The sequence below is a fragment of the Pongo pygmaeus genome, chromosome 13 (assembly GCF_028885625.2).
Source record: "Pongo pygmaeus isolate AG05252 chromosome 13, NHGRI_mPonPyg2-v2.0_pri, whole genome shotgun sequence".
NCBI lineage: Eukaryota > Metazoa > Chordata > Mammalia > Primates > Hominidae > Pongo > Pongo pygmaeus.
In genome coordinates, this window is record NC_072386.2 from 51,447,123 (window position 1) to 51,519,211 (window position 72,089).

A 72,089-nucleotide genomic window follows, 5' to 3' on the forward strand; every position below is an offset into this window, starting at 1 on the left:
ATCAAGGGTATTCAATTAGGAAAAGAGGAAGTCAAATTGTCCCTGTTTGCAGATGACATGATAGTATATCTAGAAAACCCCATTGTCTCAGCCCAAAATCTCCTTCAGCTGATAAGCAACTTCAGCAAAGTCTCAGGATACAAAATCAATGTACAAAAATCACAAGCATTCTTATACATCAATAACAGACAAGCAGAGAGCCAAATCATGAGTGAACTCCCATTCACAGTTGCTTCAAAGAGAATAAAATACCTAGGAATCCAACTTACAAGGGATGTGAAGGACCTCTTCAAGGAGAACTACAAACCACTGCTCAATGAAATAAAAGAGGATACAAACAAATGGAAGAACATTCCATGCTCATGGGTAGGAAGAATCAATATCATGAAAATGGCCATCCTTCCCAAGGTAATTTACAGATTCAATACTGTGGTCTTATTCACTAGAATTTAACTGACACATTATAAACCTTTGGCACACTGTGAAGGAGCCTTTGTTTTTGAGCATGAGAATGGAAGCTGTGATGGCTGTGTCTGGCAGATTGTCAGTATCTTCTCAGTTTTGGCAAGTTGCTTTGTTAGAATTTTAGATTGGCCAATTCCTAGTATTGTCAAAAAAACCCAACCAAACAAATAAGGGATGAAGAGTAATGGCTAAAGAGGTTTCCTAGTTGAGAGAGTTCTTTTTTTTTTTTGAGACTGAGTCTCGCTCTGTCTCCCAGGCTGGAGTGCAGTGGCGTAATCTCGGCTCACTGCAAGCTCCGCCTCCCGTGTTCACGCCATTCTCCTGCCTCAGCCTCCCGAGTAGCTGGGACTACAGGCGCCCGCCACCACGCCTGGCTAATTTTTTTGTATTTTTAGTAGAGATGGGGTTTCACCGTGTTAGCCAGGATGGTCTCGATCTCCTGACCTCGTGATTCGCCTGCCTCCGCCTCCCAAAGTGCTGGGATTACAGGCGTGAGCCACTGCGTCTGGCCAAGAGAGTTTTTTTTTTTTTAAATGACCATGTTCAGTAGCTTTACTGGCTAGTTTGATGTTTGGGTAAAGTAGCTGTTAACTACTGTGAGGATTGGGGCAGACAGCAAAGGGGCAAAAGAAGATATAAGACAACAAGAGAGAGGAGGGAGTTAAACTGGTTTGCTGCCTTTCCTGGCTTGCCTCTGCCCTGACTTCTAAGTCCAGGAACAAAAATTCATGGAGGAAGTAGAGGTTAAAAATCTCTGGGAGGCTAGGATAGAGCTCAGTATTGTGCTTTTCTCAGAGGCCCCACGGTGCATGACTAGGGGAACCATTCACGTGAATCAGTGCAATGATGTGTATGTAAGTAGTCTGTATATCTCGTTAAAATGCTGATTTAGTATGACTGAGATGAGGTGTGAAATTTTCCATTCTTTTCTTTTCTTTCTTTTTCTTTTTTTTTTTTTGAGACAGGGTCTTGTTCTGCCACCCAGGCCAGAGTGTGGTGGCACAATCACAGCTCACTGCAGCCTTGACCTCCCCAGGCTTGAGCGATCCTCCCACCTCAGCTGGCACTACCAGCATGGGCCACCACACCCACTAGTTTTTTAAATTTTTTTGTAGAGGTGGGGTTTCTCCATGTTGTCCAGGCTTGTCTTGAACCCCTGGGCTCAAGCGATTTGCCTGCCTCAGCCTCCCAGAGTGCTGGGATTATAGGTGTGAGCCACTGCACCTGGCTGAAATTCTCCATTTCTAACTTGCTCCCAGGTGAATGAGAATGTTGCATGTCTAAGAACCATATTTTAAATAGCAAGCTTGCAAGGAAATTATGCATATTAATCCTCAAAACAATCTTATAATGTAGTAGTCACTGCAGTATTTCTAATTTATACACAAGAAAGTTGAGATTAAATCACTAGCCTAGTTCACCCAACTAAGTAAGGAACAAAGCCAGGATTTAAACTTAGGTAGTCTGCATCTGTCATCTACATTTACAAATATATATATATAAATTAATGAAATTTATTTTTTAGAGCAGTTTTAGGCTTATAGAAAAATTGAGTGGAAAGTAGAGAGAATTCCCACCTATACTGCTTTCTACCTCCCCACAGCTTCCTTTATAATTAGCATCTTGCATTGGTGTGTTACATTTGTTATAATTGATGGATCAATATTGGTACATTGTTACTGACTAGAGTCCATAGTTATCAATAATGATAATAAACAAACTGTTGTACTTGTTTATGTATCTACCATACTAGGCTTTTTATTATTGTAGTGTACTTGTTCTGTTTTTTTTTTGTTTGTTTGTTTTTCAGCTTAATAAAAGTTTATTTTCACAATGCTGCAGAGGTAAGTCTCCAAACTTTACAATCCTCATTTGTTTCTCTCAAAAAGATCTCTTTTTTAAAAAAAAAGCCTTTAGAATACCACACCATGATTAAAATCCTGTAAGCTTATTTTGAAATCTAAATTAAATTCTGACAATGATAAAATGTTTGCCAGCCAGTCAAAGTCCCAAACTAATTAACATTCAAAGTAAAAAAGAATCATCATTGGGATCCCATTATATTTTGATAGCTGTAAAGGCTGATTGACTCCTATCATTAATAGTGTCATAAGCAAATAATATCACTTACATTCTAGAAAAAGAAATAAGCATATTTGTCTTGTACATCTTATACACTGAGGTATAAAACCATGTTTTACCAACTTTTTAAAATTAATGTACCAAATAATTTCTTCCACAATGGCAACTGTGGTAAAATCCCCCATAGCATTAGCCAACCTGCTGGCATGTTCTATGATCTTCTAATTAATATAGTGCACAGACATTTATAAGCTACACAGCCACAGTAATTTACAAGTAACTAATAAATATTGAAATGCTGGGAATATAACAAAACTACATTCTAAATAGTTTACTTTCCCTTTTTCCTTATATTATTACTTTTATATTCATTCTTCCCACTCATTTTTTCACTAGACTCTATTAAATTCAAGATTTAAATATGGCTAAGTGTAAGACAAAAGAGATGAGTGTCAACAATATAGCTGAATTTTATCAGTGTCCAAGCCACTTAAAGCTATTCTCCAAAAGATAAGTTATTCAACCCAAGGCAAACAGAGAAAGTTGGATTTGAATCTTAGGTTCTTTATATTTTGAACTGTCAGGTCCACAGGAACATCCAAGGCTCCAGTTTTGAGTGTCTACATGTCATGAAGTTAACTGGCACTAGTGGAATGTGGATTACTGAAGATGAACCCCTAGACACATTCAGCAAGACATTCAACTTGCAGAAGGCAGGGAATTTGGAGTGGTACACAATCAGATAACAAGGTTTCAAGCTCTAGTCAAAGACAAGATGATATTATACCTAAATAACAATTTCTAAGGAACTTGAATAACAGTCCCTAAGGACTCTTGTCACTATATAAAGAACTTAAGTTAATGGCTCCACACTCTTAATTAAAAGGACAACCATTTAATCAATTTTCTGCTGTGAATTATTAGACTAACTTCCTAGCATCTGGAGATTACAGTATGTTCCACCTTGAAGCTATCACAATCAAGACCATTACCTGACATGCATTCAACAAATATTCGATGACAAAGTATAAGGTTAATTAATTATAAGGTTACAGAAAGTTAGGTCTTCTAACACCTAAGTGTTAAGTGGACTCAATGTTGAACCTTTTTGAGTGCCAACATGACACTCAAAGGAAATGCTCATGAACATTTCAGATTTCAGATTTGGGATGCCCAACTGGTAAGTATAATGCAAATATTCCAAACTTTGAAAAAAATTATGAAATCTGAAATACTTCTTGTCCCAAGCATTTTTGGAAAAGGGATGCTCAACCTGTACCTTATAACTTTTCCCTAAATCACTTTTGGATCTACCACTTCTATCCCTATATGGAAGCTGAAGTATGTTATTACTGCTGTTACATGACTATTTTTCTACATTCTGGTTCTATTTCTGCTAAATTATTCTTACAGTTTTTACCAATATAAGTTTTTTTAAAAACTGCCTTTTTAGAACTCTGAAACAGTATTTAAAAATTAAATTTAAAAAATTTTAAGTTTTGTTCATCATATACAATAAAATTCTGATATATGATGTTAGACAAATTATTAGCCAGGTAATTTCTGTTCACCTAGTATCAATGCTATAAAGAGGTTCAAGTGAACTTTCTTTAGTGAGATGAGTTTCAATGATCCTAAAGATAGTAAATAAACCATTATTTGTGTATCTAAAGTGTGTACTCTTAAGAAATTATCCATAAATCAAAAACAAAAATTTAAACAATTGTTAAATATAATGTTAACGGGAACATTGAGCAATAAATTGAAACTTTTAAATTTAACTCATATCTGCTTAGCTTTTTATTTAGTTAAGTATAAAGGCCCAGTTAATTAATCAATTCATTAGATTGGTCAAGGCATGACACTTGAACTACACGATAGGATTTAAAAAGTAGTTGGTTTTTTTTAGTAGTTTTCTGGTAATCACACGCACATACACACATACACAAAAATTTGTAGAGTACTCTGAATATAGGATTTCCCCCATAATCTTGCATCTGCTGTATTTTGTAAACTATATAAACTGGACATGGCCAAATTAGAGATGTCTGATAAACTCTTATAAAGTATTTGGGAACTTCAACTGGATTCCCAAAGGATGAATTTTAAACTATAAAAAAAAATTCATATAAAAGCACAACAGATTTAACAGGCATCTTTGGAAAAAAATCAAATTGTAACTCAATTTTCTACTTTTTCAAATATGACTAAGAAAAAAAGTTACAAGTAGTAAGGTCTACCTTAAAAAAAACACACACACACACATTAACTGGGTGATTTTGTTGGGGGTGGGGAAAGCTATACAGTATTATTGCACTACATGAATGTGCAGAATTCCAAAATATGCCAGCACTGAAAAACTATCTTGCATTGAGGTTTTCCAAGAGGTACAACGAGCATGCCAAGAAAGCATCTGGTCTGTACTAACAGCTTGCTGTCTTCAGTACAGGCCTTCATAATGTCAGTCACGCTGCTCTTGCAATGATCCCTTAATGCAAGAGAGTTTTCAGTGCTGATGGGTGGTGCTATGATCGATGGTGTGAGACTGAATCCATATGCACATTGAGCTTCATTTCATTGTCAAGAATTTGAACAAGTTGTTGCATGGATGGAAGGTGACCAGATTCCAGCTTAGACCACACAGGTGCATTATTTAAAGTTGTCTCAAATGCACCTGTTGACATACACTGGTTCTCAATCATGTTGCTCAAGAAGAAAACCATCATACACGAATAGACCTTATTTTCTTGGCCCCACTGCCAGATATTAGGAGCTTGCATGCCAAAGAAAGCAAAACAATCCTTGCCAACAATTATTAAGCCTATTAATACTAGTTTGAAGACTGACAGGAAAGATGCTATGTGTCTATACATTGGTTGAGGGAGGTAATTCTCTCCTTCAATATGGATGTCTGGGTACTACTGGCTAATAACCTGCATGTACTCCTCAAACACCTGCCTATAACCTCAGGAAACACAAATCTGGAACTTGAGCAGTGGCCCCGTGGCGTACTGCATCTTTAGTCTCTTGCTGGGCACGCCGCCCAGATTGGCCGAGGCCTTGCTCCGGACCATCACAGACGCTACCACTCTCTATTTGTTTTTTTCAGGGTAACTGTGAAACAGCCTCAGGCAGATTTTTCCAGGTATTCCAGAAAAAGACCTCATTATCATAGAAGGTGACAGTTCTATGTGTGTTATTGCCCCTGAAGAACTTCCAGTGGGACAAGATGTGGAGGTGGAAGACAGTAATATTGGCGATCCTGACTCTGTGTAGACCTAGGCTAAGGTGTGTGTGTCTTAGTTTTTAACAAAAAAGTTTAAAAAGTAAAAAAAGAATTACAAAATTTAAAAAATAGAAAAAAGCTTACAGATAAGGATATAAATAAAATATTTTTATACAGTACAATGTTTGTGTATGTAAAAAGTTACGTACAAAATTGCATGTGCTATAGTTTTATATGCCTGGCAGTGTAGTAGGTTTGTTTACACCAGGATCATCACAAACATGAGGAATGTGTTATGCTAGGATGTTATGATGATTATGTCATAAGTAGGTAATAGGAATTTTTCAGCTCCATTATACTCTTATGTGATACAGTGATATATACGGTCCATCACTGACTGAAATGTCATTGTGTGGTGCATGACTGTAGTTGGAATCAGAGTACGTAGCCTTTCAGACTAGCTTCTTTCACTTGGCAAGTTAGGGATCCTCCATATTTTTTGTGACTTAATAGCTCATTCCTTTTATTGCTGAATAGTATTTCACCGTCTGGATTGCCCATTCATCTACTGAAGGGCATTTTGGTTGCTTTTAATTTGGGGCCATTATGAATAAAGCTGCTATAAATGTTCATGTGCAGGTTTTTATGTGGATTTAATTTTTTAACTCAAGTATTTGACTAGAATTTAACTAAGTGTATGAGTAATTATTTAGGAGCAAAACTGCTGGGTTATATGGTAAGACTATATTTAGTTTTGTAAGAAACTGCCAAATTGTGTTCCAAAGTGGCTGTATCATTTTGCTCCCACCCTCAATAAATGAGAATTCCTGTTGCGCCACATCCTTGCCAGCATTTGATATTATTAGTGTTTTGGATTTTGGCCATTTGAATAGGTATGTAGTTGCATCTCATTTTAATCATGTTTTCTTTTTAACCATTATATTCTACCACCTCTCACTATAAGCAGCAGTTTGTCTTCCTGTTATTCTAGGCAAAACCAAATTCCAATCCCACTGCGGAATTTAGCATTGTACCAGACTTCAAATTGGTTAATAACAAACAAACAAAGAGACCCTATAAAAACCATTGCACTTTCAGTCCTCTCTAAAAATGTCAGAAGGTTTCACTCACAGGTTAGTATGTGAATTCCACACTGCATGGCATCAGGCCGTCTGCCATTCTACTTTAGTTTTTAGTCAGGTTTATTGAGGGATAGTTTTAATACAGTAAAACTCATCATTTTAAAGTATATAGTTTGATGAGTTTTAGCAGTATACGAATGTATAACCACCACCACAATCAAGATATAGGACATTTCCATCATTGCAAAAGGTTGTCCTTTTGTAATCCATCCCTGCCCTAGGCAACCACTACTGTCTATATGATGTTTGGCTTTTTAGAATGCTATATAAATAGAATCATAGAGTGTGTACTCTTTTTAAATAATTTTGTTTCATACTAGTTTTTCTAGGGGTTCCATTTTCACCTCTCAGTAGATTTTACATATTTCCATACGCCTCTGCATTTATCAGTTCATCTAGTTCTGAAGGGTTACTCAGTGTCATCTTGATCAGCCCACCATCTTCATAACAAGATTTATTGACAAGTCCTGGATTTTCTGCAAGAGCTTCATTAATTTCAGTAACTTCTTCTGATAGAGGAGAATAAAGTTCAGTAGCAGTTTTCACACTTTCCAAAGCACTAAACTAGTCTTGTTTGTTTGATTTTGTCCCAATTTCAGGCAGACTATAGTAAACATCTCCCAAAAAGCTTCCTGTGCAAAATTGCTGATTCCCACTGTTCCAATACCATTTTCTCTTATCCATTCATTTTTCTTTTTTTTGGTGAATTTATGCAACAAGGGCTGAACCTGGCTGTGGCAGTGTCCGTAGTGCCTGCCCTCAGCCCTCAAGGCGGCCACAGGTTCCTAGGCCCTGTGCAAGGTGCAGGCCACGTCCCTGCTCGGCTGCTCAGCGTCAGGTGCCGATTTTTTCCTGCATTTTCTTAGGGAAGTTTTATAGCTTTAGCTCTTATATTTAGGTCTGTGTCTTTTTAAATTAATTTTTGTGTGTAACATGAAATAAAGACATGTTCATTTTTTCCTTCACTTCCTTACCTTTTCTTCTTTCCTCTCCTTCCCTTTCTTCCCTTCCCTCCCTCCATGCTTTTTTCCTCCTTCCCTACCTCTCTCCCTCCCTCTTCTTTCTTACAGATGCCCTTACAGATTCTTACAGACCTCTTCTTTCTTACAGATTTTTTTCCTGCGTTTTCTTAGGGAAGTTTTATAGTTTTAGCTCTTATATTTAGGTCTGTGTCTTTTTAAATTAATTTTTGTGTATAACATGAAATAAAGACAGATGTTCATTTTTTCCCTCACTTCCTTACCTTTTCTTCTTTCCTCTCCTTCCCTTCCTTTTTTTCCTTCCCTTCTCTCCCTGCTTTTTTACCTCCTTCCCTCCCTTTCTGCCCCCTCTTCTTTCTTACAGATGTCCAATTATCCAAGCACCATTTGTTGAAAAAGCATCCTTTCTCCACTGATTTACATGTTTGTTGAAAGGCAATTGACCATATATGGTTGGAGCAATTTTTACACTCTTCTGTTCCACTGATTTATATGTCTATCTTTAGGTCACATTGTCTTCATTACTGTAGCTTCGTAGCTGGTCTCGAAATCAGTTAGTGTGAGACTTCAAGTGCTCTTTTAAACGTTTTTTAGGGGTCTCTTCTAGGTCCTTGAGATTTTCATTTAAATTTTATAATCAGCTTATTAATTTCTATTGAAAAAATTTGCTGTGGCATTGACAGGGATAGCACTAAATCTATAGATAAATTTGGAAGAATTAACATATTAATATTGATTATTTCTATGCATACATGTGGTATAGCTCTTCATTTATTTACATCTTTAAGAACTTTTCTCAGTAATATTTTGTGGTTTTTGTGGTATAGGCCTTGAAATATTTTGTTAAGTGTATTCCTATGTATTTTTTGTTTTGATTCTATTGTATATATTTTTTCACATTTTAGTTTATAATTTTTTTTGATAGTATATAAGAAATGTATACTGTATGCATTTTTGTATATTGGCCCTATGTCTTGTGACCTTACTAAATTTACTTGTAAGTTCTAATAACTTTTTTTCGTTGCTTCTTTAGAATTTTCAATATATAGGATCATGTCATCTGCAAATAAAGATAGTTTTACTTTTTTTTAATCTATTACCTTTTATTTCTTCTTCTTCCCTGATTGTGCTGGTTAGTATCTCCAGTACAATATTAAAATAGACATAGTGAGAACAGACATCCTTGCTGATTGTTATAGAGGGAAAGCATTCAGCCTTTCAGAATTGAAGATGAGGTTAAATTTATGTTTTGTATAGATGATTTTTATCATGTTGAGGAAGTTCCCTTTTATCTCTAGTTTGCTGATAGTTTTTAACCCCAAATGGATGTTGAATTTTGCAAGTCCTTTTCTGTATTTATTAAGATATCATTTTGGTTTTGAATTTGTTGATACAATGAATTTGCTTATGATTGATTTTCAAATGTGGAACCAACCCTGCATACCTGGAATAAATCACATTTAATGATGTATTATGTTTTATATATTACTGGTTTCAATTTATCAATATTTTGTTAAATATTTTTGGGTTGATATTCAGGAAGGATATTGGTTGTTCTGTTTTAGTTTCTTGAAACATATTTGGTTTTGCTATTGGGGATAATGCTGTCGTCATAAAATGAGTTGTTGTTTCCCTCGTTTCTATTTTTCTGGAAAAGTTTGTGTAAAATTGTTATAATTTCTTCCTTAATCGTTGGCTAGAATTCACCTGTGAAGTCATTTAGGCCTGGAGTTCACTTTGTGGCAAAGTTTTAACTATGATTTCAATTTCTTTAATAAACATGGCTATTCAAATTATCTATTTCTTCTTCAGTGAGTGTTAGTAATGATTTCAAGGAATTTGTCCATTTCATCTAAGCTTTCAAATATATTAACAAAAATATTTTAAAAGTATTCTCTTATTGTCCTATGGGATTGATAGTGATGCCTCTTCTTTCATTCCTGATATTGATAATTTACATCTTTTTGTTGTTGTTGTTGATCAGTCTAGTGGCAGGTTTATCAGTTTTTCTGAGCTATCCAAAGAACCAGGGCTTATTTATTTGTTTTTTTGTTTGTTTGGTTGTGTTTGTTTTCTATTTCACTGATTTCTCCCATTTATTATATCTTTTCTTCTTGCTTTGGGTTTAATTTGCTTTTCTTTTGCTAGTTTTTAAGGTGGAGGTTTATAGCACTGATTTGAGACTTTGCTAAAATAAGCATTTAATGTTGTAAATTTCCCTTTAAACATTACTCTAGCTGTGTCCCACTCATTTTGACATATTACATTTATTTTCATTTAAATAAAATATTTTCTAATTTTCGTTGCATTTTTTTTGGGTATATAGTTATGGAAAAGTGTTGTTTAATTTCCAAATACTTGGAGATTTTCCAAATATCTTTCTCTTATTGACTTCTAGTTTAATTCTAATGTGGTCAGTTAATTTTTTTTTTTTTAGACGGAAACTTACTCTGTTGCCCAGGCTGGAGTGCAGTGGCATGATCTCGGCTCATTGCAACCCCTACCTCCCGGGATCAAGAGATTCTCGTGCCTCAGCCTCTGGAGTAGCTAGGACTACAGTCGTGGGGACTACCATGCCCAGGTATTTTTTCTGTATTTCAGTAGAGTTGGAGTTTAGCCATGTTGGCCAGGTTGGTCTTGAACTCCTGGCCTCAAGCGATCTACCCACTTCAGCCTCCCAAAGTGCTGAGATTACAGGTGCGAGCCACTGCGCCCAGCCTGAGAACATACTTAATGTGATTTCAGTTGTTTTGTGCTTCTTGGTGAATGTTCTAGGTGCCTTGAAAATAATGTATATTCTGCTGTTGTTAGGTAGAATGTTCTGTAACTGTCCACTAGGTCAATTTAGTTGATAGTGTTGTCAGTCTTCTCTATCATTAATGATTTTTTTTGGTATAATTATTCTGTCAAATACTGAAAGAACAGTCTTATAAAGTTTCTCAAACTGTTATTGGACCATTCCAGATTCTTTCCTAAACATGCCTTCCCTGGCTCAGTAGTACTTGGGCAGGGCCTGTAGTAGAGCAGGCACCAGCCAAGTAATCAAATATTAGTATCCTTTGGCTGGCTCCCCAAATTTAGCCAAATTTTTTGATTTTATGGGAAATGTTCACTTCTGGTTTCCAATAAATAAAGGGAAGGGGATTTTTTTCCTCTTTACAAACTTAGTGTTCCTCAAAAAGATGACTTTTTGGCCAGGTGCAGTGGCTCACACCTGTAATCCCAGCAATTTGGGAGGGCAAGGTAGGAGGATCACTTGAGGCCAGAAGTTCAAGACTAGGCTGGGCAACATAGTGAGACCTTATTTCTACAAGAAACAAGAAAAAAATTAACCAGGCGTGGTGTCACATGCCTGTAGTGCCAGCAACTCAGGAGATTGAGGCAGAAGGATCACTTAATAAGGTGGGAAGTTGAGGCTGCAGTGAGCCGTGATTACCTCTTTGCACTCCAGCCTGGGCAACAGAGCGAGACCCTGCTAAAAAGAAAAGAAGTAAGATGACTTTTCTATCACCTCCTAGTCCTCTTTTACACAGAAGGGGAAGGATGTGTCAAGGGAGAGACTGCTGCCCCAAATAGCTGAATTTCAAATATTGGGTACTTTACTGTTTTTGTTTCTAGCAATGGGGCCTTGGTGATAGTTCCAGGGAAAAATAGGAAAAATTCTATTAAATAAGTTGTAGTTGCATGAAACTGAATTACTAAATCACTTCATCCTGTTCTCCTTAAAATGCTTTACCATAGTTACTTAAGATTGCTCACTGAGTAGATACTGTTTAGGCCAAACTAGTAGTGTCCCAGCTAAGGCTCATTCCAAAATTCCAAACTGTTTAATGTCATGGAATAAAATAATTCTTTTAACAGAAGCAAAGGCCACTATTGCACAATATCATATTATCAGCACCAACAAGTAGAAACATAGTTAGCTCTCTTGGCTGTGTTTAACTTACAGAACACTCTGTTTGAGGACTCATACAGCTGCAATGTTCTGACCTAAGGGAGCATCTGGCCAGTTCCTCTGAGCCTAAACAACAGGAAACTTAGCCATTTTTGTTTGTTTTCCTTGAGTGTGACTCTTTGACAAGTAGGTCTCTTTTGAGGGGAAAGAAAAAGGCTGGTTGGGTTTTAAATTATAAATGAATGTGGAGGAGGAGAAATAGGATTAACACTGGTTGACCTAATTTATGCTAGGCATTGTGCTAAGTGCTTACGGCCATGTCCTTATCCCATCTTCTCAAGATCCCTGTCTAAGTGATATATTAGCCCCATTTTATAGGCAAAGAGACTGAAGTTCAGAGTGGAATGAAGTCCCATAGCTGGAAGAAATTGAAATTAGAACCAGGATCTCTCTAGTACCAAAGTTCATGCTCTTTTTTGTCCATCATGCTTCTATTAATATGGAGGCTGAACACAAAAGTAACCCACAATCTGTGGCTGCTTTATTGATTAGTTCTGTGGTTTCTGGAATGGTCCTACTCAAATGTGATTGGCAACTGAGTCCATAAAAATGTCACATTTCTCTTTAGGTTTAGTGTGTTAAGGAAGCTTTGATCATGTCATGTACCTTAAGCAGAACCTGACTATTTTTGTCTTAGGTAAATTTGACGTTGTACAATACTGACATCTCTTTGGACTCCAGCCTTTGCAAATATTAGGCTCAATGTCAGGATTGAATAGTGAGCAGCAGCTTAGGGCCTCAGCCTAGGCAAGAAGAGAGGACTAGGAAAGTCCAAAGATTGATAAAGAGAAAGCTTACAGGCAGGCAGGCAACTCCAGGTGTCAGAATTCAGGATAAAACAAGTCCTTTTGGGTCTCAGATATTACAGACCCAAAAGGTCCTGCTGTGAGAGAGAAGATCATGCAAAGAAGTAACCTAAAGTCCAGATGATCAGTGACCATGCATCATATCTAAATGGTGCTGTTCCATAGGCAATTGGAAGCACAGCTGGCTTGCAACTCAGGAAAGATATCTGGTCTGGAGAGTTATCAGTCAATAAAGGGGCAGCTAAAACCCTGGGAGCTGATGATCTTGGGCAGAGGAGTGTGGAGGGCAATGTGGAGTGAGGAATGAAGAGGGTCAGGGGTCTGAGAGTCCTTGATGTCTGTTAACTACTCCTTCCTCAACCTGCAGCAGGCTTCCAGCTGTTCTGAACACTTCCTATCCACTCTGTTAGTTAAGGAAAGGGAGGACCTTGAGATGGCTGAACATACAACAGCCAATACTGGTCAGATGAGATTGGCAGTGGTTTATTAGTCACATATACACACAGGATGGGGAAAGAGCAACCCCACATGCCATGAGGGGCCACATAGAACAGAGTGAACCAGCAGAGGCTTTGGGAGGCTAAACTGAGTTCAGAGGTTTGTCTATTCATGGAACTGGACATTCTAATTATTGAGTTGAGACTGTATTTGCAACTTAATATGACAGTAGAACTGTCTATTACTTAAGAATGAATGGAAAAGTATAAGAGGGAGGAGTTGAATAAAGGGATGGTGGAAGACAACTAATGTTTTGATTACCAACTGTGCTTCAAGATTTTTGAATGTACCAATTATATTTCCAACTGTATTTCCATTTAATAATCCCATTGTCAGTTCACCCTCAACCTGTCCTAACAAACTCATTATCTTCCTTCGTACTAATTTCTGTTTCCCACCTCCTCATTTCTGTTTCTGACAGAGTCATTTTCTCAAGTGATACTCCTGCCTCAGCCTCCCAAAGTGCTGGGATAATAGGTGTGAGCCAGCATGCCTGGCTGCTAAAATTTTTATGGAATTCTGTAGAATTCTTATGTCTATGTTGATGAAAAACATTGGTCTGTAGTTTTCTTGTATTGTTGTTTTTGATATCAGTGTATTTTGCCTCATAGAAAAATTCAATAAAACTTCCTCCTCTTCAGTTTTTCTGAAAGAGTTTGTATATATTTCATATTATTTCTCCTTAAGTGTTTGGAAGAATTCACTAATGAAGGTTGAAGTTTTCATAGGAGATTTTGAACTTTACATTTAATTTCCTTAATAGATAGAGGGCTATTAACGTTTCCTGTTTCTTCTTGAGTGAATCTTGGTAGTCTGTGCCTCTCAAGGAATTTGTCTGTTTTCATTAGGGTTGTCAAATTTATTGATGTAGTGATGCCTATAATATTTCCATCTTATTATTTTTAATATCTTTAGAATCTCTACTGATGTCAACTCTCTTATTATGGATAATGGTAATTTGTGTCCTCTTTCTTTTTTTTTCCTGATCAGTCTAGACAAAGGTTTATCAATTTTATTGATTTTTTTTCAATATACAGCTTTTGATTTCTCTATTTTTTTCTGACCTATTTAATATTAATAAATTATTATATAAATTTTTAGTTATCCAATTCCCGTGTCTTGGAACATCTGCACTTTTATGCAATGATCTTTTGAAGGATTTTTGCTATTACATTTCTTGTATTTATAATGTAATATTCTATGCGTATTGCTATGGTCTGAATGGTTGTGTCCCCCCATGTGTTGAAATCCTAACCCCCAAGGTGATGGTATTAGGAGGCGAGACCTTTGGGAAGTTATTAGGTCATGAAGGTGGAGCCTTCATGAGTAGGATTTGTGCCTTATAAAAGAGACTCCAGAGAGTTAGGTAGCCACTCTGGCCATGTGAGGTTATAACTAAAAGATGCTGTCTAGGTTGAAAAGGCCCTCGCGAGACAATGAATCTGCCAGTGCCTTGATCTTGGATTTCCCAGCCTCCAGAACTGTTAGAAATAAGTTTGTGTTGTTTATAAGCTACCCAGTTAATTTTGTTATTGTGGCCTGAATGAACTAAGACATATATGAAATAATTTATGAAACCTATTTGTAGGTTGAGAAGTATAAATAAATACCTATTTGTTTCATAGATTTGTTTTGTAGATTAATACCTGTCAGATTTCATCTTTCTGATTTCTGCTTCCTACTTTATCTCTCAGAAAATAAATTCTCTTAAAGTTGTGGAGTCATTTGATAGTGTTCTAATTGTACCTAAGAAAAAGTGTTCTTCTTATCAGTCAGGTTGGTTTGTTTTTCTAAGCTAACTTTCACTGAGTGCTTGCTATGTGCCAGGCAATTCTTATCAGTGGCCTGAGAAGCAGGTGTTACCATCATGTCTACTATGGGTTAAGTTTGCTTTAAGGCATAATCAACAGAAAACGCAACACTAGCTTAAGCAAACATGGGTTTATTTTTCTCTCAACATAAAGTTTGCAGTTAGTACTGCAAGATTGTTATGATAGCTCTCCAATGTCACATGTGACCTGGTATCTTAACATTAGGTTCCCCAGGAGGAGAACCTGAGTTAAGGATTATGATAATGTGATTTACTAAGGAAGTATTCCCAAGAAATACTGATAAGGCAGTAAGGGCAGGGCAAGACAGGGCAGGGACAAGCAGGAATCTTAAGAATGTGATCTCATGCTAAAGTGCAGAACAGGGCAGATTCAGCATGAGCCCCATAGGAGAATTTTTGAGTGAAATTTAAGACAGAGGTATTCCATCCAAGAACTGGGGAGGTGGGCTTTCAAAAGCCTTGTGAGGCTTGTTGGGAGTAATGCAAACTCATAGACATTTGCATCTCTCCATGTGAGGGGGCAAAGCAGCATCAATACCACAAAGGCAATCCTTATAAGAGCTGCAAGTGCTGGATATTGAAAGAACATGGAAGATGGTGGTGGTATGGGTGTGTGGCACATATGGAAATAGTATCAAATAATCCAATATAAAGAAATCCAAGGGAATTTGGGCAGAGCACCAATATTGTCTACTACACCAGGATTCCTTCATCTTTCCCTCCTGCTTTTTTTTTTTTTTTTTTTTTTTGAGATAGACTCTTGCTTTGTCACCCAGGCTAGAGTACAGGGGCATGATCTCGGCTAAATGCAGCCTCTGCCTCCCAGGTTGAGGTGATTCTCCTGCCTCAGCCTCCCGAGTAGCTGGGATTACAGGAGTGCGCCACCATACCCAGTAATTTTTGTATTTTTAGTAGAGATGGGGTTTCATCATGTTGGCCAGGCTGGTCTTGAACTCTTGATCTCAAGTGATCTGCCCACCTTGGCATCCCAAAGTGTTGGGATTACAGGCATGAGCCCGGCCAGGCCCCTCCTGCCACTTCTAATGTGTAGGCCTTTGTCCCCATGCTCATCACCTTGTGGTCAGAAGTTAGCTGCTCTGCATTCAGCATCCTATCTATGGCTCAGGCAGGAAGAGAAGAAGGGGTAAAAGACTGAAAAAGGACATGCCAGTCAAATATGTCTTTTTAAAAGAAGTTTTTCTTAAACCATTATCCTGCTTATATTTTATTTTCCAGAACTATGCCAAATGGTTACCCCATCTAGCTGCATGGGAATCTGGGAAAGAGTGTATTTTTAGTTGTGTGCACTGTTGTCTGGTAAAAAAAAAAAAAAAAAAAAAAAAAAAAAAAAAAAAAGAGGGTCTATTGGTAAAGCAGTAGGGGTGGTGGTTGTGGATATTAGGTAGACAATTACAATATTCAGTACTCCCTATTTACAGAGGAGAAATAGATATTGAGAGAGGTTACTTACCTTACCAAAGTTGCACAGCCTATAAGCAGCAAACCAACCCTGCTCTTAATCCACTGGACACTGATTCACGTGATCTCTTTGTGGGAGCATCCACTGTGCTAGGGACTGTAATTAAACTTGGACAAGTATTTCATCTTTGTATTAGTCAGGGTTCTCCAGAGGGACAGAACCAGTAGGAGATATACACACACACACACACACACACACACACACACACACACAATGTATATATATACACAATGTATATATACACACTATCTATCTATCTATCTATCTAACTATCTGAGTTTATTAAGGATAATTGGCTCACACGATTAAAAGGTGAAGTCCCAAAATAGGCCATCTACAAGTTGGGGAAAAAGAGAAGCTGGTGGAGCGGTTTAGTCCAAGACAGAAAGCCTCAATTCCAGGGAGGCTGAAAGTGTGGCCTTCAGTCTGAGGCCGAACGCCCAAGAGCCCCTGGGAGGCCACTAGTGCAAATCTCAGAGTCCAAAAGCTGAAGAACCTGGAGTCTGATGTCCGAGGATAGGAGGAAAGGAAGCAAATGCCCGGCAAGGGAAGAGAGTGAGAAGACTAAGTTAGTAAGTTTATCACCCTTCTTCCACCTTTGTTCTAGTTGTGCTGGTGGCTGATTGAATGGTGCCTACCCACATTGAGGATGGTTCTTCCTTTTTCAGTCCACTGACTCAAAAGTCAATCTTGGCAGGATGCGGTGGCTCAGCCTATAATCCCGGCACTTTGGGAGGCTGAGGTAGGCGAATTGCTTGAGCCCAGGAATTTGAGACCAGCCTGGACAACATAGTGAAACCCTGGCTCTACAAAAAAATGCAAATATTAGGTGGATGTGGTAGCACATGCCTGTAGTCCCAGCTACCCAGGAGGCTGAGGTGGGAGGATCGCTTGAGCCTGGGAGGCTGAGGTTGCAGTGAGCTGAGATTGCTCCACTGCACTCCAGCCTAGGTGACAGAGTGAGACCCTGTCTCAAAAACAAACAAACAAAAATGTCACTCTCCTTTGGCAACACCTTCACAGACACACCCAGAAATAATAATTTACCAGCCATGTAGGCATCCCTCAATCCAGTTAAGTTGACACCTAATATTAACCATCACAGTCATCTTGGCGCTTCAGCAGGAAATAATTCATCGATTCTCGCTCTACCAACTTGCATTCACTTTCATCTCTTGATTTATTTCCTCAGATTCCTAAGTCCCCATACCCAATCCTAACCGCTAAAGGGGTTAAAACAACTGAATTTACCCCTTTTATCTAAGACCTACATCTGGAACCTGCTTAACAAGACCTTGAGAATGGATATAAGAATAGATCAGGATGGGTGTTAGGGTATGGGGATAGACAATTCAGTTATATGTCTTTCCCTGATGACAAATCCACACTGATCTTTCTCACCTTTGTACAACTGTAATGCAGAGTTGGAGTTATATGGTACATGTTTTAGGGGGCTGGGAATGGTGGCTCATGCCTGTAATCCCAGAACTTTGGGAGGCCGAGGCAGGCGGATACCAAGGTCAGGAGTTCGAGACCCACCTGGCCAATATGGTGAAACCTCGTCTCTACTAAAAAAATACAAAAATTAGCTGGGCGTGCTGGCAGGCACCTGTTGTCTCAACTACTAGGGAGGCTGAGGCAGGAGAATTGCTTGAATCCGGGAGGCAGAGGTTGCAGTGAGCTGAGATCACACCACTGCACTCCAGCCTGGGTGACAGAGTGAGACTCTGTTTAAAAATAATAATAATAATAATAATAATACATATGGTACATGTTTTAATTTACATGTGAACAAGGAGCATGGCTTAGGTTTCTTTTGTGCTGTCATGGTGCCTAGCAAAGTCACAGTACATATGGCACCTATTTGATGTATAACTGCTAGAAGATGAGATTTCAGGGCTGTATAGGCTTATACTTGAAGGGAGAAGGAGTTTTGGGAGAAGCCTACTACTCTAACCACCCACTGGCATACCACAGCTGAAGATTTCTTTTTTTAAAATTAATTTTTGTTAACTTTTGTTATAGGTTTGAGGGTACAAGTGAAGGTTTGTTACATAGGTAAACTCATGTCACGGGAGTTTGTTGTACGGATTATTTCATCACCCAGGAATTAAGCCCAGTACCCAATAGTTAACTTTTCTGTTCATCTCCCTCCTCCCACCCTCCACCCTCAAGTAGACCCCAGTCTACTTGTAGTTATAGATTCATAATGACCTCCAGCTCCATCCATATTCCCACAAAAGACATAATCTCATTCTTTTTCATGACTGCATAGTATTCTAGTGTGTATATGTACCACACTTTCTTTACCCAGTCTGTCACTGATGGACATTTAGGTTGATTCCGTGTCTTTGCTATTATGAATAGTGCTGCAATGAACATTTGTGTGCATGTATATTTATGGTAGAATGATTTGTATTCCTATTCCTCTGGGTATATACCCAGTAATGGGATTGCAGCTGAAGATTTCTATCCATCATGAAATTTTTCAGCATGAGGCACAAGGATCGAAATTATTTTTTGGCTTATTTTGTTCTGCAGAAGTGGGGATTATGAATAAATTGTTTTAGTTTTAAATCAAGCTGCTGTTTTCAAATTAGATTGGCAATTTTCTTTCCAAATTCCCCCTGAATCTCAACTCTTACTTATTTCTTCCCAATTCTAAGTCATTTTGCTCATTCAAATAAAATTTTCTTGACAGTATTTCAAGATAGTCAGTAAATACATAAAAACCTAAAGAAGAAAAATAAAATGAGTAAAAAGTAAGTTTTGACCCAATTATCCTTACTGATACAATGAAATGAACAAATTCTTTCCAGTAATGTGTATTTGGACCGTGAAAACACATACAGGTAAGTGACAAAAATGCCACCCCACATTTAAATATTTTAATCAAATTATACTGACTATAATGATGATGGAAATTTTTTTTTAAAAAAAGGAAAATTAAACACAGAAAATAAGTGAGCTGAGTTGAAAGTTATCTACATAAGGAGTCAGAATGATCATATCAAGGTTCTGGTGCAGGTACCTGTTAGCTGTTTGATTCTGAGTAAAAGTCACTGAACACCTTTGTGCCACCCACCAGTATGGGCACTGACAGTACAAAGGTGAAAAAGACACAATCTCTTCTCTTGAAAATATTACTTAGTTTTGAATAACCAAAATTATCAGGCAATGACCTACTCCAGATACCAACATTGGTAGATTGGAATATGCTTACTTTCACTTAAGAATTTCAGAATATTGGGGTCTCTGTTCCAAGATGGCTGAATAGGAACAGCTCAAGTCTACAGCTCCCAGCGTGAGTGACATAGAAAATGGTGATTTCTGCATTTCCACCTGAGGTACCCGGTTCATCTCACTGGGGCTAGTTGGACAGTGGGTGCAGGACAGTGGGTGCAGCCCACGGTCCGTGAGTTGAAGCAGGGTAAGGCATCACCTCACCCAGGAAGCACAAGGGGCTGGGGAATTCCCTTTCCTAGCTAAGGGAAGCCGTAACAGATGGCACCTGGAAAATCGGGTCACTCCCATCCTAATACTGCACTTTTCCAATGGTCTTAGCAAATGGCACACCAGGAGATTATATCCTGTGCCTTGCTCAGAGGGTCCCATGCCCACGGAGCCTTGCTCACTGCTAGCACAGCGTCTGAGATCTAACTGCAAGATGGCAGTGAAGCTGGGGGAGGGGCGCCCGCCATTGCTGAGGCTTGAGTAGGTAAACAAAGTGGCCGGGGAGCTCTAACTGGTTGGAGCCCACCGCAGCTCAAGGAGGCCTGCCTGCCTCTGTAGACTCCACTTCTGGGGGCAGGGCATAGCTGAACAAAAGGCAGAAGAAACTTCTGCAGACTTAAACATCCCTGTCTGACAGCTTTGAAGAGAGTAGTGGTTCTCCCAGCACCAAGTCTGAGATCTGAGAACTGACAGACTGCCTCCTCAAGTGGGTCCCTGACCCCTGAGTAGCCTAACTGGGAGGCACCTCCCAGTAGGGGCTGACTGACACCTCATACAGTCAGGTGCCCCTCTGAGACGAAGCTTCCAGAGGAATGATTAGGCAGCAACATTTGCCATTCTGCAACATTTGTGGTTCTGCAGCCTCCACTGCTAATACCCAGGCAAACAGGGTCTGGAGTGGACCTCCAGCAAACTCCAAGAGACCTGCAGCTGAGGGTCCTGTCTGTTAGAAGGAAAACTAACAAACAGAAAGGACATCCACACCAAAACCCTATCTGTACATCGCCATCATCAAAGACCAAAGGTAGATAAAACCACAAAGATGGGGAGAAACCAGAGCAGAAAAGCTGAAAATTCTAAAAATCGGAGCGCCTCTTCTCCTCCAAAGGAATGCAGCTCCTCGCCAGGAATGGAACAAAGCTGGATGGAGAATGACTTTGACGAGTTAAGAGAAGAAGGCTTCAGAAGATCGGTAATAACAAACTTCTCCGAGTTAAAGGAGGATGTTCGAACCCATGGCAAAGAAGCTAAAAACCTTGAAAAAAGATTAGATGAATGGCTAACTAGAATAAACAGCATAGAGAAGACCTTAAATGACCTGGTGGAGCTGAAAACTATGACGCGAGAACTACGAGACACATGCACAAGCTTCGGTAGCCGATTCGATCAACTGGAAGAAAGGGTATCAGTGATTGAAGATCAAATAAATGAAATGAAGTGAGAAGAGAAGTTTAGAGAAAAAAGAGTAAAAAGAAACAAACAAAGCCTCCAAGAAATATGGGACTATGTGAAAAGACCAAATCTACGTCTGATTGGTGTACCTGAAAGTGAAGGGGAGAATGGAACCAAGTTGGAAAACACTCTGCAGGATATTATCCAGGAGAACTTCCTCAACCTATCAAGGGAGGCCAACATTCAAATTCAGGAAATACAGAGAACACCACAAAGATACTCCTCGAGAAGAGCAACTCCAAGACACATAATTGTCAGATTCAGCAAAGTTGAAATGAAGGAAAAAATGTTAAGGGCAGCCAGAGAGAAAGGTCAGGTTACCCACAAAGGGAAGCCTATCAGACTAACAATGGCTCTCTCGGCATAAACTCTACAAGCCAGAAGATAGTGGAGGCCAATATTCAACATTCTTAAAGAAAACAATTTTCAACCCAGAATTTAATATCCAGCCAAACTAAGCTTCAAAAGTGAAGGAGAAATAAAATCCTTTACAGACAAGCAAATGCTGAGAGATTTTGTCACCACAAAGCCTGCCTTACAAGAGCTCCTGAAGGAAGCACTAAACATGGAAAGGAACAACTGGTACCAGCCACTGCAAAAACATGCCAAATTGTAAAGACCTTCCATGCTAGGAAGAAACTGCATCAATTAATGAGCAAAATAACCAGCTAACATCATAATGACAGAATCAAATTCACACATAACAATATTAACGTTAAATGTAAATGGGCTAAATGCTCCAATTAAAAGACACAGACTGGCAAATTGGATAAAGAGTCAAGACCCATCAGTGTGCTGTATTCAGGAGACCCATCTCACATGCAGAGACACACATAGGCTCAAAATAAAGGGATGGTGGAAGATCTACCAAGCAAATGGAAAACAAAAAAAAAAGCAGGTGTTGCAATCCTAGTCTCTGATAAAACGTACTTTAAACCAAGAAAGATCAGAAGAGACAAAGAAGGCCGTTACATAATGGTAAAGGGATCAAGTCAACAAGAAGAGCTAACTATCCTAAATATATATGCACCCAATACAGGAGCACCCAGATTCATAAAGCAAGTCCTTAGAGACCTACAAAGAGACTTAGACTCCCACACAATAATAATGGGAGACTTTAACACCCCATTGTCAACATTAGACAGATCAACGAGACAGAAAGTTAACAAGGATATCCAGGAATTGAACTCAGCTCTGCACCAAGCGGACCTAATAGACATCTAGAGAACTCTCTTCCCCAAATCAACAGATTATGCATTCTTCTCAGGACCACATCGCACTTATTCCAAAATTGACCACATAATTGGAAGTAAAGCACCCTTCAGCAAACATAAAAGAATAGAAATTATAACAAACTGTCTCTCAGCCCACAGTGCAATCAAACTAGAACTCAGGATTAAGAAACTCACTCAAAACCACTCAACTACATGGAAACTGAACAACCTGCTCCTAAATGACTACTGGGTACATAACAAAATGAAGGCAGAAATAAAGATGTTCTTTGGAACCAATGAGACCAAAGACACAACATACCAGAATCTCTGGGACACATTCAAAGCAGTGTATAGAGGGAAATTTATAGCACTAAATGCCCACAAGAGAAAGCAGGAAAGATCTAAAACTGACACCCTAACATCACAATTAAAAGAACTAAAGAAGCAAGAGCAAACACATTCAAAAGCTAGTAGAAGGCAAGAAATAACTAAGATCAGAGCAGAACTGAAGGAAATAAAGACACAAAAAAACCTTCAAAAAATCAATGAATCTAGGAGCTGGTTTTTTGAAGAGATCAACAAAATTGATAGACCACTAGCAAGACTAATAAAGAAGAAAAGAGAGAAGAATCAAATAGACGCAATAAAAAGTGATAAAGGGGATATCACCACTGATCCCATAGAAATAGAAGCTGCCATCAGAAAATAGTATAAACACCTCTATGCAAATAAACTAGAAAATCTACAAGAAATGTATACATTCCTGGACACATACACCCTCCCAGGACTAAACCAGGAAGAAGTTGAATCCATGAATAGACCAATAATAGGCTCTGAAATTGAGGCTATAATTAATAGCCTACCAACCAAAAAAAAGTCCAGGACCAGATGGATTCACAGCCGAATTCTACCAGAGGTACAACGAGGAGCTGGTAACATTCCTTCTGAAACTATTCCAATCAACAGAAAAAGAGGGAATCCTCCCTAACTCATTTTATGAGGGCAGCATCATCCTGATAACAAAGCCTGGCAGAGACACAACAAAAAAAGAGAATTTTAGACCAATATCCCTGATGAATATCGATAGAAAAATCTTCAGTAAAATACTGGCAAACCGAATCCAGCAGCACATCAAAAAGCTTATCCACCATGATCAAGTGGGCTTCATCCCTGGGATGCAAGGCTGGTTCAGCATACACAAATCCATAAATTTAATCCATCATATAAACAGAACCAAAGACAAAAACCACATGATTATCTCAATAGATGCAGAAAAGGCCTTTGACAAAATTCAACAGCCCTTCATGCTAAAAACTCTCAATAAATTAGGTATTCATGGGATGTATCTCAAAATAATAAGAGCTATTTATGACAAACCCACAGACAATATCATACCGAATGGGCAAAAGCTGGAAGCATTCCCTTTGAAAACTGGCACAAGACAAGGATGCCCTCTCTTACCACTCCTATTCAACATAATGTTGGAAGTTCTGGCCAGGGCAATCAGGCAGGAGAAAGAAATAAAGGGTATTCAATTAGGAAAAGAGGAAGTCAAATTGTCCCTGTTTGTAGATGACATGATTGTATATTTAGAAAACACCATCGTCTCAGCCCAAAATCTCCTTAAGGTGATAAGCAACTTCAGCAAAGTCTCAGGATACAAAATCAATGTGCAAAAATCACAAGCATTCCTATACACCAATAACAGACAAACAGAGAGCCAAGTAATGAGTGAACTCCTATTCACAATTGCTTGAAAGAAAATAAAATACCTAGGAATCCAACTTACAAGGGATGTGAAGGACCTCTTCAAGGAGAGCTACAAACCACTTCTCAATGAAATAAAAGAGGACACAAACAAATGGAAGAACATTCCATGCTCATGGATAGGAAGAATCAATATCAGGAAAATGGCCCTACTGCCCAAAGTCATTTGTAGATTCAATGCCATCCCATTAAGCTACCAATGACTTTCTTCACAGAATTGGAAAAAACGACTTTAAAGTTCATATGGAACCAAAAAAGAGCCCGGATTGCCAAGACAGTCCTAAGCCAGAAGAACAAAGCTGGAGGCATCACACTACCTGACTTCAAACTATAGTACAGTAACCAAAACAGCATGGTACTGGTACCAAAACAGAGATATAGACCAATGGAACAGAACAGAGCCCTCAGAAATAATACTACACATCTACAACCATCTGATCTTTGACAAACCTGACAAAAACAAGCAATAGGGAAAGGATTCCCTATTTCATAAATGGTGCTGGGGAAACTGGCTAGCCATATGTAGAAAGCTGAAACTGGATCCCTTCCTTACACCTTATACAAAAATCAATTCAAGATGGATTAAAGACTTAAATATCAGAACTAAAACCATGAAAACTCTAGAAGAAACCCTAGGCAATACCATTCAGGACATAGGCATGGGCAAGGTCTTCATGTCTAAAACACCAAAAGCAATGGCAACAAAAGCCAAAATTGACAAATGGGATCTAATGAAACCAAAGAGCTTCTGCACAGCAAAAGAAACTACCATCAGAGTGAACAGGTAACCTACAGAATGGGAGAAAATTTTTGCAATCTTCCCATCTGGCAAAGGGCTAATATCCAGAATCTACTAAGAACTTAAACAAATTTGGAAGAAAAACTCAACCCCATCAAAAAGTGGGCAAAGGATATTAACAGACCCTTCTCAAAAGAAGACACTTATGCAGCCAACAGACACATGAAAAAATGCTCATCATCTCTGGCCATCAGATAAATGCAAATCAAAACCACAATGAGATACCATCTCACACCGGGTAGAATGGTGAACATTAAAAAGTCAGGAAACAGGTGCTGGAGAGGATGTGGAGAAACAGGAACACTTTTACACTGTTGGTGGGACTGTAAACTAGTTCAACCATTGTGGAAGACAGTGTGGCGATTCTTCAAGGATCTAGAACTAGAAATACCATTTGACCCAGCCATCCCATTACTGGGTATATACCCAAAGGATTATAAATCATGCTGCTATAAAGACACATGCACACGTATGTTTATTGTGGCACTATTCACAATAGCAAAGACTTGGAACCAACCCAAATGTCCATCAGTGATAGACTGGATTAAGAAAATGTGGCACATACACCATGGAATACTATGCAGCCATAAAAAGGATGAGTTCATGTCCTTTGTAGGGACATGGATGAAGCTGGAAACCATCATTCTGAACAAAGTATCGCACGGACACAAAACCAAACACCACATATTCTCACTTATAGGTGAGAATTGAACACTGAGAACACTTGGACACAGGGTGGGGAACACCACACACCAGGGCCTGTCGTGGGGTGGTGGTAGGGGAGAGGGATAACAGTAGGAGATATACCCAATGTAAATGATGAGTTAATGGGTGCAGCATACCAACATGGCACATGTATACTTATGTAACAAACCTGCATGTGGTGCACATGTACCCTAGAACTTAAAGTGTAATAAAAAAAAGGAATTTCAGAATATTGAGTCATCATATGATAAAATCATTATAGTCTCACATACATTTGGAAAATATACTTTATTCAATAATATAAACAATGTAGTAGGTGTATTTGATTATTTAATAATTTTAAGTTTATTGTACAGATGTACATGTCAATAATTAGTGTTTTTCAGATAGGATGATATACATTCTGCTTTTATTTTTATCTCTTTGGTAACAATTATTGACAAAATAATGAAACAAAGATAAATTGTTTTACAGTTGTAGTACCCTTATATGGTAATTCTCAGCCTCTTTTATCTTATATTCTACCAGCACTTACATCTAATAGGTCTCAATAAAGTAGAAATTTAAAAGTATGTACTTTCAGAAAAGGTCATATTTCATAAAGATTCTGTTACTATGTTAGTCATTTATCATAAGTGTTAAGTCTAAGAAAAGTTGTAATAGAAATTGCTAACACTTTAAAATGAAAACTACTCCTTTAGTAGTTAAAAAATGTTATTATATGGTTGAGTATAAATTTCATTACCCTAGTGAGCGTAAAAAACAAAGATGTTTAGCAAAAAAAATTGCCATTAATAGCTTTATCTAAAATTCTACAACAGACAAAGCAGAATAAAAGTTTTGGCATCCAGAGGTCAGGTGATACAGAAATGAAGTTCAGCGGGTGCAAAAGATATATCAAGGGCATGGTAGTTAAAAGAAATGAAAAGAGACAGATGTCAAATGAATATTCCACAGTAATCAGTGTTATCAGGAAGCTGGAATACAAAAAGACTTGTGCACATGGGAAACAAGGATTAGAAGCAACTTTGCCCAATGTGACAGTGAGTATTAAAAGATATAGGTCCCTGGAAGCCAGGGTCAGAAGGGATGGTAGGCCATGGACATGAGGGACAGTCAGTTACTGAAATTTTAATGTTAATTCGGTATCTCATCTAGGCTCTGGTAGGTTAGAAGTTTTCTGGCCTTACCATGGTAGTTGGATTATATGGTACTTGGATGCTCTAAAACATGTTGTGACTCAGTACTCTTTAAAAAAAAAAAAGTTTTAGCATGTTACATATTCCTAATAAGTGAAATTTTATGTCTGAACTAAAATTTACTTTACTTCCTCATGTAAGAATGCCTTGCTTAAACTCAGTATATAAAAATCAGAATTTTAAAAATTAAACAATTAGAAATGAAGTTATTCACTTTACAAATACTGGATTTATTTTTCTTAATTTTTCAATTATCTTTACTTTTTCACACATTTATGTTACCTGGCTTGCCATGTGGGCCTTTGAAGTTCTGTATCCCCTGACAGTAAGGGAGAGCTGCTCTGAGTGTTGCCTAAGACATCTACAAACAAACCTGGTGTTTTATTCCAGTTGAAAAAATGATAATTCTGTGAAGCATCTGGTCTTCTTTTTACTAGCAGCTCTAGTGTTTGAGCCTATCGTTTGGAACTGAGGAAAATTATTTCTCTAAGTAGCTCTTTAAAATGGATCCCTGTCTACAGAGAGACTTAAGCTATGGCTCTTTCTCTCCTCAGTGGCCTTAGCTCTAAATATGAAGTTCTTTCTAGACTGAAACTAGAGAAAAGTAAAGGTCAGACTGTATCTGTTTAGAATGTTGACAGTTTCTTTACCAATACCCTATTTAATATACTGATACTTGTATTGAATATGCAGTTATACAGAGGGAAATAAAAGAATAACTGGAGGATTAGAAAAAATATTTTTATACATAATAAGGAAAACATTCCACACATGCTAAGCACTCTTCATTTCCCTTAGATGTCACCTGCCTCTTTCTTTATCTCTCATTCCTTCTCCAGTGGTAGCATTTGGGTACTCAACCCAAGACCCACAGGTTTCCCTCAACTAAGTTTCAGAGAGCTTAAACAAGATATTTTCAGTACCCAAATTCTCAGAAGAGTCTACTTCAATCAGAGCAAGATGATTATCTTTTACACCTATAAACACTCCAGGATCAGTCTTGCATTCAAATGAAACACAGTTGGAGGGCCTATTATGAAGGACAAAGAAGGCCTGGTCTGCCAGTGGTTTTTCACACTTATGGAGCTGAGGAAACAAGAAGAAAGCAATCCATATGTGAACGGGAAGTTCAGAGTCAACTTTACCTGCCTGTATTGGAAACTAAGGGGAATACTTATTTATAACTTGATATTTCTAGTAAGCTTGCTTAGTGAGTTGTGGAGGGAAGAGGGGGAGAAGTAAGTAGAGGGCCAGAGGGGTGGGGGGTGGATTTGATTTAATTCACTGATAGTCAACATAGAGAGGCAGTATGGATTAGGGTGATTGGATCTGGATGCAACAGTTCTGGATTTGTACCCTTCTTTTGACATGTACTATCTCTGAGACCTTGGGCATGCTGCTTTATCTCTCAAGCTTCATTTTTTTAGTCTAACCAGTTTTCTAGATCAGTCAATCCTCAAAATATCTACAGACATGAGTAAATATAAATTATTATTATTTTGAGGCACTAAGTTTTGGGATGGTTTGTTACATAGCAACCGTTGACCAATACAACAACTCCATTGTAGAGTTACTGTGAGTATTAAATAAAATAATATTTGTAAAACATTTAGCCCAGTGCTTGCTATATAATAGAGCTCAGTCTAAGTAGCTCTATTATTGAGTAGTTATACATGCCAAACACTAGATTATATATGTTTAGGAATGTTTTGCTTAGGAAGATGCTGGTTACTATCCACTATTTATGTTAATAAGGCCTTACATGGCTGTGTTAGTTAGCTTTATAATTTTGTGTATTTATATAATTTATCTTCTATATTATGCTCTCTTCTGTTTTCTTCCATGCCTCTACCTTTGGCTTGTTTGTCAAAATAGTTATAATTACACATCATGACCAACGTAATAATGCCATTTGCTAACTAAAGAAGAATATGCAATTAATTCTATGTTCAGAATGTAGATGTTAGGTTATTTGTAAATCTTGGCACATGGAAACGCTTATGACTCTCCCTTAAGCAGGCTCAGAATGGAAAAATTTTTTTTTTGTATTTGTTTAAGAAAACGATATTATACAAAGAAATGTTTCCTAGAGGAACATAGTAGTTCCTAAAGCCAAATAGAAAGGATTTGAGATCACTCTATGTAACAGTGCTTCTAAAACTTTAAGGCACATATGAATTTCCTGGAGATTTATTAAAATATGCTGATTCTGATTTATTTCTGGGGGGCTTGGAGTCCTGCATTTCTAACAGGCTCCCAGGTGATGCTCTGCTGCTGGCGGAGAGCAGACTTTCAATAGCAAAGCCATACATGCCACTTTCCTCCCTTCCTTACTCTAGAAGCAAGTCATTTGTAGTAAGTGATTGTGCTTTATATACAACAGCACACAAAAAAATCCTGCAAAATACCCCAACTCCCAAATCTACACAAGTTGGTGGAGTCATTCATGACAGTTCTGTAATCATATATATATATATAGATAGATATAGATATAGATAAATTTTTTTTTACCTCCACAGAGTGCTCCTTGTTGTTGGCATGCAACCAGAAGTCTTTTGTAGGACTCAGGGTTACCATTAACATCTTACCATCAACACCATCACCTTACAATTAAGAAAGTATAAATGATAAAGTTAAGAACTGTAACTCATCTTTATTTAAATGAATTCAACACCCAGGAGAAGAGTCTAAGATGTTATGTAAAATAATTACTTCATTCACTAACAGTTATCTTAGAAGTATTTGTACCCAAATTCAAGAGGCACTGATAAGTAGAGGGTACTTATAAACCGGAGAGAAATTAGTTTTCTTATATGCTTTTTAATTGGAGAGTTGTGACCCTAATGGGTACTTCTCTGGGCATCAGCTTTCCTGTCTGCATGTAAAGCCACTCATAGTGTCCCCCAATATTCATTCCTCTTTTGGGATAGTAATAGAACATTCCCCAGCTTGCCTTCTTATGGCTAAGTGTAGTAATACAACTGAGTTCTGACCAATGTGAGATAAGAAGAAGTGTTAGGTGCAACTTCTAGGTTGTACCCTTAAAGGGAAATAGAATGCATGCATCTGTTTTTCTCTGTCCTGCTGACCACACATTGTCATGCTCCCAAGTACTCTTAAACCATGTAGATGTTGGCAGAACCACAAGATAGAAGGAGATGGGTTCCCTGGACAACTTGTTGAGCCATTCCAGCCCTGGCTAAGACAGAAAGTTTTATCTAGCATAAACCACTCTTGTTTTGGATCTGTATTGAGTGTAGCCAAAACTTTATCCTAACAATTAAGCTGTAAAATGGATGAGAATGCATCCTCTGAGAATCTAAGGTTTTACCATGAGCTTAGGTTGGAGATAACCTTCTGAGACTATCTTTTTTCCTATGGGGCAAAAAGGATTTTTTTGGATTTATCTTTACCCCATAGTTAAGAATTCAAACACTATAGCTACCCAGCCCTCCAAATTACCTGATTCACTTGAGGGGCGTTGAGACTCATAGTAACTCAGTAACACCTTATCTGAAAGAGAATGCAAAAAATCCCTCTGGTGAGACATAATTTTGTTAAGTTTTCAGTTCCAACACATACATAACATCAGAAAATATCCTCCCCTTTTATTATATATCAATAAAAGCAAATCTTTTGTGGTTTTGAGAAAGGTCTCAAAAATGCACGAATATGCTCTGATGAATTCTCCAATATAGTTGTTATTAAAATATTTAAAATATTTTTCATAGCAGTGGCATAAAGGTTGTACTTTGGTGATACTAATAAGGCTAGAAAGATCTAGTGGATAATTTAGAGACAGCAAATACATGTGGCCCCTCTTTCCATCTTTCACGACAGATACTGCATTTCAATGTCAGCATTCTTCTCCGATGAACCTGACAAAGCTTCTGAATCCATCTTGACATAGAAGTGGATTCAGGCACCCACTGCCAATGCATTAGAGTTAGCACACAGCATGACCTGTTTGCCATGTCTAAGTTAATCCATTGTTTAAAGTTTGGTAGATTTATTAAAATGTTTTACTTTTATTAGTCATTATTACATCATTATAGAAAAAGAAAATAATCTACCTTTCTTTTCATCTTTTTTCAAGTCTTCAACATATATCTCATAACTTTCATCCTCCAAAGCAAAAGTAACGGATTGATCATTGTATGTGCTTAGAGAAGCAAGATATTCTGTAATAGGTGAAATTCCTGTTGTTAAGAATTCAAAAATTTGTCAGGCACAATTCTTTTGGCAACCTTTTAAAAAAATGCTCCCTCAAAAAACATTTTTGCAATTTGAGTTGCATTTTGTATGTCACTGTTGGCTAGATGAAAGCCTTTGATACAAGTTTTACATAGCTAAAAGGCTGAGATGTGACCCTTGAATGGGATTAAAGGTGCTAGTGTCCTGCATGAAGGCCCTGGGAGGCCATGTGAGTGTGCTTATGGGAGGGTTTGGTGGGGAAAAAGAAAATGGAAAGCAACAGACATTGCTTGAGGAAACCTTCACTTCATGATACCACTTGGTCTGGGGACTGTGGTAAAGAAGGGACTGTATTTTGATACACGTGGATAAATAAATGTTCATCTATAAAGTATGGAGTTACCCAGAAGTTTCTGACAGTCCTGGAGAATGCGGATATAAGCCCTGTTCTCTCCTCTGGCTAAATAACAGGGACACTTAGTGCAGTGCTCCCAACTTTTAAAAAATGTCAAAATACCCATAGAAAATGATAATATTTTTATAGCCTGCTGAGGTAAACTGGAGCAGATTTAGGGACTACTTAGATGGGGCCTGGAAAAAAATAGTATACAAAATATTAAGGAGAATGTTACATACTGAATTTGTACATGAACTTCTAAAGTAAATGATTTAGAAATACTTAATGAGAAACTTCAGTGTTGCTTCTGAGAATTTAGGACATTTATAGCAGGAATAATGCTTGAAATGGCAAATGCAATTTCCAGGTAAAGTTTTTTTTTTTTTTTTTCCCTGAGACAGCCACTCTTGTTGCCCAGGCGAGAGTGCCCTGGCATGATCTCAGCTCACTACAACCTCTGTCAGGGTTCAAGCAATTCTTGTGCCTCAGCCTCACAGGTAGCTGGGATTATGGGTACACACCACCACAACTGACAAATTTTTGTATTTTTAGTAGAGACAGGGTTTCACCATGTTGGCCAGGCTGTTGTTGAACTCCTGACCCCAGGTGATCCATCAACCTCGGCCTCCCAAAGTGCTGGGATTACAGGTGTGAGCCACCACACCTGGCCAAGTTTTTGTTTTAATGATGATCTCTTCACTTCTTGAAGTCATCATCAACTTGGAACCTTATACAAGGACGTGATAAAATTTAAAACCAACTTAACTACTACCTAAAATGTATAAAGTGTTAGAATTATATTTAAAAATATAATAGCTCTTTTCTTTCATGGTAAAAATGTTGAAATTTGGGGGGGAAATGTGATTTTTTCCCAAAAGATAACATATTTTCACCAAAACTAATGACCATGGGATTCCAATCCATAGCAAGTATTTCAAAATACTGGTGGAGTGCTAACTAGAGAATGCATGTGCATTATTAGAACAGCTACCTTGCGCCTACTTTGGATACTATTAGATGGGTACATCAGCTGCAAATGGGCAGAAGTTTCTGGTACACGTTAAAGACACAGACTTGGAACTGCTACCTGGAGTAGCACTTTCCAGGGTCCTGTGTCATACCTCCCTCCTCACTCCCACATCACCCCTGTAACCAGTCATACCTGTGATACTTGAATCATGAAGTGCTCTAGTATATTTCTGGACCCCTGATATACCAAAGGCAAAGGACTCCACAGTAGACTGCTGTTGACAGGCAGCAAGTACCAGATGTCTTTTGTGCTTTCTATCTGCAGACCAGATGGGATTAGGGATGGACCATCAATCCCCACTCTGCACAAACACCCCTTTGAGGATTCCCAGTTAAGGCTGCTTGCTGAGAGTAGTGATTGACTCCAGGGCTTTGGCCACTGCATGGTCCAAAGGGATTGATACCTCTTGGCACGCTTATTCCCCAGTAGAAGCACACTCATTAGAGATCAGGAGGAAGAAAACTAGTCACCCACAGTCTCAACACCCAAAAGGCAAGCACTATTAACACTTAAACCTATTTCCTTTAAATTAAAAAAATCACTTAAAAATATTGTAAACATATTTACACATAGTTGTGTATCTTTTGTTATCACTTAACATTATAACATAATCATTTCTCTCATGCTATTGAAAATTCTTTATATGCCCTTTTAAAAATAGCTAAAAACCAGTTCATCATTCTTAATATTTTCCAAAAGGAACCTTGGAGTGAGGAAAAATAATTGCATATTTAGATGTGGTAAGTGAAGGCAAATAGATACTTATCACTATTGCCAGAGAATGTATGGTTCCCCTTACCTGTTTTCAGCGAAGGCCTTTTGGTGGTTTCTCTCCTAAAGTAACAGGCCTCTTTTTTTATCATAAGGCCAGAGCGGAGCTTCATAAAGTACACGTGGCAAGCTTCTTTGGCCTTCTGTTGGGATTCTAGACAATTGAAAAACTTGTGAGACTGTTTCATTCCATTCATCTTTATCCTTTTATAAATCCTGAGTGTAGCAGGCCAAGAAAGCAAGTACAGGTTCACAGTATCTTATCAGAAATCCTTAACTCAGCTGTGTTTCAAAATTCAGAGTTTTTCATATTTTAGGATTGTAATATAGAGCATATCCTGCATATATGTAGCACCCAAGAAGAGATGGGGGCAGCACCCCATAATCAAAATTAGTTAATTTTATATTGAAACATAGGAAAATTTACACAAAGTGATATAAAGACCTCATGTTAGTTCACATCAGGAGTTAACTAAGAAATGAGTTTATGTCATATTTTGCTGTCAAATAAGTTCTGAAAAACTTTAGGTCTTTAGAAAAAAATTTTGGTTTTCAGAATTCCATATGAGGGAGTGTGAACCTGTATCCAACATATATCAACCTTTGCCTAATTGAGGGGGATCTTTTACTCATATGAAATGTGCAATCTTTTCTCCTTGTCTAGAATACACTTTTAATAATTTTGGAGGGATTGCTGAAGTCTACAAAGGTTACTGATATTAAAATAACTACCATTTACTAAGTGTCTACAGTGGGCCAAACACTGTGCTAATGATTTTACGTATGTCTCCATTTAATTCTTCATAATAATCTTGCAAGATAGGCATATTGTCCCCATTTTACAGATCGTAATCTGAGGCTCTCAGGAATCCTGACACTTGCCCAAGATTACAGGGCTGGCAAGAAGTTGTGACTGAAGTGTGTCTAAAATCAAACCTATTCTTTCCACCACCATCCACTTACCGCCATCTAAGAAAATGCTACACTACAATTTGAGGGACTAACAAAATGCAAATTCAAATTAAATCAGTCAAAGTAAAAAAGTTAATTCAGTAATTATTTCATTTTGCTAAAGAAAAATCTAAGTCTCAAAAAGAAAATTAAATTTGCTGCTTGGAAAATCATAAAAAGTCTTTCAGAATCAGGTAGAAAAGAAAATTGTAACACATGAGTCATAGGATCTCAATTTTTAACATTATGTAGTAAATGAATTATCAAGCAATTTATACAATGAAGTCAAATTTCAATTAGTCACAGTAATTCAGAAAATAAAATAATTATTTGTGACTCTGGGATTCATTTTATGAATTGAAAAAATTCTCCAGAGGATTTGCCTTCCTAAAATAATGCTTTTTAAAGATAAGTGGAAAAGCTTTTATTAGCTATTATTTTGAATTAATCCACATCTTGCTTCCAATTCAGATGAGTAGGTACCTTTAACTATCTTCAATTGATTTAATAAGGGAAGACCACTTAATTATATTCATACCCACTCTAGAACTCTCTACCATTGATTCTCAATTCAGAAATATCAACTGTGGTATCTTGTATTTATATTTTAGTGCTTTTACACTTACAAAGATAATTCATAAAGAAAACTAGTGCCAGAGCCAGCATTGTACTTATTCTCCTGACAAGTAATTTAATACAATACTTTACTGACTGTTGTATTAATTCATTTTCTGCTACTATCACAGAATACCATAGACTTGGTAATTTATAAAGCAAAGAAATTTGTTGGCCAAGTGCTGTGGCTCACACCTGTAATCCCAGCACTTTGGGAGGCTGAGGCAAGAAAATCGCTTGAGGCTAGGCATTCAAGACCAGCCTGGGCAACACAATAAGACTGTCTCTACAAAAAATTAAAAAAAAAAAATAGCTGGGCATGGTGGCCTGCTCCTGTAGTCTCAGCAACTTGGGAGGCTGAGACCAAAGGATTGCTTGAGCCTGGGAGTTTGAGGCTGTAGTGAGCTATAATCATGCCACTGCACTCCAGCCTGGGTGACAGAGTGCGACCCTGTCTCTAAAAAAAGAAAAAAAAGATAGAAATTTATTTCTTACACTTCTAGAGGCAGGCAAATCCAAGAATATTGTGCTGGCATCTGGTGAGGATCATCTGATGGTGGAAGGCAGCAGTGAGTACGTAAGTCAGAGAGGAAATCCGGAGAACTCACTTTTATAACAAACCCAATCTCCTGATAACCAAACCACTCCCATGATAACAGCAGTAATCTGTTCATGATGGTGGAGTTCTCATGACCTAATTACATCTTAAAGATCCGACCTCTCCGGAGGTTGCAGTGAGCTAAGATAGTGCCACTGCACTCCACCCTGGCAACAGAGCGAGACTCTGTCTCAAAAAAAAAAAAAAAAAAAGAAAAGAAAAAAAAGAAAAGAAAAGAAAAAAAGGTCCGACCTCTCAACACTGTTACAATGGTGATTAAATTTTAGCATGAGTTTTGGTGGAAACATTCAAACCATTGCAACTATACCACATTGTCTTTTCAGAGCTAAAAGGCATAATATGATAACTGAAAGAACGCTCACTCCTTATATTCTTTATATTTTAGTCAGCATCACATGGGAACGTGATAGGCATGCCTAATACTGAGTGTGGACTCTGGGGGGAACAGGATTATCAGTCTTGGGTAGTTAAAAGTGAGGGTCACAATACTGAGGAAGTACTGAAGATGTGGAAATCTTTAGGAGATAAGAAGAAAGTTAAAGATGTAGGTGTGGGGGCTAGCATCTAGTAGGACAAGCACTGGTTATAGTTCAAGGATGGGGGTTACTACATTTGAAGTATTGAAAACACTTGGCATCAGGAGAATTTTGAAGAACATATGCTTTGGTGTTTTGGGAAGCTGAAAGTGTGAGGGTTGTGTTCTGGAGAGGAAAGTGCAAAGCTGGCATGGACATGCGGACTTTGCAGGAGAGAGCATTCCACTGGGGTCAAAGAGCCAGCTCAAATGTATATAAGGGCTGTTACCACTTTCCATGTCTCTATCCTGCCTGCTCCCTGAGGGCAATGGCTTAGTATCAATTTTAAGAAAAATCCCATAGCTAATTTAATCATAACAGCAGCATGAATCCCTCAGGGATTTCTTGTGAGTAAATAGGAAAGGCCCTGGAAATCTTTCTATAATTCTGCCACTCAGAGAACCAGATTATGGCTGATAGAAACCACAGAGGTGAATCACTCCATCTTCAGTTTCTTCCCCGAGCACGGATTTTACCAAGGTGTCTTCTTACTGCTTACTACCCTTGACCTGTCTGTGGCATTGGACTCTCAGGACCACTTCTTTCTTTGAACCCCTCTTTCCTTATGCCATGTCACCAGTTTCCCTAGGTTCTTCTTGTTTCTCTCTGACTAGTGCACCTTGTCTCTGTTAGTTATCCCTCTACTGTCTGCTCATAAATGTTGGTGTTCCTCAGGGTTTTGACTTTTTCTTCTTCTCTCACTCTTAAACTTTCCTCCTGGGCAATCATGCTTGCTCCAATGACTTCAATCACCTTTTTAGAGGCTGATGACTCCCCAAACTGTAACTCTATCTTTGGTCTTTTTCCTGAGCTTTCTAGCTGTTTTTCTTTCTCCACAAGTCATTTTGACCCAGCTACTTCAAAGCATCGCTGTCTCTTTCTGTGTATATCTTCTGAATTCTGGATATCTCTACCTGGGTGACCTGCAGCTACCTTAAACTAAAATACACTGGTCTTAGTCTCTTTTCTGCTGCCATAACAGAATACCATGGACTGGGTAATTTATAAAGAAAAGAGTTTTATTTGGTGTCTGGTTTTGGAGGTTGGGAAGTCCAAGATTGAGGGGCTGTAGCTGGTGAGGGCCTTCTTGCTGTGTCATCACATGGTGGAAGGCATCACACATGGTGAGAGTGCACATGAGGCAAAGAAAGGATGGGGACTGAACTTCATCATTTTTATCAGAAACCCAATCCTGCAATAACTAACCCACTCCCATGACAATGGCATTAATCCATTAATGAGGGCAGAGCCCTTATAATCTAATCACCCCGTAAAAGTCCCACCTCTCTTTTTTTTTTATTTTTATTTTTTTGAGATGGAGCCTCACTCTGTTGTCAGGCTGGAGTGCAGTGGTACAATCTTGGCTCACTGCAACCTCTGCCTCCTGGGTTCCAGCGATTCTCCTGCCTCAGCCTCCTGAGTAGCTGGGACTACAGGTGTGTGCCACCGTGCCCAGCTAATTTTTATATTTTTAGTAGAGACGGGGTTTCACCATGTCGGCAAGGATGGTCTCAATCTCTTGACCTCGTGATCCACCCACCTTGGCCTCCCAAAGTGCTGGGATTACAGGCATAAGCCACCTCACCCAGCCGGTTCCACCTCTTAATACTATCACAATGGTAATTAAATTTCAACATGAGTTTTGGAGGGGACATTCAAACCATGGCAGTACTTATAATAAAAAATGTCTTTATCTTTTTCTACCCCCAATACATTTCTCCTGAATTCACTATCTTGAGAAACAGTACAACTATCTAACATTATCCACCCAATTCTTTTTTTTTTTTTTTTTTTTGGAGACAGAGTCTTGCTCTGTCACCCAGCCTGGAGTGCAGTGGCGTGATCTCGGCTCACTGCAAGCTCCGCCTCCCAGGTTCATGCCATTCTCCTGCCTCAGCCTCCCGAGTGGCTGGGACTACAGGCGCCCGCCACCATGCCCAGCCAATTTTTTGTATTTTTTAGTAGAGACGGGGTTTCACTGTGTTAGCCAGGATGGTCTCAATCTCTTGACCTCATGATCCACCCTCCTCAGCCTCCCAAAGTGCTGGGATTACAGGCGTGAGCCACCATGCCTGGCCTCTACCCAATTCTTAAATCAAAAAGCTGAGAATAATTTATTTTTCCTTCTTTCCATTCTTACAATTCATTCAATCTGTCATTAAGTCTTTTTGATTTCACCTTCTGAACATATCTGAAATCTAGTCCGTCCTCTCTATTCTGTTGTCTTAGGTCACGCCTTCATCATTAGTCCCTTAGATTAATGCAGTAGACTTCTAACCAGTTTCTGTTTCTACTCTTGCCTCCTCACTTTATCATCACACTACTACCATCACACTTCACCAATGTGATCTCTGTAAAGTAAAAATATTGTATCATTCCTCAGTTCAACATTTTCAATGTTTCCCTACTGTCTACAGGATAAAGTCAAATCTCCTTTACTGTAACAGATCTTCTATGGATAGACTCAAACTAAAGGGGTTGATCTCTACTCAGTTCTAGCCAACTATTGCCATGCAAGATATGGACCCAGTGTTTCTAGATCTTTGGATTTTTTTAGAGAAACTATATACATTTAGATTTTCATTAAAAATATCCTATTTTTAAAAAATTGACTCAATTAGAAAATATCAATAACAGTGTTCAATCCTAATAAAATACTCCTGCTGGATGGATCTATCCCAAGGCTCCCATATTGTGACCTCTGGCTAGATCCATGAATGAAGACGGCTGGATTTTTAGGGAAGAGAAAGTGTTGATGGATGTGGGGGAAAGAAAGTAGGAGAAGAGAAAAGCCTGACCCTGGGAAGTAGCTTCCTGGAAACTGGGAAGGGAAGGGTTGTGAGAGGCTTTCCTCCAGGTCATGAAGTCCTGTACCCTGTTGGCATTAGAGGCAAAATGCCCTGGGGGTGACCACAATGTGGGACTGACTGTGGGGATACCTGCAGTGGTTGGCTACTAAGTTTTGTGGCATTGTGAACTGTGGCTTGTGTTAGATCCTGGTAGCTCAAGAGAAGGAATTAAATGTGCTTTCTTGCCTTGTGTCTTGGGATCTTAGAGCAGAAGCTTATTTAGAAAAACAAGATATGACATATCTTGCATTTTGAGTTGAGAAGCAGTTTACACCTGTCACATACCCCAGAGATATCTGTCAAAGTTTTCACCAGGATTGTTTAAATAATCACAGTTTTAGTGCAGTAGCTCTATCCTGCTTGCCCCCATCTGTGGGTTTACTTTCCATGATTTCAGTTACCCACAGTGAAATACAATAAGATATTTTGAGAGAGGGAGCGGACATTCACATTATTTTCATAACAGTGTGTTGTTCTAATTGCTCTACTTTTTTATTAGTTATTGTTAATCTCTCATTGTGCCTAACTTATAAATTGAACATTATCATGGGTATGTATCTGTAGGAAAAAACATAGTATATATAGGGTTCATTACTATCCATTATTTTAGGCATCTTTTGGGTGTCTTGGTACATATTCCCTGCAAATAAGAAGGGAGTACAATATTTAACTGAGCCAATATTATTGGAAAGGAAGATCTGCTAAGTGACAATTAAAATAATGTGATGTATTTGTAAAGCCATACAAATGAGTTTGAGATTATTTTTATCACTGTCCTCTAAATGGTATAGGTAAGTAGTTAGGGCCACTGTTCCCTTAAAGGAGGGGTTACATTTTAACTTTTGTATCAATACCACCAACTCTGGCGTAAACTGTAGCCCACTCCCTCATTCCAGTGTCTGTAAAGAGCCCATATTTCCTGAGGTACAAAGAAAATGCATTTTTTTATTGAGAGGCAATTTAGGGATGCAAAGTCACTGAGTCACTGTTTCTACAGAGAGCATTTTGACTCAGCTACAAGTAAAAGGATTAGTTTAGCTGTGATTTCCTGGTTGTTCAGAAACCACAGTCAAATTAGTGATTTCCCTGGTCACCAAAGAACAGTGTGGGTGGGCCAGAGACTCAGGGAAAACAGAATGAGACAGAAATGATATTAACTCTGCTTTCTCTTCTACTGTACAGATGATGTACAGAGAAATAGAAAGGAGCATGAAGGACAAGGTTATGCCAGTCCCCACCATCATTCCTTATCCTCCATTTTCTTTCCAGTTCACCAAGGCTCCATTAACTTACTTTTGTGTTACTGCTCCCATATGAAAAACAGATCCTAAAATTGCATGCTTCCTGGCCAAGTGCAGTGGTTCGTGCCTGTAATCCCAGCACTTTGGGAGGCTGAGGCGGGTGGATCACTTGAGGCCAGGAGTTCAAGACCAGCCTGGCCAAGCTGGTGAAACCCCATCTCTACTAAAAATACAAAAAATTAGCCAGGTATGGTGGTGTGTGCATGTAATTCCAGCTACTTGGGAGGCTGAGACAGGAGAATTGCTTGAACCAGGAGGCAGAGGTTTTAGTGAGATGAGATGGCACCACTGCACTTCAGCCTGGGAGACAAAGTGAGACTGCCTCAACAGAAAATAAATAAATAAATAAATTTGCATACTTCTTTCCTAGGACAGATAATTTTAAGGATCAAAGAGTTATACAGCCCTTTAATCTCAGAGCTATAGCTGCCACCTGACTTTACTTACCTTCTATCTTATTACAAACTCCAAGTTTGCAGCTAGATAGACTTGAGCATCATTTGTTGGTTCTGCTTTATTTCTATGGTTTGGCTTTGATTGGTTTGGTCCCACCAAGTCTCCTGTTGAAATTTGATCCCCATTGTTGGAGGTGCGGCCTAGTGGGAGGTATTTGGATCATGGGGCGGACCACTCATGAACAGCTTGGTGCCATTCTCACAAGAACGAATTCTCACTCTTAGTTTGCAAGATGGTTGTTGAAAAAAGGTTGGTCCTTCCTCTCCTCTTTCTCCTGCTTCTGTTCTCCCCCTATTCTCCCCCTATGTGACCTCTGCATGTACTGATTTCCCTTCCCTTTCCATCAAGAGTGGAAGTAGCCTGAAGCCCTCATCAGAAGCAGATGCTAGCACCATGCTTCTTGTACAGCCTGCAGAACTGTAAGCCAAATAAACCTCTTTTGTTTTTAACCCTTTCTCATTTGCCCAGAGAATAATTACTGGCAGCGCTTACAACTGCAGTGTTTAAGATAACTTTGCCACTAAAGATCTCGCTTTTATTATTATTTTTAGATCTCTCTAGTATATCAAGTTTGGAAACAAAAGACATCATTCTATTTATAGCATTCTGTTTTTAGTAGTGGTATTTTCATTTATAAAATATAGTAATTCTCGATCGCTGAAAATGTCAAATCCTAGAAAATGTAGCATTCCTACATGTGATGTTAACATTCTTGAACACTTCTTGAACAGTTAGTTGCTTGCAGAAGTTTCATTTGGTGAATCTCATTTTTTCTGAAATAGACAATGCTGATGGTAGTTCTGTTTAGAAATAACTCCAAGAACAGTTTTTATATTCTATTTTTGCATTGAAAATCAGATTTGCTTCAGCTTCAAAGAGATGTTTATGTAAAATTAAATAAGCACTGGCAGCATGCTGCACTTTTTTTTCTAAATGGGAAAAGGGTTAAATTACCCAGCTTCAGGTATATTTTTATGGCAACACAAATTGACTAAGATGATTATTAAAATATCTTCATCTGTTATTCTCTTCTTCATCAGTAGTCGCAAGTTAAGACCACATTCCTAATACCACCAAAGGTCTTAATGAATATTTGTTGAATAAAAGTGGACCCGCTTAAAATTTTGCTAGTTTATCAGGGAAAGGGTTTTGGGGGTTTGGCAGCAGGAGGTGTGTGGAGCAAAAAATGGTTGATATAAAAGGCTATAATTAAGTTTATCACTATTCACAGGTTCAGATTATCTCAGCTATTCCTGCCCGGTGATATATCAAATATGCCAAAGTTGGCTATATATAGTCAGTTCAAAACCAGTCTGCTGTATTATACCCTTATGTGTCATCCCTTTTTATTTTAGTTCTTGTATTCTTAGTAGATTTTGATAAGATAGCATGTATAAACATTGGAGTAGTAAATATTTGATAATAGATAAAAATAATGTGTAAAACATTCAGAGATACTTAAGTCCTTACTTCCCAGCTTGAAACACAAAGCTTTGCTTGCTGTGTTCTTCCACTTTGCTGTGGAAATTTTGTTGGTTGAATACTTCATTTTAGGCTTCATTTTTCAGTATTCTGTTGGATTAAAATATAATATTAGTTCATCTGTCTCAACTTAAAAACAAATGGAAACAACTGTGGCTAGCTCACTACCAAATTGGTAACATAACCTTATGGAGGAAATAATTATTTCAGTAAAGTTTGAACATAGTATTCTAACTATGCATTCATGCTGGGATATGGTACTCTGCACCGCATAATGAGGCTTTGGTCAATGGATTGCACATATACAATGGTGGTCTCACAAGATTATAATGGAGCTGATAAATTCTTATCACCTGGTGCTGTTGTAGCCATCGTAACATCCTAGAACAATTCATCACTTGCGTGTTTGTGGTGACGGTGGTGTAAACAAACCCACTGCACTGCCAGTTGTATAAAAGTATAGCACATACAATCATGCGTAGTATATAATACTTGGTAACACATGACTGTGTTACTGGTTTATCTATTTGCTATACTATACTTTTTAACATTATTGTAGATTTTGTTCCTTCTACTTATAAAAAAAGTTAATTGTAAAGCAGCCTCAGGCAGTTCTGTCAAAAAGGTATTCCAGAAGAAGACATTGTTATAGGAAATGGCAGCTCCATGCATGTTATTTCCCCTGAAGAACTTCCAGTAGGACAAGATATGGAAGTGAAAGACAGTGATATTAATGATCCTGACCCTGTGTAGGCCTAGACTAGGGTGTGTGTGTTTGTGTCTTAGATTTTAAGGAAAAAGCATAAAAAGTAAAAAATTAAAATTAAAAATTTTTCAAATTAAAAAAAGCTTATAGAATAAGGATATAAAGGAAGAAATTTTTGTACAGCTGTATGATGTTTGTATTTTAAGCTAAGTGTTATTACAAGAGTCAAAACATTAAAAAAATTAAAAGTTTATAAAGTAAAAAAGTTATAGTAAGCAAGGCTAATTTATTATGGAAAAAGGAAACAATTTTAAATAAATTTAGTGTAGCCTAAGTGTACAGTGATAATAAAGTCTATAGTCATGCTCAGTAATGACCTACGCCTTCACATTCACTCACTACTTATTGACTCACCTAGACTCATTTTCCAATCCTGCAAGCTCCATTCATGTTTAATTGCCCAATACAAGTGTACCATTTTTTAATCTTCATACCATATTTTTACTTTACTTTTTCTGTGTTTAGATATGTTCAGATATACAAATAACACTGTGTTAGAATTGACATTTTATAATCTATTCTCTCTGAAGCCTACAACCTGAAGGCTTCCTCTGCGAATAAGAACTTTGGTTTCCACAACCCTTTATTTTAACTCAGACATTACTTTTTATTGATCCCAGTTGACTGTAGTCTTTTATCCCTTACCCATCTCCCAGCTGAACCCCTCCACCCCCCACTTCAAGTTTTCCCACCTTTCTGGACCAAATGAATGTACTTCTTAAATGTATTTGATAGAAGTCTCATGTCTCCCTAAAATGCATAAAACCAAGCTGCACACCAATCACTTTGAGCACATGTTCTCAGGATCTCCTGAGGGCTTTGTCACAGGCCATGGCCACTCATATTTGGCTCAGAATAAATCTCTTCAACTATTTTACAAAGTTTGACTCTTTTTGTAGATAGTGGAAATACTGCTACTGCAGTTCTGAGACTGTTTTGTTATACTTTAGTATAGAGGAAATAAGTAGATATATTATGTTACATGGTTTTGACTGTAGGGGAAAGGAGATACAAACATAAAAGAAGTCATGAGAAAACCTATGGAATGTTAAATTTGAGTCAGTAATATCGGTGTGCCCATATCTTAGTTTCTTAATACTGTCTCCACTGAAAGGAACAGCTGCTCCAGATCTGGAGCTGGTAAAGTAGTGGTGAACATGGAACATCCTGTTGTGCCAGAAAGCAGAGTCACTAAAAAACTAGTGAGGCTGTGTCAGAAGCATATACACGAGCCACTGGGAAAAATCTCCTGCTGGCCAAACTTGACACAATTTGAGGATCAAAAAGAATAATGGTGGTAATTGACTATAAAGCATTTAAAGAAACCCACAAGTTCATAGCATTTCTCAGGAATTGAATGAATAGGGAGGGGTCTAGTCATTACAGAAGGAATGATAGCATTGAAATAGGCCTCATTGTCTGGGGTGCCACCCGGAGTTCTTGGTCTCACGACTGGGGAAATCAAGGAAGGTGGACACACCAAGGGTGAGGTTAGAGCAGAAGTTTAATAAATGAAAGAAGGAGAGAAAGCTCTCTGCTGCAGAGAGGGGTCCTGAAAAAGTGTTTCTGTTCTATAGTGGAATACAAGGGTTTTTATAAATGAGCTAGTGGGGAGGGGGTACTTTATTTGCATAAGGTGTGAAAAACTGGTTAGGACTAGGTGTGTCATTTGCAGAAGGCATGAATTCCTGACAACCCCCATGCTGTCCTTCCAGTGTGCATGTAGGCTCATAGCCTAAGTTACTTCATGTTGTTTGACTTCCCTTACTGTGCACATGTTGGGGATAGAATCCTCCATTGTGGACATGCCTAGCTCAGTGTAACTCCCCTTATCTGTGTAGCTGTAGGCATGTTCCAAGCATGCCCTCCTGAGCAAGCTTCCTTATTTGAATATATCCAAAGAAGGAAAGGAATGTGTTCACTGAGGCCAACTGAATGTATATGAAATTTGAAATTTGCTGATTACACAGAAGGCACTCTTTTGTGCTGGAGCTTGCTTCCTTATCTATGTTTGCGGCTTGATCTCTCAGGCTGCTCTTTGTTAGAAGAGAAGTTCTACCGAGGACTTTGCCCTATTTGCCTAGCTGGTTTCTTTCTTCTTTCTGTCTCAGAATCAGACAAATCACCATCTTGCAACCCCCAATTTAATACTTGATTCAAGCAAGGGACATCAATCGACGTGATACCTTGATGATGAAGCTGGGTCACTGTATCATACTGAAAAAATATGGAGTTCTGTATCATAAATTGCAGAAAATTCCATATTCTCTTAGTATGGTTCTGCAATCTGGCTTCAACATCAGGGTATAACACTGTGCTGTGGTTTGTGGAGGGAGCAGGACTTCTTCTCCAGTCTTAAACTCTCTGACATTGCCTGCAATTCTATCAATAATTATTGCTTCTTCTTTTTAAGTATTGGCCTCTGGTTTTGCCACACTACAAACAAACAAACCAAATTATCCCAGCAGTGGTTACAACTTAAATCTCTTACGAACTTCATATGAATAATCTCTTCTGGCAGTTAAAAGAAGAGCATTGAGTTCTTGGGTTAGAGGACTCGTTAGAAGGTAAACTTTAGGCACCCTCATTTTGTCCCTGGACAAACCTCTGGAGGCTGAAACTCCAGATGATCTTGTCTAGGTAGAACTGCTATAACATTATGTGCTTGCCACCTATTTACATCCAGTCCCATGTGCAAAATCCTCAGTGGTGAGCCAGTTGAAGACTACCTATTCTGTCCCTCAGTCTTGCCATGGGAGTAAATGTTGTGCTTACACAGCTTGAAGACTTCACATCAACTTTTATTTTCTTCCTCTGATTCTCCTACCTTTGTTGGTCAAGAATGTGTAGAAGCAGAGGATCTTACATATGATTTTACCAAGCCCCTAACTTTACAGATGAGTAGACTGAAACTCTGAAGATTAAGTGCCTTGCTCAGGATTATGAAACAGAACCAGGAACAGAATCTAGCCTCCTGACTTCCATCTTGATTCCAGTACTTCCCTATCCTGTCTCCCTCCATTCTTTCTCCCTTTCCTCCTCAAAACAGGAAGAAAATAATCAGAACTGGGAATTTAACTCCAAACACTCAGCCTTTCTTATACACAAAGCAGTTGTCCAACTTCTTTGAAATAATGAGTTTCTGAATATGGTTGTTAATTTGTAATCACACATTTGGAATAATAAGATAGGGAACCCAATTGTAGTTGTATTTTAAGTTGTACATAAAATAGTTTAAATAGTAACCTGCACACAGTAGATAATGAAGTAACACTTTACTAACATAAAAACTGCATTGCCTTGATGTTGTTTGTTTTCTCTTCTACCCAAGGATACTTATATCCTAGAAAAAACAATTCCTTGTCATTAAAAAAAGTTACTTTTTCTTTTTTTATAATCTTAGAATATTTTAATAAAAAGTTACATTTTCAAATAAATATGGGAAATGTTCCAATCTACATTCTATCTCTAGGAGAGTCAGACTCATGTTAGCATAGAGAAGGTGTTGATAGTCCTTTATTGAAGACTCATGGGTACCTTTGTTTAACTATTGTTTTCAGTAGTTATTTGATCTCATAACCTTTTTCTCCCCTCTTATCACCCTCATGGACTAGTTTGAGAGAACGCACTTGGAAGAACTTTGCCGTACACTAGTATTAGCTTGCATAATTGAGCAAGATAGAGAAGCTGAAAATACCACATTTACAATGGAGTCATTGACACAGAGAAAGTCAACACCCTTTATAGAACCACACGATAAGTCAAAAGCATAGTCAGGAAATATTTTCAAATCCTATTCTGAAAAAGTATTTTCTTCAAATAACCTGCAAATTCTTTGCCTTGATCACTCTTTTCACCATTTTTTTTCAGACTAAAATTGACTCATTACTCTCCTATTTTTATATCAGAAATATTTCAGAACATATGGCAATAGGAACATCACTTGTTCTTTTTTGCTGCTATTCCCAATGATATACAGCAAATATCCCTGCACACTGGTTATGACACTCACCTAATTTATAAAGTGCTGGTCTCAGATGATGAGGTTTCCTGTAGTCAGCAATTGTAGTATTTAAGGCAGTTACATCTCAGTTCTACTTATATAGACACACACACATGGATTAAGCAACATTGGATGACAGCATTTGATGTATGAGGCAATGCAGATGGAGCTACTTAAATGCATAGAACGTGTGGGAGCTTATCTTTTTCCTACCGTCAGATCCTAAACAGAGATTATTTTAGCTGTAGCACTTTCATTTTATTTATTTATTTATTTTTTGAGGCAGAGTCTTGCTCTGCTGCCCAGGCTGGAGTGCAGTGGCACGATCTCGGCTCACTGCAGCCTCCACCTCCCAGATTCAAGCAATTCTTCTGTCTCAGCCTCCCAAGTAGCTGGGACTACAAGGTGTGTGCCACCACACCTGGCTAATTTTTTTGTATTTTTAGTGGAGATAGGGTTTCACCATGTTGGCCAGGCTGGTCCTGAACTCCTGACCTCAAGTGATCCTCCTGCCCCAGCCTCCCAAAGTGCTGGGGTTACAGGCGTGAGCCACTGCACCCGGCCTAGCTGTAGCACTGTCAAAGAGTTACACTTAGTTAATCATTAACTTTTATAAAATCTTTACAATATAGGCTCTAGGTAATGTTTATTGCATAACATATAATATAGAAGGACACAGATTGTTTAATTTCCTTTCTCTTTTCTACAGAAAGTTGAAAACATTTAAAGTAATTTTTTTCTGATTATAAAAAAGATATATGTGCACTTAGAAAATATGTAAATGACAGGAAAGTGTATGTGTGGTAGATCCTGACATTCTTTTTTCTATGTAAAAAATTATACACATCTCTTTTATTTAAAAAATAGAATCATACTGCAAATATATTTTAAGCTGTTTTTTCCATTTTCCAATTAACACTATATCATAAATATTTTCACATATTAGAAACATTCTTTTACAAGTAACATTATAAATAGCATTCAATCATAGAAATATATCTTAACGAGTGTTTTATTGATTAACACTGGCTGTTTCCAGATTTTATTTTTGTTTTTGTTTTCTAATATTGCTAGTGTTGCAACTGACAGTTTTGTGTGTGTTGTGTGTGTGTGTATGGGTGTATGGGTGTGGGTGTGTGTGAGTGTGTGTTGTGATTCTTTGAAAATATTTGTAAGTTTATTGGTAGCATAAACTCCTAGTAGTGGAATTGCTGGATCAGAGGGTACATGTATCTTATAGCTTGACAGATATTAATGAATTGACTTCCAAAAGCTTGTATTAATTAACGGTTTTGTCAACAGTCCAGGGGAGTACCCTTTTCTCCATCTTTCTAGCAACAATGAGTGTCATTACCTTTGAAAGGTTTGCCTTTCTAAAGAGTGTAAAATATCTGATAGTTTAAATTTTATTCCTTTATTTTGTGAGATTGAGCATCTTTAAAAAAATGTGTATTGTCAATTTCTATAAATTATTGATTTTTAAGGACTCTACCTAAACTAAGAAATTAGACCCTTGTCTGTGATTTGTGTTACAACTTTTTCCCCTGTGTCATTTATGTTTAGATTTTGCTAATGGCATTTTTTGGCCATACATAAGTTTTCAAATATTATGTGGTAAAATATAATCAGTGTTTTCTTTGAGAACTTCTGGTTTTGTGTTCTGCTTCAAAATACCTTTCCTCTTCCAAGATTATAAATAAATTTACTTATGATAGTATCTAAAACTTTAATGTTTAATATTTTATACATAAATCTTTGATTGACTCAATGTTACTTTTGGTATAAAGAATAAGTTAGGGCTCGGTGTGTGTCTCACGCCTGTAATCCCAGTGCATTGGGAGGCCTAAGCAGGAGGACCACTTGAGGCCAGGAGTTCAAGACCAGCCTAGGCAACATAAAGAGACCCTGTCTCTACAGAAAAAATTTTTAAAAATTAGCTGGGCTTGGTGGTGTGCACATGCAGTCTTAGCTACTTGGGAGACTGAGGTGGGAGGATCACCTGAGCCCAGAAGTTTAAAGTTGTAGTAAGCTCTGATAGCACTATACTCCAGTCTGGACCACCTGGTGAGACTCTTGTCTCCAAAAATGAAAAAAATAAAGATAGTGAAAAAAGAATACATTTGGGATTTTTTTTCCTTCCAAATACATACCCCAACTACATCTGAAATTCAGTTCAGACAAAGTGAAGTTTCACATGTTATGTTGGGACCAGAATGCAGAGGGCTATGAATGCTACAATAAGGAGTTTGAATTTTATCCTATGGACAACACGAATCTTTTGAAAGTTTCTAAAGCAAATGAGAAACATCATCTAGAGTGTGTTTTATGAATATAATTTTATGTCTGTGTGAAGCAACATCTGAAGGAAGGAAAGAAGGGACAGGGAGGCAAGAAGAATAAATAGTTAGGAGGCCAGTTAAAATACCCCAGGCAAAAAGCAGTGAGGACCTAATGAGGGCAATGTTAGTGGGACTAACGAGGAGGGGATGGAATGATGAGTGCTACAGGTACTTCATAGAGTCCTTGCAGGTTGGTGTGCGTAAGGGCCCCAGAGATTCCTGTTCTGCTCCACTAAGTCATGCAGTTACCAAGTGGCTGAGTCAGGATTAAAACCCAAGTCTCACTCCCAGTTTAGACTTGGAACAAGTAAAAGACTTGGAAGAAAAATGAGACAGTTTTATAACTATTTGGAATGGTAGAAGGAGATGCTAGAACAGAGATGGAACAACATTTAAAGAAATAATGGCTGACAACATTCCAGAATTGTTGAAAGATCCTAATCCTTAGATCTAAGAGTTTCAATGAATTTCAAGCAGATAGAAAGAAAGAAAGGGCTGGGGGTGGTGGCTCAAGCCTTATATTCCCAGCACTTTTGGAAGCTGAGGTGGGATGATCTCTTGAGACCAGGAGTTTTAAGACTAGCCTGGGCAACATAGCAAGACCCCATCTCTACAAAAAAATAATAATTAAAAAAATTAGCTAGGTATGGTGGCACACACCTGTAGTCCCAGCTGGTAGGGAGGCTGAGGTGGGAGGATTGCTTGAGCCCAGGAGTTTGAGGCTGCAGTGAGTTAGGATTATGTCACTGCACTCCAGCCTGGGTTACAGAGCAAGACCTTGTCTCTAAAAAGAGAGAGAGAGAGAAGAAAAATCCACATCTTGATATATTAGTTATGAAATTGCAGAATATTAAAGAAAAAAAGTGAGATCAGCCAGGGCACCATAATGAGCCCTCATCTCTACAGAACGTAAAAAGGAAAAATTAGCTGTGCATGGTGGTATGTGCCTATGGTCCCAGTTACTCAGGTGGATGAGGTAGGAGGGTCGCTTGAGCTAGGGAGGTACAGGCTATAGTTAGCTGTGATCACATCACTGCACTCTAGCCCCTGGGTGACAGAGTGAGAACTTGTTTCAAAAGGAAAAAGAAAAGAGAAGATTGTAATGTCAGTCATTGAGGACAATAAAACTATTTGGAGGAGGAAAAAAATCACCCGTCCAATATGGATGGAAGTTTACAGTCTTAGAGTAGCCCTAGAACCTGTGAAATAAACATTTGATATTTGCAGAACCAAGGTGCATGTTGCAGTCAACTGAGCATTATTAAAAACTGCAGAGGTGGCCTAAAACTCCTTATTTTACAGATGAGGAAAGTGCCACTCGGAGCAGGTGAAGGGTCTTCCCCAAGGTCACACAGCTAGTAAATGGGTATGTGGTGGAGCCAGGACCAGAACTCAGGTCTCTCAACTCACAGAGCAATAGTTGTGACTGCTCTTCCCTCTATCCTGCTGCCATTTCTTTATTCAGCAACAACAAAGAAAAACAAAATGTGAAGAAAAGTAGAGTTTCAGTTTATCATGGAACTTTTTGGTGATTCCTTATGTTTCATGTATAGAATTTAATAACTGTTTGAATACATTCTTACACAGGGCAATATCCCATCACCAGGAACCAATGAAACTGCTCACATTTTTTGGATGGGGGTAAGAGGATGCAGTCTTGATTTGTTTCCTTCTAGCTTATAACACAGTATGAGGGTAGTGTGAGAAAGTTTTAGAAAATATGATTAAATCTGAGTCATGGAAATCAGTTCTGGCACAGCAGTCTGTAGAAGGTGGTGAGGGTAACAAGAGGTGGGTGCAAATCTCAGCATATACAAAGGCTTTGCTGAGAAATACACAGGGGAAAGGTAGGTGCCAAGCCACAGCATTTATTATATATACCTGAGTCAGTAGATCAAATAAATTCACAAAACTGTAAAAAAAAAAAAAATCTATTCTGCCTGAGTTCACTGCTTTGGACCTGGCTTGGTTTGCTTTCTGAAAAGTTCATACCTTAGATCCACAAAGGAAAAGAATTTGCAAGGGTAGGTAATGCCAATATATCAAAATGTATCACCCCGTTTGTTCATGAAAAGATACTATTGCATGTGTGTGCATGTATGCATGAAAAATGATTTCTATACATAATTCACCACAAATACATGCCAAAAAGTAGGAGAGCATTTGTAATTGGCAACAATACAATCAAACAGATTGCTTAACCAAGGATGAGAACTTGCCTATTAAGTCACTTTTGATTCTGGGAATAGTACCCAGATTCTAAAGCCTAAAGTGGTTTGCATGACTTAATTACAAATGCTAACAAGAACAGTTCTTTGTGCAGTACTCTAAATCCTATCAGCTGATTTGCTGTTTGTTTTGAAAGAGAAGCATGAGATTTTCAGATGGCAAAGCTTTGGATTTTGATACCCACCTTCAAAACAGAATGCAATATATATCTTTAAATTAGTTCCTTTGTAGAAAAGCAGGCTAATTTGGGTATGGCACATTTCTCAAACACATAAAACATTAATAAGATATTTATTCCAGATTTTACAGTTATATAGTTAGAGCCAGTGAAAGTGTGCCTAAGTTCTATTCCCACTGCATAGATATGCCACTAGATGCTACTGGAATTGATTCTGGGAGCCTTCATCTGAAGGCAGCTTTAGGAAATAGCAAGGAAAAACAAGAGGAGTTTCTGAAGGATGAATTAAGTGCTTATATAAATAGGGAAAGAAGGACTTTAGTCTCTAAAATTTAGGACCAAGAGAAGGGGTTGGCCCGGGACTTCTGGGAACATTTTTCTCCTTGAAATAAGGAGCATGTGAGGAGTAAGCACTTCTCGGCTTCTACTCCTTTGGCTCCTCTGAGTATCTGAAGCTCAGAGCTGGGTCAGCCATCTTTTCCCATGAAGAGAGATCACAGATGCTCTGAGGATGGTAGAGTAGAAGGGTGGGAAGACCCTGAGTCCTTGATGATATCCTTGATTTTTGACACCAAATCTGAGACTGCCCAACTAAACTTCTGATTAAGCAAGCAAAAAGTGTCCTTAAGTTTTAAGCCTTGTTCAGTTCTGTGTTCCCCAGTTGCAGCTAAAAGTATATCAAGTGATATAAATTATCTTTATTTTTCATATAAGTATAATCTGTGTTGACTTTTTCTAAATCCTTTAAAGAAATGGCAAACAACTAATGTATTCTGGACATTGCGTTACTAATATCTTTATGGTTGAATTGTTTAAACATTTTAATGTTTAAATAATGTTATGTTTTAAAGAAAATTTTAGTATAACATGAATATGTAAATTCCTGTTCTAAAAATCAAGAAAATAATATTATATATGGTAGGAAAACATGATATATCAAAAAATAGAAAAAATAAACTGAAAATCTTTTGTATCAGAACAAGAGGTACTCTTTTAAAAAAAAAAAAGTGCAGATTACCAGTAATAGTACTGTTATTGCTATTCTATTTTTGCAAAACAGTAAAACATCAGTTACATTCGTTTACAAAAAATTTTTGTATATATAAATTTGTCTATAAAATGATTATGAATATCATATACATGTAAATCATGCCTTAAGTCATTGTGGGACAAATAGTGACAAAATGAAATGACTTGCCAAGACTTTGAAAATCAAACTTCATAAAATCCTAAAGTAAAGAAAGGAAAAGTAAACACAAATTCTTGGTTGTTACCTCTGGGGGAAACCAAAGGAGATGCAATTAGGTAGTGACACAGAGGAGCCTTCAGAGGTATAAGGAATATTCTATTTTTTAAACTGGATGATAAATACACAGGTATTTGTTTTATTATTTTTCTCCAGAACTTACATATGCATTCCATATATTAGTTTATGTGTATGATATATTTCTTAATTAAAAAGCTTGAAAGAAAGAAAATCAATCTTCAGTTAACATTCTACTCATAAAGTCAACTGTTAAGCAGACTTCCCTATCCTCCAGGAACAAATGTAGCTACCAAGTTAAAAAAAAATCAGTTAATACAACATCAACACTTTCAAAATTAAAAAGAAATTGCTGCCTGAGAGCAGGAATGCATTATTTAAAATTCTGTGGTTACATTTTAAAAGAACAAGTGAACTAGTATAAAGGGGATTCCATGTGCTAAACTGTGACAATTTGACTAAAACAAAAAATATGTGAAAGTTTTTCCTTGTGCCAAGACTAAAGTTACAGACAGCACAACTTTTGCTGGCTTTTTTTCTTATGTTTGAGATATGCTTATTGAATAGTGACAAAAATAACTGATATTATAAAACAGATTATTAAAAGTTTTGTAAAGCATGTAATATATTCCACAACACTTTCGCTGCCACACCATTCAACTTAGCTGGCATAGTCAAAAGCCAAAATGAGAGTCCCTCTCAATGCTGGTATTTAGCTGGTATGCTGCAAGGCTGGTTCATTTCTTATTTCTCTTTGCTAATGCCATGCCAGCTATTAAATATTTTGAATATCACCTGGGTAGAAGGCATGAGATTTTCTTGTACAACCAAATGGCTGCCTGCTAACACACAACATTGTTAGATGAAATTAAATTTGATTATTACAAGCCATTTAAAACTTAAGAGTACAGAGGCTTTCTTCTCATAGATATGAAACTTCCTGGTCATTTATCTGAATAAAATAAGCCACAATCTGCACCATGGATATTTCATTTCCATAAAGTTTTAACAGAACTGCCTTGTGTGGTGATCTGAAAATGCAACTTAAAGGTCTGGAAGCTTGACCACCATGGTATGACAAGGTTTTCACTTTGCCTCCTTCAAATAGCTGCTCCAGCTATTCCCCAAATTGCTGACTTCATTATTTCTCTGTGGAATTCTTAGTTGGCTCAGCCTTACTTACCTGGTAGCTGGGCTTAGTGTGAAAGCTACTAAAATGAAAAGACTCTGTTAAACACCTCTCTTCTACCCCAAAGATAAGGCTAAATTATTTTCCCACTCTGGACAGATATGACTTCTTCTTGAGTGTACCCACTGATGCACAGAGAAATAAATATAACTGGTAGACTTTCCTTTGCCAAGAGACTTTTCATAAAATAGGTACAGTGAACTGCCATTCTAGAGGTTACTAGTTGCTGCATGGTTCCACCTAGATAGTAGGGAGAACCAACGGGTCTAAACCCAGATGCTCTTTTACCAGCTTTTGCCATAAATGCCTAGAAAAAAATTGGATGGTGACAAAATAATAGACTTCTAAGTTTTATACTTTTATGAATTAAGAAATATAAAGACAAAAATATTTTTTTCTGTCACATCACAGTGCAAATGACCTTAATGCTTCTAAATGTTGAATCTTATTTCATGGGCCTTATAGCACTGAGCAGAAATTCTTCCACTTGACATAATGAAAAGTAATAATAATTGGACAGCCAGATGTAAGCATTACCTGTCAGGTCCTAGGCATGGTATCCTCCCAACATTTTTTGTAAAACAGCTTATGCTCCTTTGAGTTAATAGCATCTAATTTTTTATATTAAATGACCACCACATACTGACAATTATGATTAAGGTTCCACAAACCATATGGCTCTTGAATAAGTCAGTGAAGAAAAAATAATGCCACCATACATGCAGGTAATATGGACCTTTTTTCTTATGGGGGAAAAAACAGGAAGCTGGAGATAGTCACTAGATTACATCAGAATGAATATTGGTACTTATTTCTGTGCCTGAAACTTGTTCAAAAGTTTAGAATGAAATATTACTAAAGGAAACTGAACAATTATGGGTCAGGCACAGTGGCTCACACCTGTAATCACAGCACTTTGAGAGGCTGAGGCAGGAGGATTACTTAAGCCCAGGAGTTTGAGATCATCCTGGGCAACATAGTGAGACCTCATTTCTACAAAATGTAAAAAAATTAGCCAGGTGAGGCAGCACATGCCTGTGGTCTCAGCTACTTAGGAGGCTGAGGTGGGAGGATAGCCTGAGCCCACGATGTCAAGGCTGCAGTGAGTTGTGATTGAGCTACTGCTCTCCAGCTTGGGTGACAGACTCTGTCTCAAAAATAAATAATAGTAATAATAATAGTAATAACAATAACAACAACAATAATTTACAAATATGAAGCAGTTATGCTGACTACTGATCAAGTATTGTTAAACAGGATTGCTAAAGAATGTGGACAAATAATATATATGTATAAGAGATAATGGAAAAATAAAATTTAGGGAGGAAAAACTTCGGAACTAATAAATTCAGATTTGAGGAAGTTCATGTTTGGGTCTAATAATTATCCAAAGAAAAGAACAAGTGGAAAAAAGCATATAGTCCTCTAAAAAGAAATTACAAACAGCTTAAATAGCATTTCTTAAACAATTGCCAGTAATATGCCAGCAGGCTAAGAAGTTAGAGTGGCTGAGCTTTGAGCACAGCAGACACACAAAACTATGAAGTTCTGTTAAATTCTAAGGAAATACTGAATCTTTGCTAGGAACTATGTCGTAAATAATGAGCAAAACATTCTTACCATTGCAAAAGGTCTCAGAGGCACTAATATGGCTAGGGAAAATTATGACAATCGTTTAATTTATGGAATGTTCAAAGTGGAGGGGAATTAGATGTAAACTGGGTGCTGATTAAAAGTAAAGCACTCAGCCAAGTTTGTGGGTGAACTTCTCCTTAGTTCTGGAAATAGCAATGGGAATGGCAAAAAAAAGTTACAGAAGAGAACAATGGCTGGCAGGAACTCTTTCCCTAGGGCAACAGGTGAATGTAGCCCTGAAGGAAATAGATAGAAGGTTTTAATGTCACTTCGTTAATATTTTCATATTTGAAAATGATGGAAACTTTGAATAAAAAAATAGCTTCACAAAGAGGATTAGAGATGCACTAAATGAAGTAGTTTGGAATTGTTCTTTAGTTCTTTTTTCTTAATGGGACCTGACCCTGGACTTTAATCTCTGATCTGAAATTTACTGACTTTATGATTTTGGGTTAGTACTACAATCTTTTCAAATCCCACTGTCTCAATTTCATAAATGGAGATAATATTTACCTCACAGAGGTGCTGTGAGGGATAATGTGGAAGATAAATGTCTCACTTTTAGTAAATGGTCAGTGATTAATAAATTACCTTTGATGACTGCTTCTAATTTGTTTTACCCATCACAACACCTGTCTTGAGTGGGATTTTGTTGCTTGTTTCACATTTTACACAAGACAAAAAAATTCAGGCTCAGGAAAGTTAAGTAAGATCCAAAATTACACAGCTGGTCAATGATGGATGATGGACTGGAGGCCTGACTGCCTCTAAAAATTTGTGTCTTTACTATTATGCTATATTGCAGTCTTCACTTAAAAAATACATAACAAAAATAAATACCTTTGTAGGTATACTGTAATCTACCGATAATAACATGAGCAGCATGTGCCAGGAGTCCTCTATAGGGAGGAAGCGCCCCCAATTCCTCACTCCCCCTTACCACTCCCTGCATACTGAACTTTGCCTGAACTTTTTGAGGCCCGCTAAGGTTGTGTCCCCTTAAAAGTTACTTTTGCTTGCAGACGTCAGCACCAGAGAAACTACAGGAAACCGAAGAGATTAGAAGTTCTACCATGATTTCCTGAAGTTCTTGAACCCAACCCAATCATTTTGTTGTTGATAGAATTAAGGTCCATTTCTTTATGCTGTTCCAGGAGTTCATATTTGGTCTTAATGTTTCTAAATGTTCCTGCTACAAACTGAGATACAAAGAAGGTGAATCCAATGACCCTCTTGATTTCCACCATGTTTGCCAAAATTTCAACTTGAATGAAAGATACATTGATTTTGGCACAGTCTGACTCACATCTCCAGAAAAACCCTTATGGTATCAGATTTACTGACATATATATTTTCTGATGTAGACATATATATATATATATGGAGAATATATATATATATATATGGGGATATATATATATGGGGACATATATATATAGGGAGAAAATACATACATGTAGGGAGAATATATATATATATATATATATATATTCTCTCAATGCTGACCCCTCTTCAGTATTTCACTGTAATGATTTAATTCCCTGATGGAGCTTAACTTTTCACAATTGAATTTCATGCCTATTTCCCCGAAGTTAGTTGTAAGCTCTGTTTCCTTAATCACTGGAAAACCCTGGCCAAGAGTGACATTTCCTGTTTCTCAATCTCTTCCCTTATTTTCAGTTCTGGCCATTTCAACCCCTAAGTGAAAGTTTGCCTCAGGATTCTTTTCTCTCTATAAATGGGAAAGGGAAAGAGGTGCTTTCTGGCTGTAGATACTGTAAGCTAAACAATGATGGGAAAGAGATAAACATCTAGGTTGCTTAGGAAATCAATTATGAAATAACCAATCAAAGATTGGTAGAAGGTCCAGGATCCTTTCAGAGAAGAATGGAGAAAATGTGAAATATGAGCTGAGGAAAGTGCGATGCTTGTGCTAGAAGTTCTTAACTGTTTAAGACAATACCGAGCTGTGTGATTCAGTTCAAGCACTCTAAACTTTGGGAAATAGAGGATTCTGAAGTTTTCTGAACTCAGAGAGGTACATTTTCTGGGTGGAAATCAAAAGAGGAGCATTAAGTATTCAAAAGACAAATTTGAGAAGCAATAAGTAAGAATGTTGGAAACAGTATAGTACCCCAGTGTGGCACAGAAGGATGCTTCAGCGGGAGAAGCACAGTGCAGAGGAGGAAATACGAGTCTTTGCCCTAGACACTTCACTCTCAAGTCTCTGACTTGTATGCAGCCACAGGACATACTTTTGGATTTGTGCTATTTTCTTAATTAAAATAGTCTGGAGGCATATATTCATGTGTGGAAAGAAAAGGCAGAGAAAATTGTGAGGAGGCAGAAAGCAAGGAATGAAGAAAAGAAAACGATCTTCAAAGGAAAGTCTATAAATGAAGAATAGTAGCAAAACTGATGAGCTTTTGAATTTCTCCACTTAGGGTATCAATTCCTTGTTTTTCCACAAAAGTTTATTTTTGAGGGGGTGATACCTCTCAATTCTTGTATTTGAAACTGACAGTGAGAAATAACAGTGAGAAAATTATGACAGTGAAAGAGATCTGACATAACCAACCCCCATCATGCTTTTAACCTCCGTATTGCCTTTGGTCATTCCTGGGCTTGGGCCAAGCTAACTTTGCGAGAAATTTAGTGTATGTTTTAAATGATAATAACCCTTCACCAAAAGTAAACCACCTTGGTAAAAATAATGAAAGACCACCAAGTTAGGAGTTTGAGAGGGGCCTGAATTCTGCTAAGATGTAGGCGTAGTAAAATGATTACTAGCCATTATTCTGGAGGTCACAAGATTTGCAACTTCCACAGTGACTACTGTAAATAACATCACTATTGTATAAGCTAAGATTGACCTTTAGAGATGTCTGTTCAGGCTTTTGCATTTCTGATGACCAGTGACTCCTCTGTGGCTCCCACCCAGAAATAGACTCAGTGCATACACGAGGACCATTTTTCACATGCCTGTGATTTTATTCCCACCAATCAGCAGCACTTATTCCCCTAAGCCCTTTGCCCATCAAACTAACCTTGAAAAACCCTAGCCTCCAAATTTTGGGGGAGATTTGAATAATAACTTTGAATCCTCTGTGGCATGGCTGGCTGGCCCTGTGTCAATTAAACTCTTCACTGCCATGCCATGGTTTCAGTGAATTGGTTTTGTCTGTGCAGATCAGAGATTAAAGTCCAGGGTCAGGTCCCATTAAGAACAAAGAACTAAAGAACAATTCCAACCTACTTCATTTAGTGCATCTCTAATCCTCTTTGTGAAGCTATTTTTTTATTCAAAGTTTCCATCATTTTTTTTTGGAGATGAAATTTAGCTCTTGTTACCCAGGCTGGTGTGTAATGGCATGTTCTTGGCTCTCTGCAACCTCCACCTCCTGGGTTCAAGCGATTCTCCTGCCTTAGCCTCCCAAGTAGCTGGGATTACAGGTGCCCACCACCATGCCCAGCCAATTTTTTTGTTTGTTTTTGTCTTTTTAGTAGAGACAGGGTTTCACCCTCTTGGCCAGGCTGACAGCGAACTCCTGACCTCAGGCGATCCACCCACCTCGGCCTCCCAAAGTGTTGGGATTACAGGCTTGAACTACCATCTTAGCGATGTCCCCTTTTACTGAAAACCACTTGTAAACAATTGTAAGCATGTTTGTCTTGAGTAAGCATTAGGAATTAGAAGTAGAATTATCAACTTGCTTTATAAAGTTTCCAGCCTGGCAACAAAGCAAAGACCCTATCTGTACATAAACTAAAAAAATTACCTTGGCATAGTGGCATGTGCCTGTGGTTCCTGCTACTTGGGAAGCTGAGATGGCATGATTGCTTGAGCCCAGGAGTTGGAGGCTGCAGTGAGCTAGTATCACGCCACTGTGCTCCAGCCTGCGCTACAGAGCAAGATTCCATCTCTTAAAAAACATAAAATAAAATAAAGTTTCATGGAGGGGGCAGAATTTACTATAAAAACTATTACAATCTCTTTTAGCAATTTATTAATTTTACAAATCACCCAAAGGAAAGCAAATGGAATTATAAGTTAGTAACAGCTATTGTCATTGACTTCTACTGCTATTAGCAATAATAACAAATTGGCCTTATCATTTATTTTTCAGGAAAAAAAGACACAGTTCTCCATGGTTCCCAAGGTTTAACTTTGCAAAATCTGACTAAAAATCTCCCAGAATATTCAGTCTTACCTTGTGATCTTGTTTTGATTTCTTCCCTGAAGAGCTGCAGCTCTGTGTTCGGAGGAGTCTGTAGACTCTTTTTATTAACCAAAGTTTGGCAGAGACCCAAATTGCCTTAGAAGGGAGATCTGGGCGGGTGAGATTTTAGCAGGCTTGAAATCTCATGTAAAGAGCCAACAGAGTTACAATTCTGTCAACGTCTAAGGCTCATTACTTTCTGCGTCCTCCCTCCATCTTAATATTTTAAACCAGCAATTATGATTCTTCTTCTGCCCCTAAACTTTACGTTTTGGCTCTCTTTGGAGTTGAACTCCTAAACTTCAACTTCAGCACTGTTCATTTTGAAATTCTTTTGCCATTTATATATTCACTTTTGGCCGTTGGCTTCTCAATTTACAAACTTCATTAAGAGGTCAGTTTATTCTTCCTAAATTCCTTTATAATAGAAATTTGCGACCCCTTTTGGCATATCAGTAACAAGCAGCTCGTCTGCAAATAAAAGCTCTCAAATACTCTGTATTCCAACATATCTGACGTGCTTTCCTGCTCCCCACTGTTCATCTTTTCTTTCTATTCATCTCAAAAATTTCACAGAAGATAATACTTTATTACAAAAGCAAATCCTGTACTGTAGATCCCATGAAAAGTTGTTCTTACCTCATGAGAAATTTTGCTCCTACTCACCCTCTCTCCAACTTGTTTCGCATCTGTAGCAGAAAATAAAGGGGTGAAGTAATGCTCTTTTAAGACTTGGACTGATTCCACATCCTAAGATCACACTTTGGAAAGAAGACTGCTGCTGTACTTAGAAGGATATTGTGATGGACTGTTACCCTAGCAAGCCCCTACAGCCATTCAATCTACAAGATTAGAAGGGTGAACTTGAAACAAAGGGGCAGCAGAAAAAAGTTTACTGTAAAACAAAATAGGAATTTTTTAGTTTTTCTCATGGCATGTTGAGGGATAGAATGTTAGGGTTCTGGAATCCAGGGGAAAGAGAAAATGAGACAGCAATAGATGGCTGACCAGGCTTGGGAAAATGTGACTGTGATGGAGTCCCCTTTGGAAAAAACAACTAAGGAACTCTGTTATCTTGTTTAAAGTTGTTTCATTTTCTGTGCAGTAATCCCCTTTAATCATCCCCAAACCCAAGCAATCATCTGCTACAAGCCATAGTGTTGCGTTTGTGAGTAATGAAGAAAGGTGGCTATGTCTGCCCTTTGGATAAAGCAGTGAAGCAAGCAGACAGGATGCCAACATGACAAGAATGAACCAGGAATTGAGCTGTGTGCAATAAATAGGAGGGAGGGGTGACACGTAACAGCCAAGGGAATATTAACATACTCTACTCTGGGAATTCTTGCAAATACTGAGGGAATTACAAAGGATGAATAATGTATCTTTATGATGTATATTGAACCCTCCTTCATTATTCCAAAAATTTCTCGTTTTATCTCTAATTATGCTTCATGCCTTAAAGTCTGCTTTGTCCATTTGTCTGCTTTCTCCATTAGCAGAGCTCTGCAAACATTCTTTTGGTTAGTATTCACATAGTGTATCTCTTTTCATTTTTTTTCTTCCAAACTTTCTGTGTCCTTACATTAAAGATGTGTCACATATAAGTAGTATACAGTTTTTGTTTTGTTTTGTTTTGTTTTTTACCAGTTTGACAATCATTTGTCTTTGAACTGGAACATCTATTGCAATTATTGATATATTTGAATTTGCTTCTACTATTGTGTTTTTTTTCCCTGCTATTTTGTCCCCCTGGCTTATGCTCTTTTTTGGATAAAACAATTTTTTTTTTTTTTTTGAGATACAGTCTTGCTCTGTCACCTAGGCTGGAGTGCAGTGGCGTGATCTCGGCTCACTGCAAGCTCCACCTCCCGGGTTCACGCCATTCTCCTGCCTCAGCCTCCCGAGTAGCTGGGACTACAGGTGCCCGCCACCACGCCTGGCTAATTTTTTGTATTTTTTTTAGTAGAGATGGGGTTTCACCGTGTTAGCCAGGATGGTCTCAATCTCCTGACCTCCTGATCCACCCGCCTTGGCCTCCCAAAGTGCTGAGATTACAGGCGTGAGCCACCGTGTCTGGCCTGGATGAAACAATTTTTAAAAAATTATTCAATTTTCTCCCAGCAGTCATGAACTATAACTCTTGACTCTTTATGAAACAAGAACAAAAACAAAAAGGCGCTAAAACCACAGCTCTGCTTTTAAGAGGCTTTCTGATTTTTTTTTTTTTTTTGCCTTTGCCCCCATGCAGCTGCATAATTCAGCAAGTGTTTTGAAGAGGAAACTCATTATATGTAGGTTCAGTTCTCCAGCCCTCTCTTCTTGCTGGCGGCTTGGCCCTTCCAATTTCCAATTTTGTCTCTTCATTCCCACAACACCAATCAACAGTGATTTCTCTGTCTCCTGGCAGTGACCTCCTACCTTGGTAAAATACAGATTCCCTGCCTTGGCCAATGCTCTTGCAACTATTATGAAAAGTAGCTAACTACTGTTAGCTAATCTCTCCATGGAATCTTAGCCCCTCATCCTTCGTACTTCAGCAACTCTCTCCTCATCTGCCTTTCTGGTTATTCTCAATGGTAACATTGGACTGCCACAAGTTACTCCATGCTATTCAAGTAGCTAGTTGAATGAAGATGAAAGCATGGCTCTAGAAGGCAGGACGACTAAGGGTTAGGTCATACAGACTTTATTCTAGTAACCATATAATTTGTTATCTGAATCATAAGTTTTTGAGAATGAAAAGAATATTATTAATCATTTGACCAGAATAATAGGAAAACACTGAGATATGGTCACCCCACGTTTTATGACTTTTATAGTTCTTCATCCCTAACCCCACTACTTCCCAAATCCCAAATCTGCCTTATTAACTTCCTCCTTACAGGGTAGATGCAAGGTATATGGGTTACTGTCTAAAATTTTGCTGACTTATAGACATATACTTGATCTGGTTGCACAATTTTATTCCCAAAGGAAGAAAGTTCAAATTGATGTTTTGCTACCAATAGACCTTAAAAAATGAAAATTTAAAGGATATACTTCACATGGAGGAAGGTGAACCTAAATGGTAGGTCTGAAATATAAACAGAATTGAAGAATAAAAAGTATGATAGATATTGAGGTAATGCTAACAAATATTAATGGTAAATACTGACAATAATATCTTGTAAGGTTAAGAAAAACAAACTAGAACTAAATACATTACAAAAATAGCCTATATGTCTGGAGAGATGATGATAGGAATGAGAGTTCTCAAGCATATTGTATTGCTCAGGAAGAGGGTAAAAATATTGCTGAATTTTGGGCTCTGTATTCATTTTTAAATTTCTAGAAAAAATTCAGAATAATAGAAATTGGGCATATAACTAACTTCCAAATGATTAGAGGAGAAAAACAGAATGAGAAAAAAATAGCAGTCTATCCAGCAGAAATCAAGAAAGAAGAGACAACAAAGCATAGTAAAGGTAATACCAAGAGAAAAAACAAAGCATGATAGATTTAACACAAATATATCAATAATCTCATTACATGGACTAAAGGTGCCAGTCGAAGAAGCTAATATACTTAGACTTGAAAATAAAAGATCCATGTAATGCTGTTTTAAAGAGACATATACTAAAGATACAAAGAAGTTACTGGTCAGATGTGATGGTTAATACTGAGTGTCAACTTGATTGGATTGAAGAATGCAAAGTATTAATCCTGGGTGTGTCTGTGTGGGTATTACCAAAAGGGATGAACATTTGAGTCAGTGGACTGGGGAAGGCAGATCCACCCTTAGTTATGGTAGGCACAATCTAATCAGCTTCCAACGAATATAAAGCTGGCAGAAAAATGTAAAAAGAGAGACTAGCCTAACCTCCCAGCCTACATCTTTCTTCTGTCCTGGATGCTTCCTGCCCTCGAACATCAGACTCCAAGTTCTTCAGTTTTGAGACCCAGACTGGCTCTCCTGCTCCTCAAGCTTGCAGACAGCCTATTGTGGGACCTTGTGATTGTGTAAGTTAATACCTAATAAACTCCTTTATATATCTATTCTATTAGTTCTGTCTCTCTAGAGAACCCTGACCAATATACCAGGCATGGTGGTTCCTTCCTGTAATCCCAGTGTTTTGGGTGCTGGGGTGGGCAGATTGCTTGAGCCCAGGAATTTGAGACCAGCCTGGGCAATATAGTAAGTCTTTGTCTCTACAAAAGAAAATTAAAAATTAGCTAGGCATGGTGGCACATGTCTGTAGTCCCAGCTACTTGGGAGGCTGAGGCAGGAGGAGTGCTTGAGACCAGGAGCTTAAGGCTACAATGAGCTTTGAACATACCACTGCACTCTAGCCTAGGCATAGACCAAGAGTGAAACACTATCTCAAAAACAAAACAAAACAAAACAAAACAGAGGCTACTGGATAATGATAAAATTAAATTCATTGGGAAGAAATAAATCCCCACCCACAAACACCTGTTAACAGAGTCTTCACTACATAAAATGAAAATAAAAGTAATTACAGAGAGAGATACAAATATCTATTATCCTAGTGGAAAATTTGTATGTCTTAGCAATGTTGTCAAGCAGGAAAAGCATTAGGAAGAATATAGAAATTTTGGTTGACACAATGAGCTGGGACACATGGATATATAAATAACACTTAATACAACAGGTAGAGAACACATACTCCTTTCAAGCACACGTGGAACATTTGCAAAATTAAACATATTCTTATCTATCAAGTCAGTTGTAGAATTATTTCAATTGATGTCACCAAAAATGGCAGAATAAGGAACTTCAAGGTCTATCTCTCCACAAAAGCAACTAATAAGCCGGCAAAAACTGTCAAAATCAACTTTCATAGAACTCTACATATAGTTGAAAGCTTATGACAGCCATGGAAAAGTTAATGAAGAAAGAAGTTGATGCATTGCAGAAAAGAGTGCTGTGGCATTTTAAATTGCCTACTTGCTATCCCTCATCTGCCATCCCCCAGATCAATGGCAGTTATCAAGATGGTAGCGCATATTCCAGGTGCATGCTGCTAGTGCCAGAGGGACTAAATGGACCTTTTTCTCAAGTAATTGTGATTTGTGTTTCAGCCTGTCTGGGGACTCCCTTAAGGACTAGTGTGACGAGTTGCCTTTGTTTCATCTGATTCAAAGTGTTTCCAGGGCTGGCATGGCTTCTCAGTGGCATTTGCCAAAAGCATTAAAAGGTAAAAGTATTGGCTGCAGCAGCCTGGGGCAAGGGATAACAGTCAGAACAAGCAATAGACATATCAAAAAAGCCAGGGAAGGAAGAGGTTAGAAAAGGAGATACATGAGGGGAATAAGGACTTTGAAAAGTTCCTACATATACTGGGGAATCAAGAAGACAACACTCATTGCTAGGAAGGTGCACGTGTTCAGAAAAGTCCTGAGAGGACCCCAGGCTTTCACCTCTGGCTGACTTTCAGGCTCCCTGCAAGCAGGAAGTGAAGACCAAAGCAGAGTTGTAAATGGCCTTGCTATGCGTTGAAGGCGTGTCCCAACACAGAGCCAATCTGAAAACACTAGGAGAGTAATTTTTCTTTTTCTTTCTTCAGCTTCTATTTTTGGCTCTAGTTGTTTAAGGAAATCATTGTCATAACACTAGCTGACCATTAAGCTAATGGAACACCGACTTCAGTGACCACACATAACAAAGAATACAGACTGTAGAAAAATGCTTTAGAAAAGTCACTAAACAGACAGATAACAACAACCCACTACAAGCAGCAACAACAAACCATGAGGATGTGGAGAATTGAATTTCCTGAGTTACTGTATTATAATGTGCAAAATATCCACTTTTCGACACAAAATTATGAGCCACTCAAACAATGAAATATGGACTTTAAAAAGTGACAGTAATCATTCTTGAGAAAGACTAGATATATGACTTATTAGGCAAAGCCTTTAAATCAACTGTCTTAAATATATTTAAAGAGCTAAAGGAAACCATGAAAATTATGTCTTTGCAAATAGAGAATATCAATAATAGATAGAAATAATAGATATAAACTGTAAAAAGGAACCGAATAGAAATTCTGAAGTTGAAAAGTAGAATAACTGAAATAAAAAATTCACTAGAGGGATTCAGTAGCAGATTTGAGCAGTCAGAAGCAAGAACCAGTGATAGGTCAATTGAAATGATCCAGTCCGAGGAACAGAAAGCAAAAAGAATGGAAAAAAATGAGCAGAGTCTAAAAGGCCTGTAGGACATCGTCAAGCATACCAACATGTGGACAATGAGAGTCCTATAGGGAAAGGAGAGAGAATGGAACGAGAGAATATTTGGCAAAATGATGGTAAAAATGTCCCAAATTTGATGAGTAACCAAGTTTCTAAACGTTCAAAATACTCAATGAACTCCAAGCAGGATAACTCAAGAGATTCACACTGAGATACACTATAACCAAACGGTTAAAAGCCAAAGACAAAAAGAAAATCTTGAAAGCAGCAACTGAGATGTTTCTCACCATGTATAAGGGATACTCATGTATAAGATTACCAGCCAGTTTCTCTTCAGAAACCATGGAGGCCAGAAGACAGTGGGACAACATATTTAAAAGGCTGAAAGAAAAACATTGTCAACCAACAATTCTATATCTGGAAAAACTATTCTTTAAAAATGAGAGAGAAAGTAAGACATTAAGAAATTAAGATGTTATCAGATAAAGAAAAACAGGGCAAAATAGGGAGTTCATCACTAGTAGACCTGCCCTATAAGAACTGCTGCATAAATCCAGCAACATTCTAAGGTTCTATGTCATAACTAAGTGAGGTTTATACCAAAAATGCAAGAGTGGTTCAACATATAAAAACCAATCAATGTAATAAATCACACCCATAGAATGAAGAAAAAAACCCCACCCATATAATTATCTCAATAGATGCAGAAAAAGCTTTTGACAAAATCTGTCACCCTTTAATGATGAAAACACTCAAGGAACTAGAAAAAGAAGGGAACTTTCTCAATTGATAAAGGACATTTATAAAAAATTCACAGTGGCATTATTCTCAATGATGAAAGACTGAAAGCTTTCCTCCTAAGATGAGAAACTAGACAAGAGTGCCCATTTTCTTTTTTTGGTTTGTTTTTTGTTTGTTTGTTTGTTTTTATCCCAACATTTTATTTTATTAAATTTTTTATATACTTTAAGTTCTGGGGTACATGTGCAGAACGTGCAGTTTTGTTTCATAGGTATACCTGTGCTATGGTGGTTTGCTGCACCCATCAACTCGTCATCTACATTAGGTATTTCTCCTAATGCTATCCCTCCCCTAGCCCCCCACCCTCTGACAGGCCCCAGTGTGTGATGTTCCCCTCCCTGTGTCCATGTGTTCTCATTGCTCAACTCCCACTTATGAGTGAGAACATGGGGTGTTTGATTTTCTTTGATTTTCTGTTCTTGTGTTAGTTTGCTGAGAATGATGGTTCCTAGCTTCATCCATGTCCCTGCAAAGGATACAAACTCATCTTTTTTTATGGCTGCATAGTATTCCATGGTGTATATGTGCCACATTTTCTTTATCCAGTCTTTCATTGATGGACATTTGGGTTGGTTCCAAGTCTTTGCTATTGTGAATAGTGTTGCAGTAAACATATGTGTTCATGTGCCTTTATAGTAGAATGATTTATAATCCTTTGGGTATACACCCAATAATGGGATTGCTGGGTCAAGTGGTATTTCTAGTTCCAGATCCTTGAGGAATCACTACACTGTCTTCCACAATGGTTGAACTAATTTACACTCCCACCAACAGTGTAAAAGTGTTCCTATTTCTCCACATCCTCTCCAGCATCTGTTGTTTCCTGATATTTTAATGATCACCATTCTAACTGGCGCGAGATGGTATCTCATTGTGGTTTTGATTTGCATTTCTCTAATGACCAGTGGTGATGAGCATTTTTTCATATGACTCGTGGCTGCATAGATGTCTTCTTTTGAGAAGTATCTGTTCATACCCTTCACCCACTTTTTGATGGGGTTGTGCATTTTTTTCTTGTAAATTTAAGTTCTTTGTAGATTCTGGATATTAGCCCTTTGTCAGATGGATAGATTGCAAAAATGTTCTCCCATTCTGTAGGTTGCCTGTTTACTCTGATGATAGTTTCTTTTGCTGTGCAGAAGCTCTTTAGTTTAATTAGATCCCATTTATCAATTTTGGCTTTTGTTGCTATTACTTTTGGTGTTTTGGACATGAAGTCTTTGCCCATGCCTATGTCCTGAATGGTATTGCCTAGGGTTTCTTCTAGGATTTTTATGGTTTTAGGTCTTACATTTAAGTCTTTAATCCATCTTGAGTTAGTTTTTGTATAAGGTATAAGGAAGGGGTCCAGTTTCAGTTTTCTGATATGACTAGCCAGTTTTCCCAACATCATTTATTAAATAGGGGATCCTTTCCCCATTTCTTGTTTTTGTCAGGTTTGTCAAAGACCAGATGGTTGTAGATGTGTGGTGTTATTTCTGAGGCCTCTGTTCTGTTCCACTGGTCTATATCTCTGTTTTGGTACCAGTACCATGCTGTTTTGGTTACTGTAGTCTTGTAGTATAGTTTGAAGTCAGGTATCGTGATGCCTAAAGCTTTGTTCTTTTTACTTAGGATTGTTGTGGTTATGCAGGCTCTTTTTTGGTCCCATATGAAGATTAAAGTAGTTTTTTCCAATTCTGTGAAGAAAGTCAATGGTAGCTTGATGGGGATAGCATTGAATCTATAAATTATTTTTGGCAGTATGGCCATTTTCACGATGTTGATTCTTCCTATACATGAGCATGGAATGTCTTCCCATTTGTTTGTGTCCTCTCTTATTTCCTTGAGCAGTGTTTTATAGTTCTCCTTGAAGAGGTTCCTCACATCCCTTGTAAATTGTATTCCTAGGTATTTTATTCTCTTTGTAGCAATTGTGAATGGGAGTTCACTCATTACTTGGCTCTCTGTTTGTCTGTTATTGGCATATAGGAATGCTTGTGATTTTCGCACATTGATTTTGTATCCTGAGACTTTGCTGAAGTTGCTTATCAGCTTAAGGAGATTTTGGGCTGAGATGATGGGGTTTTCTAAATATACAGTCATGTCATCTGCAAACAGAGACAGTTTGACTTCCTCTCTTCCTAATTGAATACCCTTTATTTCTTTCTCTTGCCTGATTGCCCTGGCCAGAACTTCCAATACTATGTTGAATAGGAGTGGTGAGAGAGGGCATCCCTGTCTTGTGCCAGTTTTCAAAGGGAATGCTTCCAGTTTTTGCCCATTCAGTACGATATTGTCTGTGGGTTTGTCATAAATAGCTCTTATTATTTTGAGATATGTTCCATCAATACCTAGTTTATTGAAAGTTTTTAGCATGAAGGCCTGTTGAATTTTGTCAAGGCCTTTTCTGCATCTATTGAGATAATCATGTGGTTTTTGTCACTGGTTCTGTTTATGTGATGGATTACATTTATTGATTTGCGTATGTTGAACCAGGCTTGCATCCCAGGTATGAAGCCGACTTGTTTGCAGTGGATAAGCTTTTTGATGTGGTGCTGGATTTGGTTTGCCAGTATTTTATTGAGGATTTTCGCATTGATGTTCATCAGGGATATTGGCCTGAAATTTTCTTTTTCTTTTTCTTTTTTTTTTGTTGATGTTGTGTCTCTGCCAGGTTTTGGTGTCAGGATGATGCTGGCCTCATAAAATGAGTTAGGGAGGATTCTCTCTTTTTCTATTGATTGGAATAGTTTCAGAAGGAATGTTACCAGCTCCTCTTTGTACCTCTGGTAAAATTCAGCTGTGAATCTGTGTGGTCCTGGACTTTTTTGGTTGGTAGGCTATTAATTACTACCTCAATTTCAGAACTTGTTATTGGTCTATTCAGGGATTCGACTTCTTCCTGGTTTAGTCTTGGGAGGGTGTATGTGTCCAGGAATTTATCCATTTCTTCTAGATTTTCTCGTTTATTTGTGTAGAGGTATTTATAGTATTTTCTGACGGTAGTTCGTATTTCTGTGGGATCAGTAGTGATATCCCCTATATCTATTTTTATTGCATCTATTTTATTCTTCTCTCTTTTCTTCTTTATTAGTCTGGCTAGCAGTCTACCTATTTTGTTGATCTTCTAAAAAAAACCAGCTCCTGGATTCATTGGTTTTTTTGAAGAGTTTTTCATGTCTCTATCTCCCTCAGTTCTGCTCTGATCTTAGTTATTTCTTGTCTTCTGCTAGCTTTTGAATTTGTTTGCTCTTGCTTCTCTAGTTCTTCTAATTTTGATGTCAGGATGTTGATTTTAGATCTTTCCTGCTTTCTCTTGTGGGCATTTAGTGCTATAAATTTCCCTCTACACACTGCTTTAAATGTGTCCCAGAGATTCTGGTACATTGTGTCTTTGTTCTCATTGGTTTCAAAGAACATCTTTATTTCTGCCTTCATTTCATTATTTACCCATTAGTCATTCAGGAGCAGGTTGTTCAGTTTCCATGTAGTTGTGTGGTTTTGAGTGAGTTCCTTAATCCTGATTTCTAATTTGATTGCACTGTGGTCTGATAGACTGTTTGTTATGATTTCCATTCTTTTGCATTTGCTGAAGAGGGTTTTACTTCCAATTATGTGGTCAATTTTAGAATAAGTGTGATGAGGTGCTGAGAAGACTGTATATTCTGTTGATATGGAGTGGAGAGTTCTGTAGATGTCTATTGGGTCTACTTGGTCTACAGCTGAGTTCAAGTCCTGAATATCCTTGTTAATTTTCTGTCTTGTTGATCTGTCTAATATCGACAGTCAGGTGTTAAAGTCTCCCACTATTATTGTGTGTGAGTCCAAGTCTCTTTGTAGGTCTCTAAGAACTTGCTTTATGAATCTGGGTGCTCCTGTATTGGGTGCATCCTAAATATAGTTAGCTCTTCTTGTTGCATTGATCCCTTTACCATTATGTAATGCTCTTCTTTGTCTCTTTTGATCTTTGTTGGTTTAAAGTCTGTTTTATCAGAGACTAGTGTTGCAACCCCTGCTTTTTTTTGCTTTCCATTTGCTTGGTAAATGTTCCTCTGTCCCTTTATTTTGAGCCTGTGTGTATTTTGCACGTGAGATGGGTCTCCTGAATACAGCACACTGATGGGTCTTGACTCTTTATCCAATTTTCCAGTCTGTGTCTTTTAATTGGGACATTTAGTCCATTTACATTTAAAGTTAATATTGTTATATGTGAATTTGATCCTGTCATTATGATGCTAGCGGGTTATTTTGCCCGTTAGTTGATGCAGTTTCTTCATACTGTCGATGGCCTTTACAATTTGGTATGTTTTTGCAGTGGCTGGTACCGATTGTTCCTTTCCATGTTTAATGCTTCCTTCAGGAGCTCTTGTAAGGCAGGCCTAGAGGTGACAAAATCGCTCAGCATTTGCATGTCTGTAAAGGATTTTATTTCTGCTTTACTTATGAAGCTTAGTTTGGCAGGATATGAAATTCTGGGTTGAAAATTCTTCTCTTTAAGAATGTTGAATATTGCCCTCCATTCTCTTCTGGCTTGTCAGGTTTCTGGAGAGAGATCCACTGTTAGTCTGATGGGCTTCCCTTTGTGAGTAACCCAACCTTTCTCTCTGGCTGCCCTTAACATTTTTTCCTTCATTTCAACCTTGGTGAATCTGACGATTATGTGTCTTGGGGTTGTTCTTCTCAAGGAGTATCTTTGAGGTGTTCTCTGTATTTCCTGAATTTGAATGTTGGTCTGTCTTGCTAGGTTGGGGAAGTTCTCCTGGATAATCTCCTGAAGAGTGTTTTCCAACATGGTTCCATTCTCCCCATCACTTTCAGGTACACCAGTCTAACGCAGGTTTGGTCTTTTCACATAGTCTCATATTTCTTAGAGACTATGTGAGTCTTAGAGACTTCATTCCTTTTCACTCTTTTTTCTCTGATCTTGTCTTCACGCTTTATTTCATTAAGATGATCTTCAACCTCTGATATCCTTTCTTCTGCTTGATCAATTTGGCTATCGATACTTGTGTATGCTTCACAAAATTCTCATGGTGAGTTTTTCAGCTCCATCAGGTCATTTATGTTCTTCTCTAAACTAGTTATTCTAGTTAGCAATTCGTCTAACCTTTTTTCAAGGTTCTTAGCTCCCTTGCATTGGATTAGAACATGCTCCTTTAGCTCAGAGGACCTTGTTATTACCTACCTTCTGAAGCCTACTTCTGACAATTCAT

The 72,089-nt window shown here is 37.9% G+C and overlaps 1 protein-coding gene and 1 pseudogene across 7 annotated transcripts; both read right to left on the reverse strand.

Annotated features, from left to right (window-relative positions):
* Positions 1 to 4,793: 4,793 nt before the first annotated feature.
* LOC129043801 (thioredoxin reductase-like selenoprotein T) lies at positions 4,794 to 5,630 on the reverse strand (annotated as a pseudogene).
* Positions 5,631 to 25,905: 20,275 nt separating this feature from the next.
* On the reverse strand, positions 25,906 to 60,596 carry IL33 (interleukin 33). 7 transcript variants are annotated; one of them, XM_054500821.2, is made up of 8 exons: positions 60,538 to 60,596; positions 42,064 to 42,165; positions 33,256 to 33,381; positions 32,589 to 32,714; positions 30,909 to 31,016; positions 30,298 to 30,348; positions 29,347 to 29,438; positions 25,906 to 27,921 (listed from the first exon to the last, which is right to left on the reverse strand). In XM_054500821.2, the coding sequence occupies exons 2-8, from the start codon at positions 42,152 to 42,154 to the stop codon at positions 27,721 to 27,723; spliced, it is 795 nt and encodes a 264-aa protein (XP_054356796.1). In that variant the 5' UTR covers positions 42,155 to 42,165; positions 60,538 to 60,596; the 3' UTR covers positions 25,906 to 27,720. The 7 variants fall into 7 exon arrangements, with proteins under 7 accessions (XP_054356796.1, XP_054356792.1, XP_054356790.1 ...); XM_054500817.2 differs by having other exon boundaries at positions 30,909 to 31,034; positions 60,538 to 60,592; XM_054500815.2 differs by lacking the exon at positions 60,538 to 60,596 and adding an exon at positions 59,890 to 60,008 and having other exon boundaries at positions 30,909 to 31,034.
* Between the last annotated feature and the right edge of the window lie 11,493 nt (positions 60,597 to 72,089).

What these genes read in the sequence shown, in the direction of transcription:
- IL33 (XM_054500817.2), bottom strand. Translation starts at nt 42,154, where the DNA reads ATGAAGCCTAAAATGAAGTATTCAACCAACAAAATTTCCACAGCAAAG. An exon ending in AAGGCCTTCGCTGAAAACAG is followed by an intron (nt 32,715 to 33,255) that starts GTAAGGGGAACC and finishes TCTGGTCTGCAG; the next exon opens with ATAGAAAGCACAAAAGACAT. An exon ending in TCATGATTCAAGTATCACAG is followed by an intron (nt 31,035 to 32,588) that starts GTATGACTGGTT and finishes TCTTAACAACAG; the next exon opens with GAATTTCACCTATTACAGAA.